The 55591-nt window shown below is 42.4% G+C and overlaps 1 protein-coding gene and 1 long non-coding RNA gene across 8 annotated transcripts; one reads left to right on the top strand and one right to left on the bottom strand.

Moving 5' to 3' along the window:
- Nucleotides 12164-15277, bottom strand: LOC109724288. Of its 6 annotated transcripts, none has more exons than XR_002219882.1 (7): nt 15207-15277; nt 15008-15109; nt 14675-14772; nt 14488-14589; nt 14293-14416; nt 14053-14134; nt 12164-12376 (listed from the first exon to the last, which is right to left on the bottom strand). It is a non-coding gene; the product is annotated as an uncharacterized LOC109724288 (long non-coding RNA). The 6 variants fall into 6 exon arrangements; XR_002219883.1 differs by lacking the exon at nt 15207-15277 and adding an exon at nt 12870-13057 and having other exon boundaries at nt 15008-15200; XR_002219879.1 differs by lacking the exon at nt 15207-15277 and having other exon boundaries at nt 15008-15200.
- LOC109724465 (putative F-box protein At1g47730) lies at nt 47965-50504 on the top strand. 2 transcript variants are annotated; one of them, XM_020253303.1, is made up of 2 exons: nt 47965-48985; nt 49160-50504. In XM_020253303.1, exon 2 carries the CDS (start codon nt 49176-49178, stop codon nt 50313-50315), a length of 1140 nt encoding a protein of 379 aa, XP_020108892.1. In that variant the 5' UTR covers nt 47965-48985; nt 49160-49175; the 3' UTR covers nt 50316-50504. The 2 variants fall into 2 exon arrangements, with proteins under 2 accessions (XP_020108892.1, XP_020108891.1); XM_020253302.1 differs by having other exon boundaries at nt 47966-48287.

The following is a 55591-nucleotide window of genomic DNA, read 5'->3' as shown; positions in this document are numbered from 1 at the left end:
TGTAAATATCTTCTCTTAAAGAGTGTAACAAGAGAAAAAATAGTATAAATACCTCTCAAAGAGTGTAACTTTCATTTAAAGAGTGTAACTTTCATTTAAAAGTGCAGCTTACACATCAAAGAGTGCAACAAGAGGAGAAACAGTATAAATATCTCTCAAAGAGTACAACTTTTATTTAAAGAGTGTAACTTTCATCTTAAAGGGTGCGTTTTATATTTAAAAGAGTGCAACTTACGTCCATAATAGTGCAACGTTTTTTTTAAAACAGTGCAATTTAATCTTAACAATGCAAATTCATCTTCTAATTTCTTCTTCTCTTGTTTTTTTTATTATTCTCTAGTTTTTGGCCTTTTAGTTATTTTTTTTGTTTTAAACAAACAAAAGTGCTAATCCAGAGATGCTCCTGTGCATTCCTCGCCCTTCTCGCCTCTGACACTATCGAGGCCGCTCATGCTGCTGCCTTCTAGGGTAGGCAGGTAGACCGTGTGCCCCCTACCTTGCCGTCGAGCTTCTCGACGCCAAGAAATGCTTTCTCTTTATCGTCGGCAGTGGTGGTAGGAACGCGAGTTCCCAGAAGTGGGTTTGGTGGGTGCAAAATCCGTTGCAGTGGAGATGATAGGAGAAGGCGGAGGAAGAGAACGTAGTACCATCCTCGCTATTGTCGCGGAGGGCGACTATAACGTATCGAAACCCCGATAACGATTATCGAACTTTAGCCAAATTGGTTAAAGTGCCGAGAGAAATGGATAGACAAAGTCCTGTTGACATACCAATAGTGTTGGAAGGGATAAGAATGAGTTCTAGAAGTGTTGGAAAGGTTTTGGCATCGATCGGCGCGAAATAGAATCGAAACGGAGCCAAAAACCAAAGTCTGGACAAAGTGTACCGGTACAACCATCGAGTTGTCATCGGTACAGATATGTGTACCGGTACAAAATCAAAGTGTACCGGTACAAATCCTGCGAAACCGAGAGAGTTGCTCTCGGGTTTGCTCTCTGCGTAATTGTCACGCCCCGCCCCGAGATCGCTACCAATTTGGTCCGGTTCGGGCGCGCCGGACGGACGCCAAACGGACAACACCTCCCCTGTCCGCCCAAGGCTCAACACAGGATCATGTACAAAGAATTTGCCCAGGGATAATTCAATACATACACGATCCAACAAGGAGAGAAGCACAAAGAGTGCAATACAGCAAGAGCAAGTAACACAAGTATACATACAAGTGCATAAAGAGAGATACATCTAGCTATTACATCACATTCCACTTTTACATCTTTGATTACATTTACATTTTCATCATCACCAAAATGAATACATATTCCACTCATATGCATCTAGGTACAATGTACTCTCCAAAATACAACCACGTCACCTATGTACACGAGGGTACTCTAGTACAAAATGAAAGCCACAACTAGCTAGCTAGGGTGCTACGCCCTGACCGCGATTCTCCCCCGGAATGCTCGCACTCGGCCCTGCAACAAGATGGGGTGAGAACTATATAAATATAGTTCCCAGTAGGTTCGGCCGCCGACTCCGCCGATCTTCCCACTAGGTCTAAACTGGCACAGATAGATAGATAGATAGATAGATATAGAAATGAAACTGCGTCTATATTATACTATGCCATCAAATGCAAGCAATGCATGGAATATCATCTAGCAACAAGCCTATTATCATGCTAGTATGCTTCAATAATGTAATGAATACGAATACAACATAGTTAAGCAATCCACTATCATATACTATGTTTAACCATGGGATAAATAGAAATCCACTAATGCTATTCATGTCATTATCCCATCCACTAGGCTACCCCGCCTAAGATCTCAAATCTCATAGGTACTCACACTACAAGTCTAGTAGGTGAAGAGGTGAAGAGCTACCCCGCTCTTCGCCCCGACTGATATCTCAAATCTCATGGGTGAGGAGCTACCCCGCTCTTATCTCGCCAGTCTCACATCTCAAAGCCATAGGTGAAGAGCTACCCCGCTCTAATCTCATAGGTAATGAGCTACCCCACTCAATTCTCATAAGTAATGAGCTACACCGCTCAATCCTCATAGGGGAAGGGCTACCCCGCCCTTCGCCCCAACTCACTTCCCAGTCCAATGGGTGAGGAGCTACCCCGCTCGTATCCTACCCGGTGAGCTACCCCGCTCGTGAGCTACCCAGCTCGTGTGACAACTCCGGAGTGCACTGCTTGTGTGGAGCGACCACCACAAGCTCAAAACAGACTTGTGAGTATGATCCAATCCTCGCCAACTGAGGATACCCTGTCAACTAGGTTAACAAACACTCGAAAATCTACCTATCCCTAGGTCCATGTCAAGTGTCTCAACCACACTAATCAACTCACACTAGGGAATTGAACTATCCCTATGTTTGATGCCATAATGTCTCAATTACACTAATTCTCATGCAATATGCCACGATTAGGGAAACTCACCTATTCCCTATGCTCAATGCCACAACTGTTTCTATTACACTAAGTTCCAATGCCACTCGTCATTTTGTTAACATTGTTTACATGCCACTCGTCTAAGTCATAGTGTTTTCTATACACTAGTTCGCATGTCACTAGTTTTCATCATCAAGTCCGAGTTCACCGTTCTCTTATCACTATAGGATCTCATGTCACAAACCCTAATCCTCATTCATTCTAGATTTAAGTGTCAAGTCCATAATGCTACAAAACTAGACATGCATGCAAGGAAATAGAAATGCAACTATACATACATCCTATAATGCATAAGAATAATATATATGATCAACCATTCTAACTCGGACATAGAAAGAAGCTCAGTCGCTTCCGGATGGACACCCCCCACCTTTTTAATGCTACCAAGAGGCTAGGGTTCCGATTTCGTGATTTTTGGAAGCTTTCGCCGCGAGCTGCGGCAATTTGTACTGAAACAGGCCTTTTCTCCGATATCTTCGCGTAGCCTTGTCGTATCACCGAACCGACTTCGCCAACGCGTCAGAATACCTATCAATTTGGTTTGTATAGGTTCAATTTAGATCAATACCCCTCACAAGAAAAACCCCTCTTTTAATGCCCTAAGATGTAACTATGCAAGAATTCATCATTTGATCTTTAAATTCGAGCATTAATCATCAATTTAGCATCTAGGAGTTTCACTAAATCCATTTCTAGGGCATATGAATCATTCCTTAGCAATTCACCATTAGAGGTTCATGAAGCTTACCTCAAACACAAGCTTCCACTTAGACCAAGGAAGGAGAAGATGAAGATGGCTTTAACTCCAAGCTACTCTAATCTCCTCCAAGCTTGCTTCACCACCAAGCAACTCCAATTTTTCTCCTCCAATCCTCTCTTTGTTAGAGAGAAAGAGAGATCATAGAGACAAAGAGAGAAAGAAGGAAACTTACTCTCTCTCTCTCTCTCTCTCTCTCGGTTTGGGACAAAAAGGCAAAGGGTTCACATATATATATATATAAGCCCCCAAAACACTATTCACTTCAGTTTGTAGCTCAGGTACAGATATTTTTCGCCTGCCCTTCTGAATATCCGTTTGAGCTCAAATTTGGCAGTCATGCTCGGTTTTACTTAACTTAACGAAAGGATTTTTAATCTTTCAGTTTCGACCCTATTTGGTCACCGAAAGCTCTACTGAACTGTAATCTCTAGCAGATAGCAGTTCGATTTTATTTTCCACCTTCCAGATGTCAGAATGAGGTGAAACTTTAATTCTAGCCTCACAAAAATAATTCTGACATATCCTCCAGTTTTCATAATTTTCTGACACTGTGCATTTTCTGCTAATTTATCTGTCACGTCTCTCACAGAAAATTCTAAATCTTTTGTTTTCGCTCCGATTTCAGCACAGGTCATTTCCAACTTATACTTTACACTCTTAAGTCCAAAAAAAATAGTATCTCACACTATTTTTATTTATATTTATTTTTATATTAAAAATTCAGCATACTACATCCACCGTAACTTCATAATTTTAGAAGTTCGGTACCTTACAATAGAAGTTCGGTACCTTACATCCTCCACTCCTTAAAAAGAGTTTCATTCTCGAAACTAACCAAATTTCAACCCCAATCACATTCCAACTCGATTTATCAAGCAATCGGGGATTCCAATACACTTTTCCTTCTTGGAGTGACCTTTTACTCATTGAAATCATCCAAGGCCCACTATGGAGGATATGAGACCAAATTCACTCACATTTGCTAAGTGTAACTCCGAAAGTGCATTACCACCGTAGGAAGAACCACTATTGTAATAACCTCACACGAACTCCCGTTCGTGAATCCAAGCCTAAACTCGCCGACAAGGCTACTCGCCTACCGTTTATCTCAATCTCATAGACGAACCACAGTTCACCAATTCTACGTAGGTCTACCGCCTAAACCCGTCTCAACACGTAGCGTCTCTCGCTCGCAAGCGCAGACCTAATCATAACCAGGCGAAATTCTCACTTGAGAATTTGCACACACTCCAACCAGGAGCAATCAAGACCCCAAACCACTCTAAATCCTCGGGTTGGGTCACCATTGCACTCTTAGTGCATCCATGATCACACGATCTAACACGTGGCATTCCACACTCTCGGGTCTAAGCTCGGACTACCGTCCTGACCAAATCTCTGCCCTACCCCTAGCCGCTGCCACCCACAGCTGACTGCGCCTGTTCATAGGGACCCAGGTTCCACAGTCCACGAATGGTCCAGGCACGGATCATCCTCAAGCTATACCCGCAACCATCGTCTCCCACGACATGCTCACCCGAGCAACACATATCACTATTGGCTCCTAAGCACCTAATGCGAGTCATCAGCCCCACGAGTGATCCCGGGCGCACTTCACACTTAGTAATGCTATAGTGCTACTGCCTACACACTCTCCCGACTGAGTCAACACCGTACTTCATGAGTACCTATACTCGAGCGCTCTACGTGCCGTACACTAATTCCAACATTAGGCAACCCTGCCTATGCGCATCGGCCACACGAGCACGACTCACCCACCTCACTTCGAGGTACTACTAGGCCCACGTGCTCGTGCTCGGACACTAACCGATCGCCTTACCACGAGTCTCATTTCTTGTCAAACAATCATCACTAGCATTTTGCTAGTGCTATCTAGCTCTCTACCTGCTCCAACAGGCGCTACACCATCACCACATAAGCACGCCCGGGTATCTACACCAACCCGTCCACTTGCTCCCTACTATCCAATGCATAATAGTAGCGAACAACCACAAGTAAATGTATGCAATTCCTTAAGTCTACATCATGCAGAAGGGTATGATTACTTTAATTAAATCATACCTGGCATGGTGTCACACTCCTCGACCCCAGCAGGTCGCTCCGCTTGAGCGGCAAATACTCGACCACTCGGAGCCGACCGGGTCGCCTCAAGCCGTTGCGGCGCCATCGCACGTCCCGCCGATACTGCAGCAGGCAGAACTCCACCCGACTGCCCCGGAGTCACTGGGGCGGATGCAATAGACGGTGCATGCAACGATCTTTCTGGGCACTGACAGCTAATATGCCCCACCTGACCACACCTGAAGCATCGTCCCGCGCTATGCTCACAGTTTCTTGCGCGATGCTCCCCACCGCAAATCACACATCGCACAGGTCCCTGGCTCTCAAACTGCCTCCTCGGGTTCAAATGCATGTGAGAATTTTAATAACTCTACGTATGCATGATAAATGACAAGAACTTAGTGGATATAGAGAACAAATGTGACATGTGGACATGAATGTAGAAAATGGCATTGATGAGTCAAGAGTGCTAGAGTTGAACACTTAGAAAATAAGTGTGGCATTAAGGAATGAGTACAAGAGCAAAGTAGTGTATATGACACTAGTAAAGATTAACAAATACAAAGGTAGTGACATTATGACATAACAATCTTAGAGTTAAGGGTCATATGTCCATTATTTTCTTATAGTTAAGGAATGGATTGGACTTGACATCCTTATAGTTAAGGATAGGATCATACTCACCTGTAAGTCCTTGCTCGAGTGTGGTAGCTCCTCCTCGGGCGATTAGCTCCGGAATTATCATCACTGGGTCGTAGCGAGTATCTCCCCAGATGACGGTCCCGTCGAGTTGTAGCGGGTATCTTCCCGATATTAGGGATTGGTTGGTGAGTCGTTGAGGGCGAAACCTACGGGTTAGCCAAGAGATTGGGCAATGAGATTGTGATCTTACATTCATCATAAGCATACTATTGAGCATTGCATTTATTATTGTTCAGGCATATTAGCTGCATTGTTTAGTTTGGTTACTATCTATATTTCTTTTCTTCTATTATGCCTGATTTAGACCTAGTGGGAAAGTCGGCGTCGTTGGTTGTCGAACCCACTGGGAACTTTGTTGTAGTTCTCACACCCCATTTTCCACAGAGCCCAGACCGAGCGAGCCGGCGGATCATCGCGGTAAGGGCATCGTGCCCTAGATAGAGACTACCCGAGTGGGGTTCCATTTTGTAGTTGCATACCTTTATACATCGTCTTTTGTATTTTGATGACTATAGATGTTAAAGGAAAAAGAACATGAATGTTGTTAAAGATTTTCTATTTAAATGCAAGAACTATATTTTGAGATCATATGATGTAAAGAGAAGAAATGATGCAAAAATGTAAATGATTTCCTAAGTGTACTTTATTACTTTCACTATTGGCCATTGCTTGCCCTCGTGCAAGCCATTCTGTATGCTTCCGCTTATGCAAATTTTTACTCTATTGATACTTATTGTTAAGCCTTGGGCGGACAGGGGAGGCTCTGTCCGTTCGGCGTCTGTTCGACACTCTCGAACCGGCCAAAAGGATTGGGCTCGGGGCGTGACAGCCACGGAGACGGCGGAGGAGGGTTGAAGAGAAAAAAAAAAGGAGAGTCGCAGTGCGGCCTCGACGGCGTCGGAGGCGAGGAGGGCGGGGGTGCGCGGGCGAGGGTGAGGGCGTAAGGGGCAAAGGCGAGGGTGGCCGTTTTCGCCTTCGCCTCCGTCACCTTCTTGGGTGAGGAAAAAAAAAGAACGCCAGAAAAAAAAAAGAGAAAAAAGTATAAGGGTATTTTGGTCGGTTTACTAAAAATTTGGACCGAATCTGCAAAATAAAAAAAGACAGCCCATTTTTGCAAAAGTTCAAAACTTGTAGGTTTTTAATGCAAATTAGCCAAATTTTTGTGAACTAACTAAAATATTCTTTCACCTAAAATATGTATGCACTTAGTAGTTTTAATAATGAATGCTTCAGTTAGATGATTATTATTGATGTTTGAATATTTGTGAATTATTTGAATTGGTTTTCCTATTATGCATACGATTGGAGTGTATGGATCTTCGGTTTTGGAATTATGTATTTATACTCTGTGGTTTTCTACCCTCGAGATAGTCGGTTTTCAAAATAGAGTTTCCGAGTGGGAAAAAATTTAAAAAAGGTTTTCGAATGGTTTTATGGATGATTATATAAATTTTAAAAACAAAGCTTCCGGGTGGGGAGCACTTTTAAATAGGATGCTTGTTGTACTGTGCATCGCATCATCCAGTGCCTAAGGAGTGTTTAGAGGCATGCATCATCTCTAAGGATTGCTAGCTGTATGTGAATGCATCGCATATATTGGTTGTTGATTGGTGAATGTAAATTGTGGTTGAGGTCCTGATGTTATTGCCGGTACGCCGTGCAAATACAAAGAAGACTCTGTCCTAGTGGACAGAGGAACATTGTATTTGTGGTGGGTCTGTACGTCGCGTGGGCCTGGTTGAATAAAAAAAAAAATGGCACATTTTTCGCAACTCTGATTTCTAAAATGGTAATCGTTATAAAAAGGTTTTTTAAATCAGCCCCGAGGCGTGACATGAATATTAGATCCCATATGTCAAGACAATTTGATAAGGTAGTTAAATTTTTGGCCAATTTGCATAAAAAATCCACAAGTTTTGAGCTTTTACAAAACTGAGCCGTCTTTTTTGATTTTATAGATTCGGTCCGGATTTTTAGTAAATTGACCAAAATATCCTTATACTTTTTTCTCTTTCCCTTTTTTTTTATCGCGTTCTTTTTTTTTTTCTCGCCGAAGAAGTCGATAGAGGCGGAGGCGGAAACAGCCCCCCTTGCCTCTGCCCCTCACGTCCTCGCCCTCACCTGTGCCCTCCCACCCCCCCGCCGTCCTTGCCTTCAACCCCGCCAAGGCCACGCCACAACTCTTATTTAGCCGCTGTCCCCATTGCCGCCACCGGCGACGAGAAGGAAGTGCTTCTGGGGGCCGAGAAGCATGCCGGTGAGGGAGGGGGAGAAAAATAGTTACACTACGACGAGGGTGGTGACTCCGATAGAGGGCAAGGGTGAGATCGTGACAAAGAAAAATTATAGAGAGAAATAAAATAAGAATAATAAAAAATAAAAATAAAAAAATATTTTTCTACAGGAAAGGCCAAAAATTGTAGAAAAAGAAAGAAGAAAATAAAATTGCACTGTTAAAATAAAGTTACACTATTTTTAAAAATTTTGCACTGTTTTAAATGAAAGTTGCACTCTTTGAAACAGAAATTACACTCTTTGGAATAAGAGTTATACTCTTTAGACGAAAGTTGCACTCTTTGGTCTTTAGATGAAAGTAGCACTTTTTAGGTGAAATTTACACCATTTCTCTTTCTCTTCTTCTTCCTCTTCCTCCTTCCCCTCCGCTTTCTTGTCCTTTCTCGTCCTTTTCCTCCTTCTTCCTTCTCCTTCCACGGCCTCCGCTTTTGCGGTGGCGAGAGCGACAAAGGTGGTGGTGTCTCTCATAGCACTAGACCTAGCCTTTACTTGGTTTATATAAAGTTGGGGTAGGAGCTAGTTTCCTATGTGACATAGTGAGATAGAATAAAAGAGAGAGAGAAAGGCTTTTATCTTGAGCTCAGCACATTTTGACTGGTTTCATCATCTCTTTCTCTATTGATCTCCTTGTCTGTTATTGGATAACATGCTGCAGTGTTAGGAATTAAAGGTGGTTATTATCGTGTAATTGCTCAAGAGGTGTCGGGGAGGACTCGGCAAGGGGGAACGCGACGAAAGCGGCGGCGCTGAGGGAGAACTCGGCGAGGGTGATGCCAACGCTCATGGAGGTGTCGGGGAGAAGGAGCTCGAAGCGGTAGCCGAGGGCATCGGAGGAGATGCCGCCATTGTCGCGCTAGGCCTCGAGGCAGCCCCAGGGCTTCTAGGTGCTGTCACCAGGGTGGAGGATGAGCCACGCACCTGGGTTGGAGCAGCTCACCCGATCCGTCATGGGAGGACGCCACGAAAGGGGTCGCCATCGACGCCAGCACCATGGGCGACCCTGACAGGTCGTGCACCGTCACCGACCACCCCTTTCGCTCCTTCCCTGGTTGCTCCCGCTCTCGCTCTGACTCGAACGACGCCATCCACCCTCCTCGCCTCCGATTGCACCACCGATCTATTCAAGCAAATCAACAATTAATCATCCAGCAGGGGTTGGTGGTTATAAAAAATATCGGACCAAGAGCGCTTTCGACCGAGAACGCTTCGTATTAGTAAGGAGGAGGACGAGAGAGCGGAAAACAAGAAGGAGGAGGAAGAAGAAGAGAAAGAAATATGGTGTAAATTTTATTCAAAGAGTGCAACTTTCGCCTAAAGAGTGTAACTCTCATCCCAAAGAGTAAAATTTCTGTCTCAAAGAATACAACTTTTATGTAAAACAATGTAAAAATTTTTTAAAACAGTGTAACTTTATTTTAACAGTGCAATTTCATTATCTTCTTTCTTCTTATATGACTTTTGCCCTTTCTTGGAGAGAAAAATATTTTTTATTTTTATTTTTTATTATTCTTATTTTTTTCTCTTTATAATTTTTTTTAGTCACGACCTCACCTTTGCCCTCTATCGCAGCCACCACCCTCACCGGAATGTAACTATTTTTCTCCCCCTCTGTAACGACCCAGCCCACTGGCAACAATAACTAGTTGGGCCCAACCACCGGCCCAAAATGCTTAAGCCTAGTTATTATTACTAGTGTCTAAGTCTCATATAAACCCAATGACAACCCCATTCCCATCCGATGTGGGACTATTGGGGTGTCACAGACTCCCCCCGTTAAGGCCCTGACGTCCTCGTCAGTCCAATCACACACACAGCCCAAGATCACCAGGCGATGTGAGACTCGTCACGCTAGCCCGTCATCCAGATCCTGGCTCAGCCGAGACTCGCCACACATGTCCAGCTGGTGAACCGGCTCTGATACCAAATGTAACGACCCAGCCCACTGGCAACAATAACTAGTTGGGCCCAACCACCGGCCCAAAATGCTTAAGCCCAGTTATTATTACTAGTGTCTAAGTCTCATATAAACCCAATGACAACCCCATTCCCATCCGATGTGGGACTATTGGGGTGTCACACCCTCCCTCGCTAGCGTGCTTCTCAGCCCCGAGAAGCACTTCCTCTTCGTCGCCAGCGGCGGCGGTGAGGATGGCGGGTGGAGGAGGGTCAGAGAGGGAAAAAGGAAATAAGGTTATGGCGTGGCCTCAGCGGGGTCGGAGGCGAGGAGAGTAAGGGGTGCAAGGGTGAGGGCATGAAGGGCAGAGGCGAGGGGGATTGTTTCCGCCTCTGCCTCCACCGACTTCTGCGGTGAGAAAAAAAAAGAACGCGAGAAAAAAAAGGAGAGAGAAAAAGGTATAAGAGTATTTTTGGTCAGTTTGTTGATAATTCGGACCGAATCTATAAAATCAAAAAATGCGGCACAGTTTTGCAAAAGCTCAAAACTTATGGATTTTTTATGCAAATTGGCCTAAATTTTTTTTTTCCTTCATGTCTAATTTTCTTTTTAAATTCATTAGTTAAAATTAATCATAACATGCACAAAAAAATTACAATTAAAAATTTTGATTTCTTTGGTGAATAATTAATTGTATTCTAGTTATTTAGTAAATAAATTACAATATTCATAACTAAAAATTCAAAAAGAATTGCTAAACCTTAGAGTGGAAAATTTTATCTTTGTTGAATAATATTTTGGTTTTGGTTTCTTGTTTTTACTAAAAACCTAAAAGGGTTGTCTAAACTTAGAATGTGGCGACACCACATGGCAGTGGCGGAGAAGTGAGGTGGGGCCCAACATTTTTATTTTCAATCCAATTCTCCTCTCGCTTTCTTTTTCTCATTTCCCATCAATCTCTCACGTTTATTTGGGCAAAGAGAACAAAAATTGTACGGAGAGGGTTGTCCTAAATTATTCATTTAAGACTGAGAGATCTATTGCCATGTAGGTATTAGATTCCATATTTCAAGGTATTTGATAGGATAGTTGAAAATTTTCTTCCTTCAAATTTTTTGTTTAAATCTATTAACTAAAAAAAAATCATACCATACATAAAAAATTACAATTAAAAATTATAATTTTTTTGGTGAATTATTAATCCTATTCTAATCATTTTAGCAAATAAATTATAATATTTAATACTAAATATACGAAAAAGATTGCCAAACCCTATGATGGTTATTTTTTTACCGACCGTCCCTAGAGCAAATGGCAAAAGGGCTTGGTGGTTGGTATCCGAGACCCAAGTTCGAATCCTAGTTGATTCACATTTCTTACTAAGTTTATTTCTAAATGAAAATAAACGAAGCGGGTAGCATGCTACCTATCTCTCAAAAAAAAAAAAATTTTTTTTTAAATTTTTGCTATAAACCCAAAAGTATTGCCTAATATTTTTAAGTTAACAGGCCTAAAAAATACTTTGAATTTGCTAATAGTTGAAGGAATGAAAATTTTAACTACCCTACCAAATTGCTTTAAAATGTGGAATTAGATCCCTACATGGCAATAAATTTAGATCCTACAATCTCCAATAGATAATTTGGAGAACCTCTCCACATAATTTTCATCGATGCACATTGTAGTGGGGCCCACTTTTATTTTTTTCTACCTAATTCTCTTTTCTCTCTCTTATTCTCTATCAATCTCTATCATCTTTTGTTGCACAGCCTATTTTTAAATAATTAATTTTATTTTAAAATTTATATTCAACACATATAATCTAAACCATATGAAAAGCCAATGTCACGCCCTGGACTTCAGCAGAAGCTCACCAGGCACGTGCAAAGACCCGCCGTGTACACCACAACCTCAAGTATACACCAGGCGTCTATAATCCACATAGTAAAAGCATTCGATTCCAATCAGGTAATCAGAGCACAACTTAAAAGTATAGTAAACTTATAGAACCCAAAACCTTATTACAATTGAAAAGTAAAGAACATTTTACATAATTCCAGAATACATCACTTAGCTAAACCAAATTAAATCAATAGAGATTCATCTATTTAACATCGAGGAGGATCTATTTAACCGTTGATCCCTTGCCAGGAATCCCTAGCCTTTCCCACCGTGGAAGGCTCTGCAAAAACAACAACAAAGAGGGCCTGAGAACTATTAAACAATAGTTCCCAGTGGGTAAGCCGCCGAGAGTGGCGAAGGACACCACTAGGTCAACTGAGGCATAAGTATATAGCGATAAGTAAACAAAGTAGATGCAATAATAACAGAAATACTTAATTATACTATGCCTCCACAAGATATGTTTTCTAATATATTCCATACACTGATTATTATGCATGTAAATTATGCCAATTATCACTTTAATCTTATATATGTCATGTTGAACATTATCTTTACAGCTAAATTAGCTAATGACATTAGGTGGTTAATCTCCTACACTAACAGAAGTATAAATACATGTATAATATCACTATGTCACTGCTGAACAGGGATGTCAATCTCCTAGTGTGTTTATTGCTAGGTACGCTCAACTAACGACATAAAGTATTCATACTACAATGTCTATCTGACGTTAAAACCACTTTTGTTAACCCAATTAACCATAGACTTACACATAGTAAAGTTTTAGCCACGCCGTGCCTAATGGCCCCGTGGAAGTCAACACTACCCACAGCAATCCACTTCGGCGCTCAAATTCGTACATAAGCGAGCAATCTGTCGCTAAGCCACTCCGGAGCGCTGGCTTGGGGGGGGCGCGACCCCCACAAGCATGTGCGAAAGAGCACAATTGGCATGCAAGCTGTAATCCATAGCACAAGTATCATGATTTCATTATGTCTCAAACATGGAATCTCAACTCGACGCAAGGTCGACACTGTAGTACCAAATCATAAGTCACTATCAACTACTTGGTGTCATGTTACCATCAATAGCTAGGATGACTTAATAAGTTCAAGCTTTACATCATAATGGTGATTCTATCAGGCTATACATGGACACTCACCCATAGTCCTCTCACTACTCCTTATATATAAGGAAAGTGGTTTACTAAGATCATATCTAATGACTCGTGGCACATATCCTACAGTTCAATGTAAACCTTCACTATTAGAGTAAACCATTACTATGCCGTTTCTTCTACTTGACTATACAAGTATGTTATTATATCCAAATCTAGTTATTTACCAGATCATTATCACAATGCCCAATTCTAGTTACTTAACTAGATTATTCACAAGAACATGGAGTTCAGTTTAGCTTTATCATGTGAAAGCGAGGATTAACTGGTTAATATAAATAAGTCAATTCTCTTATAACATGCTCTTCACATGATCTTTATACTATTCGTTCCACACTATGAATGTATACTTATGTAACCTCATCCTACCTGATATACTTGAAGTTCAGTTATCAAGTTACAACATGGGATTTCATGAATAACTCTGTGGCCAAAACCCATTATCTCACATTCACTTATATACATATATCCAACTAAGTATCATGTTCATGGCTTTCTCAATGCACTAATTAGTGATGTTCTCTCTTACTTGTCTACACAAGTATTTTAATATCATGTAATGCGTGCTAGACTACCAGGAATCTCTAGACGCAAAGCAATTTTCATAATTTACCCCTTCTATTCCGAGGTTTACAGTTATCCAATATGTGATGCAGATTTATACATGCTCAATTCATTCAAATATACATATATTCACATGGATATGCAATAAATTCATTTGACAATGTCAAGAAGACATAGAGAAAATTCACCCATTTTGGTGAGGTCAGACCCACCTACTAGTCACGACTCTTAGTCACTTACAACTACAGGAATTTGGAGTCTCCAAGTCCTCTAGGTTTAGATTAAGACTCAACCCTGCATCCATTCAAGGGAAAGTACTTTCAGATCCACTCAATTTAGCTTCAAAAGGTCTCAATAATTAGCTCAAGGTGGTCTCAAAATCTGCTGCGAACTCCTTGCAAAAACTGCATTGTAGCTAATACCAAAACATCTAAATTTAGGGAGATTCTCACCTTGTACAATGCTATAGCTTAAATCCCTGTTTCGGTTTAGGTTAAAGCACCAAGTTTAACCTTCGAAAGCTCCTAAAAGTCAGCTGAGATTACTTCAACAATCTGTCGCAAACCTGCTGCGAACCTGCAGTGAACTAGCTTCAAAAACGGCATTATTACACTTACATAACCACTCAGTATAGGTTAAAACCTCACCCAGGTTTAGTCTAGAGCTCAATCTCCATTCCACTTAGTTGGAGCATCCCAAATCAGCTCTCAATTGCCCCTATATTCAGCTCAAAGTGATAATTAAAACTGCTGAAAATAGATCCAAGAAACAACATCATTACTTCCCCGGACATCTAATATAGCTTCAATATAAGGCAATTAGTGAATTAATTACCTTCTTAAAATCCTAATCCAGCTTACTCTTGGATTAAAATCGATAGTCACAGCCCAAGATACTCATTCTACGGCCTTTGTAAACTTTCTTGAACTCAGCTGGCAATAAGAACAAGGAATAAGATCAAATCCTCTATTATAGCTTTAAACTAGAGAGAGAACTTAACAAATCATCTTATACAGCTCCAACTCAAGTTGAAGCACATTAAATCCAATCCACAAAATTCCCAGAACTCAGCTAAAAGAGTTTTATAACCCTGCTGTGAGCTAACTTTAAAAATATCACTAATTCCACTACTATTTCCTCAAATTAGAGAATAGCTAGTTTGCTCACCATTCGAAGCTTAATCCCAGCCCATTCCTGAATTAGGGTTGAAGTTAAAGACCACCAAAGATTCCCTTTCACCTCATCCGCAGCTCCCTCCCAGCTCACCACCTCAGCCAACATGAAGAGGAGAAGAGAAAGGAGTTAATTCCATTAACTTCTACTCAAAAATGGAGAGAAGTTTTAGAGAGAGAAAGAGAGAGCTTACCCTATGTTCCCCAGGGCCAAAATGGATAAGGACCAGCTGAGGAAGTTGAGCTGGGCTTAAAAGAGATAAGCTCAAAGCCAAATTACCAAAACAACCTCATATCCACGCAGCTGCTGCATTGTGTACCGGTACACCACCAAGTTTGTACCGGTACACAATGGAAATTTCTGGAATTTCAAATTTCCAATGCACTTTTGATCTTTTGGCGGTTCAATCACTCCTTTAACTTGTCAAAAACCTTTCTACCACTCTTTAAAAGATGTAGGTTAACTCCAAATACCCATCCCACTCTCGAGCTTCGCACTTGACCAAGTTCAAAGTACTACATTTGAAAATTGCATTCACAATGTACTTTTCCACTTCCGGTTACTTGCTTACTTCAGTAATTTGTCAAAAACCTCTCAACAATCCTTCAAAGTTGTAGGATAGTTCCAATTACTATTCTAACACTCGAACGTCGCAATTTGCCAAAATTCAGTGTACTACAGCTAATTTGTAAAAAATTACATATTTAAGTTTTTATAATAAGATTTCAAAAATGTAATGTATAAATTTATTTTATACTCTATACATGGAACATTTCTTCTACCAATTTATCATTTTCTTTCCAACTATAAAAATTCATTACCAGCACCCGATATATTGGCATAGCATGCACTAAAATTATTTTTTAAAGATTAATATTATAAAATTAAAATCTAAATTGATAGATGCAATCTATAGTATATAAAATGTCTATATATAAAAACTTATAGAGTTTAAATTTTGTTATAGGGTTCCAAAACTGTGGTGTATAAGATGTATTTATACAATCGATGCACAGAATAATTTCGTGTTGGAAAATCTTTCTGATCTTTTATTACAATATTCTTTAAAAAACCAATTCGAAAATTCAATTACAGATTTAGAAAAATCCTGAAACAAAATTAAGTAACAAATACGATAAAAAAAAGGTTTAAATAAGGCTTGTGGATAGAGACGTGCAGAGCACTGTCCTAGAAGCAAAATTGCCCCTCTACGTGCGAGGCTTCCCGGCAATTACTCCTAGTGATACAACGACCACGTTCTACCCCGTCGGCACGCTTCCAAGGTGGCGCAAGATGAACCCAACCAGCTTTAGATCCAGCAGACGGAAACTCGGAGAAAACTCAGAAAGCAGAAAAAGACGAGAGGCTTTAGGTATGCTCGGGTTATTACTATTCAACAGCCTCGCCCCATATTTATAATCTAGGCGAGAATCTTGCTTCAACGTGTCAAAACCGTGTAGAACAAGATAAGCCTAAGATTATACAGATAAAGATTAGGATTAGGATTACGATAAAGATAAGGATTAAAATAAAGATAAAACTGATAAAATAAAAATAAAATAAACCGGGTGTATGGACCGCGCGCGCCGCAGCCCGCCCAGCCCGGCTCGTGCTCGTGCCGTGCATGTATTTAAACGAGATCATTACTCTCATTTTCTTCCAAGTAACTAGCCTGAGAACAAGGGAATACATAAAAACAACAATGTAAGGTACCGGACTTTTAAAGTTATGAAGTTACGGCGTACATTTGGTTAGAGAGCCATTTGAATGGTTCCGGTGAAGTCCGGTGAAGTTCGGGAGCATTCGGGCGTTTCGGTGCGCGTAGGCGCGAAAACGGAACCCGAAAGGCTATGTTGGAACGTGAACTAAATCCGGCATTAGCGCGGATGAAAAGATGATGTAAATACGCTCGAAAGCATATTTGGAGAGTCTCGGTTAGATTAGAAGTGAATCGGAGACCCACGGAGCGAAAACGGACCAAAACGGAGCGAAATCGGCAAAAGCTGAAATTTGCAGTTTTTCGGGACCCTCGGGGTCCGGACCCTGACTCCAAGGTCCGGACCCCGAGAGCGAAAAATGCCCATTTTGGGCTGTTGGTGAGGCTAAGAGTTGAGGGGCTTAATTGCACTTGTACATGAATGAGAGATAAAGAGAGGGGATGGCTCTCTCTCTTTCTCATTTTCTCTCAACCCTAGCTCCCTCTCTCTCTCTCTCTAAGATCTCTTTCTCTCTCTCTAAGAAGTGGAGCAAGGAAGGAGAAGGTGGAGGAGAAGGTCTAAAGAAGGAGTCTACTTCTTCTTCTTCTTCCTCTTTGGGCCATTGGAGCAAGCTTAGAGGTGAGCTTTTGATGCTCAATGATGGTAGCTTTCTAGATTATAGGTTTTAATCTCTAGAATGGGTTTAATTGGAATCCTAGCATGCTAAATAGTTGATTAATACTTGAATCTAGAGATCAATTGGTGGATTTTTGCCTAGTTGCAACCTAGGGCTCCAAAATGGGATTTTGGGAAATCTAGGGTTTTGATCTAAATTGAATAGTTATAAACCTAATTGCTAGGTATTCTAACGCGTTGGCGAAGTCGGTTCGGCGATTCGTCGAGCCGATGCAAAGATAGTGAAGAAAATGACCTTCCGACATTCGTTTCCGCCTGGAGGACCGTGGCGGCGTCCATAAATCGCGGGGTCAAATTCCGAGTGTCGTAGCAAGAAACCGAAGACCTATAATTTCAGGATCGCGGATCGGAGATCGTACGATGGTCGCGCGCGAATTGGGTCGAGCCGAGCGGCGTGCGCCGTGGGAGGCCGATTGCGAGTGACGACGAGCAATAGGAACACGATAAAAGGTGGGGGGTGTCCATCCCGAAGCAACTGAGCTTCTTCCTATGTCTGAGTTAGACTTGTTGATCATGTTCCAAGTATTTATTCTTATGCATTATAGGATATTGTTATAAATGTATTCCTTCCTTGCATGCTTGCTTAGTAGTGTAGCTGGGTGGTTTGACACATGATTCTAAGGGGCAAGAGGATTGGGTTGTTTGGCATGAGATCCTATAGTGATAAGAATTGGCGAACTTGAACTTGGTAACGAGAACCAATAGATTGTAAATTAGTGTATTAGAAACACTTATAACTTGGACGAGTGGCATGTAAACAATGATTATAACAATGACGAGTGGCATCGGAACCTAGTTATGGCATATTGCATGAGAACTTAGTGTAGTTGACACTTATGAGATTGAGCATAGGGATTAGTTGAGTTTCCCTAGTTATGATATATGCATGAGAACCTAGTGTAGTTGACACTTATGATATTGAGTATAGAGGATATGTAACATACCGAAACCTTGGTAATTAAATTCAAACCTTGGTCAAATTGACCAAAGTGCGAGGTTGGTACACTTCGGAGAGGCCGAAGGCGTCAAATAATGCAAAAATGCATTACTGGGGATCTTCGAGAGCTTTTGGAAATCAAAATCTGCAAACAACAGGTTTTGTGCTCTCGGGGACCGGTCCCTGGTGGGAGAGACCGGTCCCCGAACGCGTAGGCAGCGAGGGAGGCTGAGAAATCGGCTAAGTCCTGGAAAACCAGCTCTCGAGAACCGGTCCCTGCGAAGAGAGACCGGTCCCCAGAGACCGGTTCCATCAGGGGGAGACCGGTTGCATCGCGCGCAGCCTGCGCAGTCCGCGGGAGAAGCTCTCGGAGACCGGTCCTAGGTCGGGTAGACCGGTCCCTGACTGCGAAAAATGCCCAGTTCTGTGTACTTTAAAGGAGAAACTATGTAATTACTAGATAAGTAATTTGGAAACAGTATTAGAAGTGCATGGTTGGATTATAAGAATGAGAAAATTACAGAATGTGTGTAATAATTTGTAAGCTTTGTATTTGATTTAAAGTAATCAAGATACATTGTATGAAATATTTAGTTAGTTTACTTTCACTTGTGCTTGTGTTGCTTGCCCTCGTGCAAGCCATGTATATTGAAATTTTTTATGGGCATTTCTTTATACATGTTTGTTGTCGTTGTTGAGCCTTGGGCGAACAGAGGAGATTCTGTTCGTTCGGCGTCTATGTACGGGCCCAAACTGACCAAATTGGCAGTCTCGGGGCGTGACAGATTAAGTTTGCACTGGGAATAAAGTGGAGGGGCTTTGTTGTAATTGTTACAACACATTATACACCCAACCCTCTCTCCCTTTACAGCCATTCACACATCTCTCTCTCACTTTCTCTCTTTTCTCTCTCTAGAGAGCTAACCCTAGAGCTTGGAGAAGAAGAAGGAGAGGCTTAGAGGAGGATCCTTGGTGGATTTGGTGGGTCTAGAAGCTCTCCAACATGAAAGAGCTTGCTAGGACTTGGACTAGAGGTAAGCTCTTGTAGGATTTCCTCATGGGATTGGATTTAAACCCTAAGTTTTGGAGTTTTGAGCTTCTTAGAGGTTTTAGAAGCATGTTAGAGCAATGAACATCATGAAACCCTAGTTTTCTTCATGGTGCTCTAATGGGGGATTTCTAGGGTTTGCATTCTAAGCCCTAAAGATGGTTGGGATGGTTCTAAATGAGCTTCTAGAGATTAGATAAGCTCTCTTTTGCTTGTTTTAGAGATCAAAACCTAGGGTTTAGCAATGGGTTTGGTTATGGCACCAAATTTGGAGCTTTTGCCTCCGAGTGCTTCTAAGGCAAATTGACCTTGTAGAAACCTAATTGGAGGTGTCCTCGATGCGTGGGACAACTCCGTTTAACGTTACGAAAATGTTTAGATGGAGTTATTGATAAAAAGCCTAATTCGGCTTCGTTTTGCCGCAGGCGAGAAAGTAAAGCTTCAAAAATTCTAAGAAATTCACCGTAGCAACCTCTCAACTTTCTAAGGTGGGTGATGCATTCCAAGGACCTCGGAAATCCCTTTATGTTTAAAGTGTCATGTTTGAACATATATGTTTATGTTGAGCATGTTGCATAGTAAGGTTAATTGCGAGCTTTTATGGCATGATTGTGAATTTAATTTCGTATGAAATACTTGTAAGAATGTGAGAATTGTAAACCCTATTTATGTATGACAAGTGACAAGAGCCTAGAAGGGTTAGTGAACAAAAGTGACACATGGATATAGATCTAGTGAGTGACATTGATGAGTCTAGAACACTTAGAAAACAAGTGTGGTGTTTGGCATGAGGACAAGAATATAGCACTTAGAGAACAAGTGTGGCATGTGTACAATAACTTAGTAGTGCATATGACACTAGTGATAGTAAAGAATGCAAAGAAAAAAATGATTGAGACATTATGACATTTCAACCTTAGAGTTAAGGGTCATTTGAGTATGGTCTTCCTTAAAATTAAGGAATGGATTGAACTTGGAATCCTCAATGTAGGATTGATCGTACTTACCTTTAGTCCTTGCTCGAGGATGGTAGCTCCCCCTCGGGCGATGTACTCTGGAGTCGACATCACTGGGTTGTAGCGGGTATCTTCCCAGAGGACGATCCTATCGGGTTGTAGCGAGTATCTCCCCGGTTAATAGGATTTTGGGTTGGTGAGTTTGTTGAGGGCGAAACCTGCGGGTTAGCCAAGAGATTGGGTAAAGAAATTATGATCCTGCATTCATCATGAGCATTATATCGAGTATCGCATTTTATATTGTTCAAGCATATTAGTTGCATTTGTTAGTTGGTTACTTTCTTTCCTCTATTCTATTATGCCTGATTAGACCGTTAGTTGGTGCGGCTGATAGGGTGATCCNTTGTTAGTTGGTTACTTTCTTTCCTCTATTCTATTATGCCTGATTAGACCTAGTGGGATAGTCGGCGTGGTTGATTGCCGAACCCACTGGAAACTTTGTTGTAGTTCTCACATCCCTATTTCCACAGAGCCGGGACCGAGCGAGCCGGCAGACGACCGCGGTAAGGGCATCGCGCCCTAGGTAGAGACCGCCCGAGATGTTTTATTTCATAGTTGCATACCCTTTTGATATATCATCTTTTGTATTTCGATGATTATAGTTGTTAAATGAAAGGACATGAATGATGTAAACGAATTTATTTAATATTAATGTTATATTTTGGAGATATGAGATATAAAAAGAAATGATGAAAGAGCTGTAATAGAACTTGATAAGTAGTATACATATACGTGATTTAAAATTAATCATATTACTTATTGTTGTTAGTTCAGTACTTTCACTTTGGCTATTGCTCGCCCTCGTGCAAGCCGTTGTGTATGCTTCCGCTTATGCAAATTTTTACTCTATTGATACTTGTTGTTGAGCCTTGGGCGGACAGGGGAGGCTCTGTCCGTTCGGCGTCTGCTCGGTGCTCTCGAACCGGCCAAAAGGATCGTGCTCGGGGCGTGACAGATAAGATGGTATCAGTGCGGTAAAGTGTCAAAAAGTGAAAGCATAGAATGGACCTAGAGACCCTTAGGAATGAAAAACCTTAAGGATCTAGGAAACGTGAGTGACGCTGAATAAGTTAAAGCGAAGGCATGGATTGGGTCGATGTAATTATGTCTCTAATGTGGTTAGGGACTAAACTTAAGTTGTTATTTGTTTTCTTTTCCTTGTGTTGTGATCAACGGCCGACGACATGATGCTTTGGAATGAAAATGAATACACTTATGTGCTTTCGTCGGATTGGGTAAAATCGAGTATGTTGTCTACGTAACCGACGTGAGTTGCTTCGTTTCAGGAAGCAATGCCGCTTCATGGACGACCTAAGTTGCCTTGTGGTCGACCGCGGACGAGGTCTATGGTCGAGGAGTCAAGTACGGCTCCCGTGCAACCTGGAGCATGTGGCAACGGGGAGCTTCGGGAGCAGATGGCCGCGCTTATTGGCATAGTGCGACAGCAGGGGGAATCCGTTCAGCGCCAGGCGGAATCCGTTCAGCGCTAAGGGGAGCAAATTCAAAGGCTCCAGGAGGCCTTGGAGCGACAGCAGGCGGCGGCGGCGACGGCGGCACCCGTGGAGGCCGTGCACCCTGCGCCTCCTGCAGAGGTGCCGAGTACAGCCGAGGGTGTGGCTGCGGCGACCGTGCAAGTTACGATAATGCCGGCTGGATCGGGGACCTCAAACCCCGATAGTGCGGCGGAAGAGGCGGAGCGAGAGCGCGCGTTGGCGGCTCTTATTCAGTTCCAGAAGTTTAACCCACCTACCTTCGAAAGGGGGGTGGTGGAACCAGCGGTGGTGGAGTCCTGGATCGACTCCATGGAAACACTTTTCGAGGATCTTAACACCTTGGAGAAGGTCAAGGTGTACCTCGCCACACATTGCCTTGAGAAGGCGACGAAGGTGTGGTGGAAGCGTGTTAGGCGGGATCGATCGCCCGATCTTCCGCCTATGTTGTGGGAAGAGTTCCGGAGGGCGGTGTTCGCCAACTACTTCCCCGATACGGTGAAGCGGAAGTTGCAAGAGAAATTCCGCAAGTTGAGGCAAGGAGATTGCTCGGTGGCAGACTACGAGCAGGAGTTCTCCCACCTCATTGACTGCGTCCCGGATGTTGTTAGGGATGACCGGAACCGAGCAGACTGGTTCCTACAAGGATTGCGGCCGGGGATTCATAGGGCCGTGCAAATCCTTAAGCTCACGACCTTTGCGGAGGTCTTTGATCGGGCTTTGTGGGCGGAGCATGGCTATGCCCACAAACGCGAGGAGGGCGAGTCCACAGCTGAGGCAAAGGAGAAGAGCAAGAAGCGGACGGCGGGTTGCACCGGGGGCCGGCCAAATGCTAAGAAATCCCCTCGGTATCCCCGACAGCAGTCGAGGAGTTGGAGGCCATCTCGTTGTGTTATTTGCGGTGGTAACCATCAACCGCCGACATGCCCGTAGCGGGAGGGAAAATGCTTCAGGTGTGGCCAACCTGGGCATACGTCAAGAGAGTGCCCTAGCTGGGGTTTATCTGCACCGACCTCGGCATCAGTTTCTTATACTCCGAGACAGCAGGCGGGATTACCGCCGGCTATGTCGACTGGACGCTCGTCTTCATCGCATCAGCCGGAGGCATTGAGGGCACCAAGTAGGCGAGTCTTTGCCACTCAGGTGGAGGAGGAGCCGATTCCTGTTCCCGACGATATCGTGGCAGGTATTATCTCGATCAGAGGCACTAGAGCTAGAACTTTGTTCGACACTGGTGCATCGTATTCATTTATAGATGCATCATTCGCTAGGACTCATGGCATTAAGATTGTACACCATTATGACTATTGGACGGTGAATTCGGTCGAGCATACCTTCCATCTTCACGAAGAGTGTGTAGCGTGCCCAGTGCAGATAGGTGATTGGGTCATGCCGATCGACCTGTTGGTGTTGAATCGAATGTGGGGTTTCGACGTGATCTTGGGGACCAACCGGCTCTCCAAGTATTATGCCGTGAGATTGCGAAAGTAAGGTGATCACGTTCCGTGAGCCTAATCGAGAGGAGCTAGTGTATCGGGCAGCTAAAAGCTCGCTCTTCACAGCGACTGTGTTGGCGGCATGGGCGAGAAAGATGATAAAGGGCGGTTGTGAAGCCTATTTGGCGACAATGGTAGAGGCCCAGAAGGAGCACCCGGAACTTAGTGGTATTCGGGTGGCGTGTGAGTATCCAGATGTATTTCCGGCGGAATTACCGGGTTTGCCACCAGACCGGGAGATCGAGTTCGTTATTGACTTGGTGCCCGGGGCGGCTCCAATTTCGAAGGCTCCGTATAGAATGGCACCGGCGGAGCTAAAGGAGCTCAAGGCATAGTTGCAAGACTTGCTCGACAAAGGCTTTGTGAGGCCGAGCGCGTCACCCTGGGGAGCTCCGGTGCTATTCGTTAAAAAGAAGGACGGCACACTTTAACTCTGCGTGGATTACCGCGAGTTGAACAAGGTCACAGTGAAGAATAAGTACCCGTTGCTGAGGATTGATGACTTATTCGATCAGTTGCAAGGGTCAAGGTTATATTTAAAGATTGATCTTCAATCAGGGTATCATCAATTGAAGATACGGCCAGAGGATGTGCAGAAGACGGCGTACCGTACGCGGTATGGCCATTATGAGTTTACAGTGATGCCGTTTGGGTTTACTAACGCCACGGTGGCGTTCATGGACTTAATGAATAGAGTCTTTCGTCCGCTATTGGACCGGTGCGTCATGGTATTCATTGACAACGTATTGGTATATTCTCGGACCGAGGAAGAACACGAGGAGCACTTGAGGACCGTGTTGGAAATACTCCAAAAAGAGAAGTTATATACCAAGTTGAAGAAATGCGACTTTTGGCTATCGGAAGTCACTTTCCTTGGTCATGTAATTTCGGGTGATGGTATCTCGGTGGACCCGAAGAAAGTGGAGGCAATTAGAGATTGGCCTCGCCCGACAAGCGTATCGAAGGTCCGCAATTTCCTTGGGCTAGCGGGCTACTACCGGTGGTTCCTGGAGGAGTTTGCTAAAATAACTACTCTCCTAACGCGCCTCACACACAAAGGGGTGAAATATGTTTGAAGCCCCGAATGCGAGCGGAGCTTTGAGGAGTTAAAAGAAAGATTGACCACGACCCCGGTGCTTGCTCTACCGACGCCTGGGGGAATATTTGTGATATATAGTGATGCTTCCTACGTTGGACTCGGGTGTGTCTTGATGCAAAACGGCCGAGTTATCGCATATGCTTCGCGCCAATTAAAGACGTATGAGAATAACTACCCGATCCACGATCTTGAGCTAGCGGCGGTGATATTCGCGCTAAAGTTGTGGAGGCATTACTTATACGGGGAACATTGTGAGATCTATACGGATCACAAAAGCCTTAAATACTTGTTCACCCAAAAGGAATTAAATATGCGACAACGGCGGTGGTTAGAGTTGTTGAAAGATTATGACGCCACTATAGTTTACCACCCGGAAAAAGCCAATGTCGTTGCCGATGCACTTAGTAGAAAGTCGGAAAAAAATTTGGCTTTGGCAATTACACCCCAACCATTATTGCAAAAGGAGATGCAACGGCTTGGTTTGGAAATAGTGGAGCCGGGAGTGCCGGCTATACTTGCCGCGTTTGCAGTGCAACCGACCTTATTGGAGAGGATAAAAGAGCTGCAAGCTTCCGATGAGTATCTCCAAAAGGTGCGCGGTAAAGTTGAGAGTGGTAGTGCCGATGATTTTGGCATTGGGACCGACGGCACACTTCGATTTTGGAATCGTTGGTGTGTGCCTAAGAATAAGGACATCCGCAAAGCAATTATGCAAGAGGCGCATCAATCCCCTTATAGTATCCACCCGGGCGGCACAAAAATGTATCAAGATTTGAAATTGCACTATTGGTGGCCGGGCATGAAGAAAGAGATTGGGGAGTTTGTTGCGCAATGTCTTACTTGCCAACAAGTAAAAGCGGAGCGGCGGTTTCCGACGGGAAAGTTGCAAAGTTTACCTATACCCATTTGGAAATAGAAAAATATTGCAATGGACTTCGTGACCGGGTTGCCTCGATCTCAAGGTGGACACGATGCAATTTGGGTGATAGTAGACTGGTTGACGAAGTCGGCGCATTTTCTACCGATTCATATTATATGGTCGGGGAACAAGTTGGCTCAACTGTATATCGACGAAGTTGTGAGACTTCACGGGGTACCGGTGTCTATCGTGTCAGATCGGGACCCGAGGTTCACATCTCACTTTTGGAGGAGCCTACAGGAAGCCTTAGGCACACGGCTCGACTTTAGTACGACATTTCATTCTCAAAGTGATGGTTAATCAGAGAGGACGATACAAATACTTGAGGATATGCTTCGAGCGTGTATACTAGACTACAAGGGCGGTTGGCATGATCACTTATCGATGGCGGAGTTCGCGTACAATAATAGTTATCAAGAGAGTGTCGCGATGGCGCCATTCGAGGCCCTTTATGGAAAGAAATGTCGCTCTCCAATCCATTGAGCGATGTAGGCAAGAGAGCGGCTCTCGGCCCCGATGTAGTGAGGGAAGCGGAGAATAAGGTTTGCCTTGCCCGCCAAAGACTCACTACGGCGCAATCTCGGCAAAAGAGCTATGCCGACAAACGGAGAAAAAACATAGAGTTTGCAGTTAGCGACCACGTCTTTCTAAAAGTGTCGCCGATGTGGGGAATTAGACGGTTTGGGCTCCGTGGAAAGCTAAGTCCCCGGTACCTTGGGTCGTTCGAAGAATTCGAGCGGGTCGGTGCGGTGGCGTACAAAATAGCATTACTACCGAGGCTTGCGGGAGTACACGACGTGTTCCATGTATCGAATCTCCGCAAGTACATTCATGACCCCGAGCATATCCTGTCGTTTGAACCGTCCGAGATCCAAGAGGACATGACCTATGAAGAGTTCTCGGCATGCATCATCGATCGAGAAGTGAGAAAACTACGAAATCGCGAGATTCCGTATGTTAAGATTTGTTGGTGCAATCACGATGATCAAGAAGTTACTTGGGTGCTCGAGAGCGCAATGCGGGAGCATTATCCTCACCTCTTTAACGAGCTGAATTGAGGTATGAGTTTAAGTCTAAATTAAGTAAGTTTCGCGGACGAAACTAAATCTAAGGAGTGGAGAATGTAACATATCGAAACCTCGATAATTAAATTCGAACCTTGGTCAAATTGACCAAAGTGCGAGGTTGGTACACTTCGGAGAGGCCGAAGGCGTCAAATAATGCAAAAATGCATTACTGGGGATCTTCGAGAGCTTTTGGAAATCAAAATCTGCAAACAGCAGGTTTTATGCTCTCGGGGACCAGTCCCTGGTGGGAGAGACCGGTCCCCGAACGCGTAGGCAGCGAGGGAGGCTGAGAAATCGGCTAAGTCCTGGAAAACCAGCTCTCGGGAACCGGTCCCTGCGAAGAGAGACCGGTTCCATCAAGGGGAGGCCGGTTGCATCGCGCGCAGCGTGCGTAGTCCGCTGGAGAAGCTCTCTGTAGCACACTGGACCTGCGAAAATTGCGGGGTTCGAGTGATTGGATGTGTTTTGAGCTTTTCCACACTTGGTGGAAGGTTGTAGAATGTTTTCCGACCTAAAAAGTTCGAAAACCTGAGTTCTGGACGAGTCCTGAGAGTTTTTACTCTCAAGGACCGGTCCCTGGCTAGGAGAGACCAGTCCCTCCGGAACAGTATTGCGGCAGCCTTGAGGCAACCAGTCCCTGGCGGATGAGACCGGTCCCCGAGCGCGTCCACGCGGGGAGAGACCGGTCCCGTGCGAGGAGAGACCGATTCCCGAACGTTGGATTTTCGGGGCAGGCTGAGAGACTGGTCCCATGTCGGGGAGACCGGTTCCTCAGTCTGAAAACTGCCCAGTTCGGGCTGATGCAATATTGGGAATTTGAGTGGCCTATTGGGATTTTGTTACATTTGATGGCTTATATGGCCATTTCACCCTCTCCCTTTTCTTATTTCTCATTCTCTTATTCTCCCAACACCCTTGATAGAGAAGGAGAAGAAGGAAGAGAAGAAGAAGAAGAAGGAGAAGAAGAGGAGGATCTAGCTTGAGGACTTGGAGCATTTCCCCCCCCTTCTCTTCCCACCTTGTTGGTGCTTGAAGGCTTGGACTTGGAGCTTGCAAGAGAGGAGATCTTCACCCTTGGAGCTTGGATTGGAGCTTCTAAGGAGGTTGGTTGCTCATTTCTTCCCTCTAGACCATGTTTTGTTGGTTTTTAGGAGATGAAACCCTAGAATGGGAAATCTAGGATTTATTTGGGGCTTTTTTATTTAGGGCTTTTTGAGCTAATCTAATTGGATTAGAACCTTAGTTTAGGTTGCTTTGGAAGGGATCTAGCCCTCTTTTGGAGCATGAGAGAGATTTTCTACTCCTTAGGTGAGTTTTTGCCCCTTTGCTTGTAATGGTTAATGTTTGAGCCTAGAGTTGCTCGTAACGTTTGTTTATCTCTTCGCTCCTTACCTTTAGGGTACTTGGAGACTTGTAGACAACTCCGTTTGGCGAAACGAAGGGTTTCGAGACGGTTCGGTGGGTTTAACCTAGCCTAGCATATGAAAGATTCTCATATCCTATGTTTTATGTTTCGTAAAGTATAAATTCTTGCATTTCCATGATAAATATAATTATTGTGAATTTTAGGATGTTTAACATGCCTATGTTATGTGTAAGAAATTTCGGACCTGTATATAATAGAGAGCTAGCATGTGGGACTTGTACATGATTGGCATCCTATTGAGACTTGGAATCATAATTCCTATTATGAAAATGAATATTACTTTCATGCATTTAAAGCTATTTCCTACTTAAGACTTAAAGGATCTTAGTAAGCCATAAAGAGGCTCGGGGACTTGTACTTCTTGAGAATAATTGGGCTAATGCCATAATGGGGCATTGAGCTCGGATTAAATGAGAACCTAGTACTAATGTCATGAATGGAACATAGATTATGAAATGCGTTAACTTATAACAAGCTTAAGTGTCATAAAGAGGCACTAAGCATAGTGAGTGTTGGAACATCACTTTGAGACATTGAACCAGAGCTTTGAGATGCTAGTGACTTGTACCATGTTAGAGACATGATGATTGGACGTTTGAGATGTTGACTACGCTTGTTTTCCTTTTGTGCTCATTTGCACATGCTTGTGAGGGTCGCTCCCTACAAGCCGGCACTTCGGAGTTGGCCTACGCGACTTATGTTCACTCGTGCGGTATCGAGAAACCTATGGGGTCGGGAGGGATGGACTCATTCCTAGAGTGGAAATGCTGGAGCTACCACCGACACTTAGGTGGCACAAACTGGATAGGCTTAGTAGTTTGATTACCTTGACATGCTTATAGCATAGTGTTCGGACTTGTAGTATACATGATAGTCTTATTTGTTGCATCATAGTATACTTTGCTACCATGATAGAGCATATTCATCATACATTGATATAATGGATCATGATACCTACTTGCTCGTTATGTTGGGACATATTAGTTATGCTTGGACATACTTCATGTTGATAAAGTAGATGTACAACACATTTGACATTATGTTTATTTGCGACATAATAGTTCAGCATTTTAATCAGGCTTTCATAAATGCAATTCATTTATTATTATTGTTGCTTTTTGGACTTACCCTTTTCTTTTGGGGCCTAGTGGTGTATTGAGCTGAGGTCAGTAATTGCCCACTGGGAACTATAAATTATAGTTCTCACGCCCTCTTTTTCTTGATGTCATTTCAGAGCCTTCCACGCCGGGAGAGGCTAGGGACCGCGGAAAGGGTATCGCCTCGAGTTAGCTTGGCTTCGAGGAACGCGTTGATAGGTGGTCTACCTCTCGTTGTTTTCTTTTTGGAGAGGTTGAGAGCTGTACCAGTGTAATATAGACCACCCATTTTGTGTACTTTTGAGATGGTTGTTGTATAACTTTATGTTTTCTCTTTATTACTTAGTTGTTCCATCTACTCTTATCATAAATTATAGATTTGTACTTACTCTGATATCTCTAGTTGTAAATCATCTCTTACTTTATTTTCGCTGTTATTGTAGACGCCTTATATGTGTAGACATATGGCTGGTCTGGGCGCGCTACCGAGAGGGCCTCTGTCGGTCCCGGGGCATGACACTCTCGAAGACCGGTCCCAGGTCAGGGAGACCGGTCCCTAACTGCGAAAAATGCCCAGTCTGGGCAATGCACTGGGAATAAAGTGGAGGGGCTTTGTTGTAATTGTTACAACACATTATACACCCAACCCCCTCTCCCTTTACAGCCATTCACACATCTCTCTCTCACTTTCTCTCTTTTCTCTCTCTAGAGAGCTAACCCTAGAGCTTGGAGAAGAAGAAGAAGGAGAGGCTTCGAGGAGGATCCTTGGTGGATTTGGTGGTCTAGAAGCTCTCCAACAAGAAGGAGCTTGCTAGGACTTAGACTAGAGGTAAGCTCTTGTAGGATTTCCTCATGTGATTGGATTTAAATCCTAAGTTTTGGAGTTTTGAGCTTTTTAAAGGTTTTAGAAGCATGTTAGAGCCATGAACACCATGAAACCCTAGTTTTCTTCATGGTGCTCTAATGGGGGTTTCTAGGGTTTGCATTCTAAGCCCTAGAGATGGTTGGGATGGTTCTAAATGAGCTTCTAGAGATTAGACAAGCTCTCTTTTGCTTGTTTTAGGGATCAAAACCTAGGATTTAGCAATGGGTTTGGTTAGGGCACCAAATTTGGAGCTTTTGCCTTCGAGTGTTTCTAAGGCAAATTGACCTTGTAGAAACCTAATTGGAGGTGTCCTCGATGCGTGGGACAACTCTGTTTAACGTTACGAAAAGGTTTAGATGGAGTTATTGATAAAAAGCCTAATTCGGCTTCGTTTTGCCGCAGGCGAAAAAGTAACTTCAAAAATTTCAAGAAATTCACCGTAGCAACCTCTCAACTTTCTAAGGTGGGTGGTGCATTCCAAGGACCTCGAAAATCCCTTTTTGTCTAAAGTGTCATGTTCGAACATATATGTTTATGTTGAGCATGTTGCATAGTAGGGTCAATTGTGAGCTTTTATGGCATGATTGTGAATTTAATTTCGTATGAAATCCTTATAAGAATGTGAGAATTGTAAATCCTATTTATGCATGACAAGTGACAAGAACCTAGAAGGGTTAGTGAACAAAAGTGACACATGGACAGAGATCTAGTGAGTAACATTGATGAGTCTAGAACACTTAGAAAACAAGTGTGGTGTTTCGCATGAGGACTAGAACATAGCACTTAGAGAACAAGTGTGGCGTAAGTACAAAACATTCGTAATGCATATGACACTTGTGATAGTAAAGAATGCAAAGAAAAAAATGATTGAGACATTATGACATTTCAACCTTAGAGTTAAGGGTCATTTGAGCATGGTCTTCCTTAAAGTTAAGGAATAGATTGAACTTGGAATCCTCAATGTAGAATTGATCGTACTCACCTTTAGTCCTTGCTCGAGGGTGGTAGCTTCCCCTCGGGCAATGTGCTCCGGAGTCAATATCACTGGATTGTAGCGGGTATCTCCCCTTAGGACGGTCCTATCGGGTTGTAGCGGGTATCTCCCCGGTTAATAGGATTTTGGGTTGGTGAGTTTGTTGAGGGCGAAACCTGCGGGTTAGCCAAGAGATTGAGTAAAAAAATTATGATCCTGCATTCATTATGAGCATTATATCGAGCATCGCATTTTATATTGTTCAGGCATATTAGTTGCATTTGTTAGTTGGTTACTTTCTTTCCTCTATTCTATTATGCCTGATTAGGCCTAGTGGGATAGTCGGCGTGGTTGATTGCCGAACCCACTGGAAACTTTGTTGTAGTTCTCACATCCCTATTTCCACAGAGCCGGGACCGAGCGAGCCGGCAGACGACCGCGGTAAGGGCATCGCGCCCTAGGTAGAGACCGCCCGAGATGTTTTATTTCATAGTTGCATACCCTTTTGATATATCATCTTTTGTATTTCGATGATTATAGTTGTTAAATGAAAGGACATGAATGATGTAAACGAATTTATTTAATATTAATGTTATATTTTGGAGATATGAGATATAAAAAGAAATGATGAAAGAGCTGTAATAGAACTTGATAAGTAGTATACATGTATGTGATTTAAAATTAATCATATTACTTGTTGTTGTTAGTTCAATACTTTCACTTTGGCTATTGCTCGCCCTCGTGCAAGCCGTTGTGTATGCTTCCGCTTATGCAAATTTTTACTCTATTGATACTTGTTGTTGAGCCTTGGGCGGACAGGAGAGGCTCTGTCCGTTCGGCGTCTGTTCGACGCTCTCGAACCGGCCAAAAGGATTGGACTCGGGGCATGACAGGATAGGTGCATTTCCCTAGTTGTGGCATATTATATGAGAATTGAGTGTAGTTGATACTACGACATTGAACATAGGGATAGGTGAATTTCCCTAGTTATGATTCGGGTAGAAAACCTAAAGTGTTATGTTGTTAACCCTAGATGGTAGGGTATTCCTGGTTCACAAGTATTGGATCGTGCTCACATAGCCTGTCTGCGCTTGTAGTGGTCGCTCCACACACGCTGTGCACTCCAGAGTTTTAGTTACTCGAGGGGCAGTCGTCGTGTGCTGCCTGGACAGTCGTCGTGTGCTGTCCGCATGCGGTCTCGGGGGATAGTTCAGCGAGACTTCTCCCCTATGAGACTTAAAAACGTGAGACTGAGAGCGAGCCTCGGGTTAGCCGAGAGATTGGGTGATCTAATGAATAGCCTTGTTAATGAACATAGTAGTATGGTGGCTAGCCTTTACTGTGAGTTACATTGTTATTGAGCATAGTCGTTTGGTAGTTAGCCTGGTGGATTTGCCTTCATACCGTGAGTGAACATACTATTCCTTTACCTATGAGATTTGAGCGAGACAGCCTTGTACCTAGCAGAGTGAGATTGAGTCGGGCGAGGAGCGCAGTAGCTCTTTGCCTAGGACCTTCGAGATTGAGTCGGGCGAGGAGCGGGGTAGCTCTTTGCCTAGAACCTTTGCGATTGAGTCGGGCGAGGAGCGGGGTATCTCTTTGTTTAGGACCTTCGAGATATTAGTTGGGCGAGATAAGAGCGGGGTAGCTCTTCACCTATGTGGTTCGAGATCTTAGGCAGGTTAGTCTAGTAGATTGGGTTGTGAGGACAAGAGCGGGGTAGCTCTTCCCTTGCAGGATTTGAAGTCTTAGGTGGGGTAGCCTAATGAATTGGGTAATGACATGAATAACATAAGCAGATTTGCATTCATACCATGATTAGACATAATAGGCTGCATAACTATGTGGTAGTTGTATTCGTTACATTGTTGAAGCATACTAGCATGATGGTAGGTTGTTGCTAGATGATGTTCCATGCATTCCTTACATTTGATGGCATAGTAGATTATAGTAGCAGTTTATTTCTATCTACCTTTCTATCTATCTATCTGTACCAGCTTAGACCTAGTGGGAAGATCGGCGGAGTCGGCGGTCGAATCCACTAAGAACTATGTTTATATAGTTCTCATCCCATTTTACTGCAGGGCCGAGTGCGAGCGTTCCGGGAGAGGATCGCGGTAAGGGCATAGCGCCCTAGTGTAGTGACTTTCCATTATGCATTAGAGCTACCTTTTGCATATGAGCGTAGATGATGTATAGGTGTGAGGCTATTTTGGAAAATGTAAACTTATGTTCATGTTTTGGAAGTTTAAGTGTAATCAAGTTGTATTAAAAAGGGTTGAATGAATGTAATAGCTTAGTATCTCTCTCTTTTATTCATTTGTTTATTACTCGTGATGCTTGCTCTTACATGTTTAGCACTGGTTGTGCTCTCGTCGTTGTTGCTGATTGTGTACGTATTCAAGTGCTTTCCTGGGAACTTGTTGTACATAATCTCATCGCTTTAGCCGTGGGCGGATAGGGGAGGTGCTGTCCGTCCGATATCTGTCCGACGTGCCCGAACCAGACCAAATTGGTAGCGGGCTCGGGGCATGACAAACAAACACCCTTTTGATTTTCAATGTGGGACTAAATATCACACATGAAAATTTTAGTTGGGCTCCCCAAGCGGCCCATTAACAATTATGGGCTCTTAAGAGGCCTTAACAAGTTTTAAATCATAATAAACCCAATAAAATCCAATATTTCGAACTTGCCTATCTTATCACATATTCCATCGTTCTAACCTATCGTTGCCACATTCTGTCATGAGATCATAAAACCTACCGATCGCGGGGTTTGCCCTCCTCATGTTTCTCCCTTTCTCATTCTCTTGCCACGCTACAGTTTTGAATTTTACTCTATCTTCTTCTCTCTCGCACTCTCTCTAGTTTTTTTTTTTTTATGCTTTTATTCTCATATTTTTACTGTAGAGTTGTTGATGCCTCTTCTTCACATTCTCCTACTTTTATATTTTTTATTCTTCAACTTCTTCTTTTATACCCTTACTATATTATTCGAAATTTCAAACCTACCCTTTGTTTTCCAAAATACCCATCTAAACTCCAAATCCCATTAGAAACAAAAAGGACATTTTGCTCAATTAGGAATAAATTATCAATAGAAATATATGAATTTCCAGTTATCAAGCTACGTGACGTCTGGTGCTGCTTTTTCCCTTCCCTTGTTCCCCTTTTCCCCCTTTACCGAATACCTCATTTTGGACTATACAGCGTTTGGCTGAGTTTAGATAAAAAAAATAAATTTTTTTGAAGTGATTTGTAAAGCTGTTTGGTAAACATTTTTTCATATTTGCGTATAATAATTATTTTACAAAATTTTATCTTAAAATAATTTAAAATTTAAATTTAAGTTTAAAATTTGAATTCAAATTTAAATTTAAAAATTAAATTTGCACAAAAATTTTAAATTTGATATTTAATTTTCAATATAAATTTGAAAATTGAATATTTAAAATTTAAATTTTGAATCTTTGAATCTAAATTTAAATTTTTAAATTCAAATTTAAAATTAAAAATTAAATTTAAAATTTAAATTTACAATCTAAAATTTTGAAAATTTAAAATTTAAAATTTAATACTTTAAATTTAAAATTCAAAAATAAAAATATTTTTGAAGTTTAAAAATTTGAAATTTGTAATTTAAAACTAAAATCTTATAATTTCCTGTTGAGCCAGTTAGGCGCGAACAGCTGTGTCACGCCCCGAGCCCGCCAATTTGGCCGGTTTCGGGCACGCCGACAGACCGCCGAACGGACAGGGTTTCCCCGGTACCGCGGACAGAGTCTCCCCTGTACATTCAAGGCGTCGCAATCAATACAATGTACAAAGTTCCAACCAGGAACACATTTCAATCAAGGATTGCATAAGGAAGTATCAAAAACATAATCTACTTGCTATTACAAGCATTCACATTCACCAGATACATTTTACATCACAATTACTTATTACATTTAACTTCCAAATACAATCCAGCTTTTATTACAAATTATTACAACTTGATTCTTTTCATTTTCTTACATCCCTAAGTAAAGGCCGACTCAGGGTACCGCTATCTCTGGTCTCAGTGGGTTAGCGGCGTAACTATGGAGATACGCCCTCGCTCGCGCCGCCGCGCGCTCAGTGTGAACCTGTAATACCCCAAAACCACGTGGGTGAGAACCAACATCTATGGTTCCAGTGGTACGGCTACCCAACGAAAAGCTTCGACCAATAGGTTGCAAGGGAAGGCAACTGCAAGTTAGTTCAATAAACAGATAGATATATATATTCTTGATTATGCAACGAATAAACCATGCATTGCCTCACGAGCAATATGAAGATCATGCAATGATGCGACTATACAACCAACTAGTAATTCAATTCGATTACTACTTTCATCCAATTGACATTTAAGGTTTTCTGTCTTTACCATTTTAATCATAAGTTTTATCTATCTTTACAAGCTAACGCCCGCTCGGTCTTGAGTCAATTGTCTGCGGAGTAACCGCACAAAGCCAGGCCCGAGGTGAAGGACGTCTCACTTGCACCTCGGTCTTAAATCCCCTCAACTAGGATATCACTATAGCTCATAAGTCTATTACCAATCACTTGCTAACCCGATGGTTTCGCCCTCACAAACTCACCAACGCAAAATCCCATTAACCGGGGAGATACCCGCTACAACTCGTGGGTACCGTCCTCTGGGGAGATACCCGCTACAGACCCAGTGATGTCGACTCCGGAGCCACATCGCCCGAGGGGACTACTACAACCTCGAAGCGACTAAAAGTGAGTATATCAATCCTACATTGAGGACTCAAAGTTCAATCCATTCCTTAACTTTAGGAAGACTATACTCAAATGACCATGAACTCTACGGTTGAAATGTCATAATATTTCAATCATTCTTTTCTTTGCATTCCTTACTATCACTGTGTCATATACACTACTAATTCTTGCGGACTCTTGCCACTCTTTTTTCTAAGTGTTCAACATGCCATTAGTACTTCCACTTATACTTAAATCATATGCCACTCGATCTAATATATATAGATTGTGTCCACGTCACATATCATATTCATATGTCATTGTTTCTCAATGTCGATATCTCTAATTCACCTAGAGTTATCGAGCCAAGTTCACATGCATGTTCATTTAACATAATCCACAATATGTCAATATACATTCATCTAGTAGTATTCTACAATAAATCAACAAGCACTCATTCATCATATTCCAATATGTCTAATAATATATGTATCAACATGGATTTCTTAATTTGCTTAGACATAAAGCGACCTAGTAGCTTCGGTAAGCACACCCACCTTAACTCGCCGTTCCGATTGCTTGTATCACTTGTCAATCGCCTCCGCGGCACCCGCACGGCCCGATACTGCAACTGCACCTCAACCATGCTGTAATACACTGGATCTTAGCAATTGCAAGATTCGAGTGTTTTGATCTGTTGTGGGAGCTTTTCCACAGTTTTGATGGGTCGTTAGTTGTTGCCGACCCTGGCACGCACCCGAGGGTGTTGGTTTGAGACTTGGCCAGCCAAAATTCCAAAATTGAAATTTTTGGTCAGCCCTCGATAGCCTGCCAGCAGGGCTTGTACCGGACAAGACTGGTCTTGTACCGGTACAAGTATTGATGGTTGTACCGGTACAGCCATCGGCTTGTACCGTACAGAGCCGCAGACGCGCGACCCGCAGCCTCGGGTTTTCATTTTCGCAGGGCTTGTATACCGGGTACAAAGCCCGCCGTGCCGTACAAGGAGGCAGATTTCGTGTATTTGAAACTGCAGGGGTTTTTCGCCATTGTAGCCTATCTATTAGTAACCCCACGCCCTTAGGGCTCCCTGAGTTTCACAGCAGCAGGCGAGAAGAGGTAGGTGAGTTCTCCACACCCTCCTCTCTATTTCTTGATCTTGGTTGGTTTAATTTTGATTTAAGCCTCTCTTTTCCTCTTTCTTCTTGGTGTTCTCCCTCCATGGAAGGAGTTTAAAGCTTGGTTTTGGAGCTTGCTTGAGGGGAGATTTTCAGATTTTGGGACTTGAACACTTGTTGGAGGCTTCCAAAGAGGTTAGAAGCTTAATCTTTTCTTTGATCCTTAATTTATTGGATTTCTTGAGATGAAACCCTGATGTGATATTAGGGTTATTTTGGGTATTTTGAATCTAGGACTTTTGAAGCTAGATTGAGTGGATTAGAGCTTTCCATTAGGTTGGATTGGATGAACCCTAGCTCTCCTTTGGAGCTTTAGAGGAGATTTTTGCACTAGAGGTGAGTTTTTCTCGCCTATGCTTGAGTAGCTTAATGATTGAGCTAGGTATTGTTGTGTTTGCCCGTATGACACAGTTTCTATACCTCTAGGGTACTAGGAGACTAGAGGACACCCTCGTTGGAGCGAACGAGGAGTTTCGTCGTATCGTGGTTTGGCTTCGTGAAAATGGGCGAAATGGCCCCTATGCTCTTTGCACTGTCGTAAAATATTTAAGTTCATTTCTAATGTTAAATGAATTTATATGAATTAATAGAATACTTAAAATGCATGCCTTGTGTATTATGAAAATTTCACTATATAGTAGAGCTTATGAGTAGAATGTATGCATACGGGAAAAATGTTTATTTTTGCAAGTGGAAAATACATCTCTTATGAGGTTATGACTTGGAATATGTACTTTGAATATAGTTGCCATGCTTGGAACTCGTTGAACAAAGTGTCATTAGGGGCACTGTGAACTAGCAAACTGTTAAACTGCAACATAGAGACATATTGATAGGCCACTACGTATCTGCTATATTCCATGTTAGAGACATGATGACATAGAGATAGGCCATTGAGATACTTGATATATTTCCATGTTGTTAGACATGAGGACTGGTACTTGAGACGGATCATGTTGCTTGCCATTTGTGCTCATTCGCTCATACTTGTGAGGGTCGCTCCGCTACAAGCCGGCACTCCGGAGATAGCCATGCGACAATATGCTCGCCCGTGCAGGATTGGGCGCCGAAGTGGATTGCCGTGGGAGGCTCATCCCTAGAGTGGGGATGTTGACTACCCGGGCATTAGGCACGGCGCAGGCCAGACAGCCTTCGGTGGGTCTTATATATGATTGGGACTTGGTGACAAACATGCTATGTGAACCTTATAACTGTTAAGTGGATTGGACTTAGAATAGTAAACAATGACATCTTTATATTACATTGTGGACTTTGGGTGTTGCATAATCATGCTTTATTATGTTGGGTGTTCATGTGCATATAGCTAGTAGTTGCTTCCTCACATATGTAAATTATGCTAAGTAGAGGTATCATTTTTGGGTACTCGTTTATTTATTTATATACAGTGCATTTATCGTTTTGTTAGATGATTACACTGACCCCTTTTCTATAGTTCGGGCTACGTGGTGCATTTCACTGAAGTCAGTAATTGCCCACTGGGAACATTTTAAATAGTTCTCACGCCCTGTTTCTATTTTTCCTTTCAGAGCCTTCGGCACCGGCGGAGGCACGGATCGCGGCAAGGGTATCGCGTAGCTGCTCGCGGAGAGTTCTTTTGCGCTAGGTGGTTACTCCTCCATTTATATTTTTTGTGAGAGGGGGAGAGTTTTGTACCATGTATAGAGAGACCACTTGTACTCCTTTTAACACTTGTTATGGGATCCCTATTGTTCTTACTTTATGTTTTTACTTAGTGGACTTTCAGCTTTATGTCCTTTCCTTGTTATAGAAGTTATACAATGCTCTGATATCTCTAGATCTCTTGTATTATTGTTTGAAATTTTTGTAGACGCCTATATGTTTTAGACGTATGGCGCGGTCTGGACACGCGCCGTTAGGGCTTCCGCTGAGCCCGGGCGTGACACGTGCTCCGTTCGCAGCCCGATTATATGGTCTTCGCTTATGTGCCACGATACCTCAATCCATTTCCACGATTTTACGACGTCGCCTCGGTCCCTCCGCGGACCCGCGAGCCTAACGTTCATCTTCTTAATAACTTTGTAACGCTCGTCGGATTGCCGAACCGTCTTCACCAAAACGTTCGTTACCTTAGCCAATTTGATTTACGGAGGGTCAAATGAGATCAAACCCATATATTTTACAAAACCCCATTCGGAGCCCTAACATGCAATTAACCTCTAAATAATCTAAATTAAATAGAGAGAGCATGTTTAGAATGCTCATTAGAGGCATTTAGAACACTTAGAACTAAGGATTAAGCCAAATTCTAAAAGCTTACTTCAATGTGAACGCCGCGACGAAAACACGCCGCTCCAACGGGCGCACGAAAGCTCAATCCGTCGCCTCCAACGCGTTCGCAAGCATCTTCTCCACCAACCCCGCGAATTTGAGCGAGAGATATAGAGAGATGAGAGAGATCTCTAGAGAGAGAAAGGAGGGTTCTCTCCCCCCTCTCCATGCGTGCGTGTGATGGTCGGCCGAATGAGGAAGAAGAAGCTTCAGCTTCTTTAATCAACACCTCCAACACTATTCACTCCAGGCAGCTTGAAATCTGATATCTTTCGCCGGAGCTCCCAGAATGTCCGTTTGAGCTCAAACTTGACAGTCATGTTCGGTTTTACGTACTGAGTAAGAATATATTTTAAGTTTTTAGTTTTGACCCCATTTGGTCACCGAAAACTGTACCGAACTATAATCTTTATCAGATAACTCTCGTATTTTATTTCTCACTCTACGGGTGTCAGAAAAATATGAAACTTCAAATCTAGCCTCCAATTTTCTGACTTATCCTCCAATTTTCATAATTTTCTGAGATTGTGCATTTTCTGCTAATTTATCTGTCCCGTTTCCAACAAAAAGTTCTAAATCTTTTGTTTCCAGTCCGATTTTAGCACAAGTCATTTCTGACTTATATTTTACTCCTATAAATTCAATAAAAATAGTTTCTCACACTATTTTTATTTATTTTTATTTTTATACCAAAATCTGGTATATTACATTCTCCACCCCTTAAAAGAATTTCGTCTGCGAAATTCAAACCACGCCTCAATTCAGCTCTGCGAGTAATTGAGGGTACCAACTCATTCTTCCACTCCAAAGCGGCTCCACACCATCGTGTTTCTAAAAGCGGCTCACTCTAAAGAACATGGGTTTAATATTAAACTCATTTGCAAAGTGTGATGCATGAGTGCATCACGGTCTAGCAAGTCATAGTGGCAGCGCAAGTCGGTACTCAACGACTCTATGCGCTCCAACACCACTCGCCATTCGGTACGCAAAGAACTCTTCTTTGCACTGGCTTTCCCCTCAGGGAATGCCTCCCAATTCGATCACCGACATTGCTTAAAAGCAATATCACCGGTGCATCGCTCCGTCGCGAGTGCTCTAAATTCGCATTGACCCTCAACTTTAACGTGAGATGGCCTATCTTAGCACATCCCCAATTCCAATCCTCCAACTCCACGTGGCTTACTACTAGCTCAAGGTTTCACCAAGAGCACTTCATTATCTGATACCATATGCCACGGTCAACATCGAACTATTTTCGCAATGAGCTCACACGAACGCTTCGCTCGTGAATTCGGGTCAAACTCCTCGATAAGGCTATATGCCAAATTGCTTTCTTCGATCTCCACAGGTGGACCATGGGCCACCAATCCTAGTAGGCCTACCGCCTAAACCTGTCTCAATACGCAGCGTTTCTCGCTCGCAAATGCAGACCCAATCATGATCGGGCGAAATTCTCACTTGGGAATTCGCACACACTCCAACCAGGAGCAACTAAGATCCCAAACCGTTACAGATTTCCGGGTTGGGTCACACTCGTACTCTCTGTATTCTATCAATCGCACGACATGCTCTACCGAGTCACACGTACCACTACCGGCTACTATACACCTAATGTGAGTCACAAGTCTCACGAGTGATCCATGGCACGCTTCACACCTAGCAATGCTCAAGTGCTACTGCCAATACACTCCCTTAACTGAAATAAACCCGCACTCCACGAGCAACTATACCCGAACGTCATACGCCTCTATAGCGTTCCACACTAAGTCTAGTGTTAGGCAATCCTGCCTATGCACACCGGCCGCACGAGTACAACCGCCTACCTCACCTTGAGGTACTACTAGGCCCACGTGCTCAAACTTGGCCACTAATCGACCGTTCTCTCAACAGTGATGCTACTTTTACTGTTTGATCTACCGGAATGACATCCGAAATTTTCGGACCACTCGGGTGTTATCAAATACCACGGCTCAACTCTCGTAATCTACTAATTAAGTTGCTCTGAGAGTCGGTTAGCCACCTCTGTCTCTATCGCGAGTTTCACTACTCGCCAAAGGTCACTACTAGCACTTCGCTAGTGCCATCTGGCTCTATACCTATACTGGCAGGTACTACGCCCTCACAACACGAGCATGCCCCGGTATCGATACTTACCCGTCCACTCGGTCTCTACTATGGTCATGCACGACAATAGTAATTAACCACATAATCATTGCATGCGATGCATGGACTTCACGTCATGCAAAACATATGCTTACTTCAATAACTCATACCTGCAACGACGTCGTCAGCAGCAGGGTCCTCAACCTGGGTCGCGTATCTACGGCCACCCGGCGCTCGCCGCGAACCTTTAGGTTGCATTGTCCTCAACACCCTCTCTCCCGACCATGCCGCAGATGGCACACCTGCGGGCCATCCTAGAGAGAAATAGGCTGTCGCCAGTGTCAGGCCCCGGCTGTCACCTTGCGGACACTCCTCCCGCGCACAGCCCGGTTGCCCACACCTGTAGCACTTGCCCTCTCACAGCTCGCAATACTGTGGGTAACGAAAACACCCACATACAACACATCTCACTTAGGACCGAACACAGTAGGTCCCCGAAACTCGGGATCACGAGCGGGAACACATTGCACTCAGTTGAAAACTTGACGGACCACCGAATCCACTCGTTGGTCGTCCTATTTTTTTTTTTTCCTTGCGAATGGACTCACGCTCCCTTCGCACAATTGCACTGCCTTGTTCTATCCACAAGGCCTAATCCTCAAAGCTTCTCTAATCCTCCTCTTTAGAAAAGCTCCTGGAGAGTGAGAGAAGAAAGAACATGGAGTTGAAGGGGTACTCCTTGCTGTGAACAAGGAAAGAAGAGGTGTGGGGTTTATACAAACCGCCACGACTGCATTTAAACCCCCCAACGTTTCTCATTTGCAGCAGATCTCAACCTACTGTCAGACCCATTGTGTACCGGTACACGGGCTTTTGTACCGGTACAAAGCTGTGTAGAGGCAAACCCGAGAGCAACCTCCTCGAATTTTACCAAAGGGTACCGATACAAACCAGGGGTGTACCGGTACACTTCTGTGAAAACTCAAACCCGAGAGCAATGCTTTTCTCGGGCCGCTTGCTGTACCGGTACAACCATCAACATGTACCGGTACACTTTCCTCCAGAACGTAGTTTTAGCTTGTTTTCGACTCCAACTCGCACCGATCGATGCTAAAGCCGTTCTAACTCTTTTAGAGCCCAATTTTTATTCTTCCAACATCGTCGGAATGTCAATTGGACTTTATCCAACTATTTCTCTCAACGCACTTTGGTCAATTTGACTAAAGTTTGATGTTTATTTACCGAAATTTCAGTACGTTACATTCTCCCCTCCTAAAAGGAGTTTCGTTCTCATTATCCCGCACTATGTCCGGTATGAAATTCACGACACGGGAGAATTACCGCTCGTATTTCCCTCACGGTGCGATCTACCTGCCGCAGCTTCGAGAACCTTTCCTGAAGCTTTCTTTTCCACCATCAGGGGAGTAAACAGAGAATACCGATCCCCGAAACTCATCCCAAACCACAGGAGGGAGACCAGGCAGTCGATTCCACTCGACGCCTGTCCACCACACCTTCGTCGCGACTCCCGGCCGTACTTAACGAGCCGGAACTGGTGCGATCACTACTGATCCCCCAACTCTTAGAGTCTCTTAACTCGCTCCTCCTGGCATATGGCAGCCTTCTGCTGACACTGCACTAATTCAACTCATTACCCCGCCACACACACGAGAGTGGCCAATCGCTCGCGAAGTCTCAAGTCTCCGCTCGTCTCAAATTGCCCAGGGACACCACTTGGCCCATCCCGCGCCGATCTAAACAAAGATCGCCTACGCAGTGCTGTCGTTTCCTAAAACGCGACAACTTTACTAATCCTCGACCTTCTAGGTCGAACACGAGACACTTAATACCGACTCAAATCGGGCGAAAGTCACGCAAGGGCGTCTATTCTCATCACTCGGTTTCATGTTGTGCGCGCCCAACACGAACACAATCGGTTGAGAATAAACCACACTTTAAATCTACCTCTAATATCCGTTTCAGAGGTTTACGACACAACCCAATCAATTAACCTTTCGCCAAAAGTCACAAGTTCTCGTCTCTCACGAACCTTAATCTCCTATGGTTTACTATCCTAGGGTCTTCTAGGTCCAACTAAACCATTTTCTATTATTCTTTTTATGTTCTTTTTATGCTCTGATACCATCTTATCTGTCACGCCCCGAGCCCGCCTATTTGGCCGGTTTCGGGCACGCCGACAGACCGCCGAACGGACAGGATTTCCCTGGTATCGCGGACAGAGTCTCCCCTGTACATTCAAGGCGTCGCAATCAATATAATGTACAAAGTTCCAACCAGGAACACATTTTAATCAAGGATTGCATAAGGAAGTATCAAAAACATAATCTACTTGCTATTACAAGCATTCACATTCACCAGATACATTTTACATCACAATTACTTATTACATTTAACTTCCAAGTACAATCTAGCTTTTATTACAAATTATTACAACTTGATTCTTTTCATTTTCTTACATCACTAAGTAAAGGCCGACTCAGGGTACCGCTATCTCTAGTCTCAGTGGTAGGGCGCTAACTATGGAGATACGCCCTCGCCTCGCGCCGCCGCGCCGCTCACGTGTGAACCTGTAATACCCCAAAACCACGTGGGGTGAGAACCAACTCCATGGCTCCCAGTGGGTACGGCCACCCAAGGAAAAAGCTCGACCAATAAGTCCAAGGGAGGCAACTGCAAGTTAGTTCAATAAACAGATAGATATATATATCTTGATTATGCAACGAATAAAACCATGCATTGCCTCACGAATGCAATATGAAGATCATGCAATGATGCGACTATACAACCAACTAGTAATTCAATCGATTACTACTTTCATCCAATTGACATTTAAGGTTTTCTGTCATTTACCATTTTAATCATAAAGCTTTATCTATCTTTACAAAGCTAACCGCTCGACTCGGTCTTGAGTCAATCGTCTGCGGATTACCGCACAAAGCCAGGCCCGAGGCGAAGGACGTCTCACTTGCACCTCGGTCTTAAATCCCCTCAACTAGGATATCACTATAGCTCATAAGTCTATTACCCAATCACTTGGCTAACCCGATGGTTTCGCCCTCAACAAACTCACCAACCCAAAATCCCATTAACCAGGGAGATACCCGCTACAACCCGGTGGGACCGTCCTCTGGGGAGATACTCGCTACAACCCAGTGATGTCGACTCCGGAGCACATCGCCCGAGGGGGAGCTACCACAACCTCGAGCAAGGACTAAAAGTGAGTATGATCAATCCTACATTTGAGGACTCAAAGTTCAATCCATTCCTTAACTTTAGGAAGACTATACTCAAATGACCATAACTCTAGGGTTGAAATGTCATAATATTTCAATCATTCTTTTCTTTGCATTCCTTACTATCACTTGTGTCATATACACTACTATATTCTTGGACTCTTGCCACTCTTGTTTTCTAAGTGTTCAACATGCCATTAGTACTTCCACTATACTAATCATATGCCACTCGATCTAATATATATAGATTGTCCACGTCACATATCATAGTTCATATGTCATTGTTTTCCAATGTCGAGTTCTCTAATTCACCTAGAGTTTATCGACCCAAGTTCAACATGCATGTGTCATTTAACATAATCCACAATATGTCAATATACATTCATCTAGTATATTCTACAATAAATCAACATGCACTCATTCATCATATTCCACAATATGTCTACATATATATGTTTGCTTAGACATAAAGGCGACCTAGTCGCTTCGGTAAGCACAACCCACCTTAACTCGCGTTTCGATTGCTTGTAGTCACTTGCAATCGGCCTCCCGCGGCACCCGGCACCCGGCACGGCCCGATACTGCAACTGCACCTCAACCGTGCTCCGCTTCGCAGCCCCGAAAATTATAGGTCTTCGGTTATGTGCCACGATGCCTCAAATCCATTTCCACGATTTTACGACGTCGCCTCGGCCCTCCCGGCGGACCCGAAGCCTAAACGTCCATTTCTTTAATAACTTTGTAACGGCTCGTCGGATTGCCGAACCGTCTTCGCCAACGCGTTCGTTTACCTAGCAATTTGGTTTACGGAGGGTCAAATGAGATCAAACCCATATATTTTACAAAACCCCATTCGGAGCCCTAACATGCAATTAACCTCTAAATAATCCAAATTAAATAGAGAGAGCATGTTTAGAATGCTCATTAGAGGTATTTAGAACACTTAGAACTAAGGATTAAGCCAAATTCTAAAAGCTTACCTCAATGTGAACGCCGCGACGAAAACACGCCGCTCCAACGGGTGCACGAAAGCTCAATCCGTCGCCTCCAACGCGTTCGCAAGCATCTTCTCCACCAACCCCGCGAATTTGAGCGAGAGATATAGAGAGATGAGAGAGATCTCTAGAGAGAGAAAGGAGGGTTCTCTCCCCCCTCTCCATGCGTGCGTGTGATGGTCGGCCGAACGAGGAAGAAGAAGCTTCAGCTTCTTTAATCAACACCTCCAACACTATTCACTCCAGGCAGCTTGAAATCTGATATCTTTCGCCGGAGCTCCCAGAATGTCCGTTTGAGCTCAAACTTGACAGTCATGTTCGGTTTTACGTACTGAGTAAGAATATATTTTAAGTTTTTAGTTTTGACCCCATTTGGTCACCGAAAACTGTACCGAACTATAATCTTTATCAGATAACTCTCGTATTTTATTTCTCACTCTACGGGTGTCAGAAAAATATGAAACTTCAAATCTAGCCTCCAATTTTCTGACTTATCCTCCAATTTTCATAATTTTCTGAGATTGTGCATTTTCTGCTAATTTATCTGTCCCGTTTCCAACAAAAAGTTCTAAATCTTTTGTTTCCAGTCCGATTTTAGCACAAGTCATTTCTGACTTATATTTTACTCCTATAAATTCAATAAAAATAGTTTCTCACACTATTTTTATTTATTTTTATTTTTATACCAAAATCTGGTATGTTACAAGCTGGCACGCCGGGTCCATATCTGTAAGACGGCTAAAACGGTAGACCTAGAGTACACCGGACACATACGAGCCGCACTGGACCAAGGAGTTATAACAATCGCAAGCAGTTACGAGCTGTTCCGATCGGCCGAAGGTGGTCCTACGAATCAGGAGATAGTGGCTGATCGTGCAAGAGCAATAACTGACGCAAAGTCGGTTCTATAAATACGCATACGATACCCTGAAAAAGGGTCTTCGCCCCTACGTACAAAAGACCACCTTTATTTTCCTGCATCTTTCTATTCTCGCATTTATCGCTTTCCTTAGGAGTAGTTCCTGTAATTTAGCATACTCGGAGCCTGTCTGCCCTACGGGCATCACTCCCCTGTTTCCATATTTGGAGTCTGTCTGCCCTACGGGCATTACTCCCCTGCTCGTGTACTTTTTTCGATTTGCTATTCAATAGAAAGTCATCTTCGGCTCTTCCTGCCGGTCAGATCACAAGTTGTTTAGCCATTCGGCTCATTTCTTAGTCGAATTCTGGGCTTCCCCTCTCCATTCGGCTCATCCTGCCGAAACGAATTTACTATGGAGGTTTTCGAACCCGGCTGATTCGATCCCTCATCGGTCTAATCGCTTGATCCTTTGTGGGAGTATACTTCGAGGGTCATAATTCGCAGCCGTCTCACACCCCAACGTTCTTCCCGAGGAGAATTCTTGACCGGGTTAAGGGTCGGGACATTCGGCGCGCAACATTTACAATTTAAAATTTAAAATTATTTAATTATTAATTTTGAATTTTAAAAATTTAACATTTAAATTTTATCTTAAATTTAAAATTTAATATTTTAAAATTTGAAATTTAAAATTTAAAATTCGAGATTTGAAATTTGAAATTTAAAATTTATTATCAAAATTTGAAATTTAATTTTTAAAATTTGAAATTTAAAAATTTGGAATTAAAAAATTAAAATTTGAATTGAAATTTAAGACTTGAATATAAGATCAAAATAAAAATTTTAAAATTAAGTATAAAATCAGAATAAGATTTTAAGAAGTTGGTTTTAACTATTTTTTATTTTCAGTCTCTAAAATCGAAAAATTGATTTTAGAAATTAGAATCAAATTTTAAAAGTAAAGTCGTCAGATATTTTGTTGAGCTGAAAATTACTTTTGGATTCAAAATGGCTTTTCAAAAGCTACGCTAAACATCCACCAAGTTAGTTAAAAAAATTAGGAGAAAAAATGGATTGAATAAGCAAGTGGCAAAGGGTTTGGTGGTTGGTATCCGAGACCCGAGTTCGAATCCTAGTTGATTTATATTTTCAGCTAAGTTTATTTTTAAATTAAATAAACGAAGCGGGAAGCGTGCTACCTATCTCTCTCAAAAAAAAAAAAAAAAGGTCTTATCCGCATCTATATTCTATCTCATATGCATGGCTATTGAAAATATTCAGATCCGAAAAAAAATGAATGCCAATATAATTTTTGAAAGTTCAAAACTATTTGAATATTCAAAAAAACATAAAATGTGAATTCGTATACCCGGGATTTTTACCGTTTGGTTCGGGTATAAGCAAGAACTAGCTATTACAGGATAGGTACAAATATGGAGATAAGAAAAATAGTGTTTGGATAAAAATTGGGTTGTTCCCGGGGATAAGAACAATTTTAGGTAGTTTTATATAAAAAATAGAGGTGTTGGTGGGAATAACCGAAAATTACTATTTTCGGATAAAAAATTAGCGTTTGGATATAAAAAAAAGAATAAGAGCTTATTCCTATTCCTATCCCCTAACCAAACGCTGCTTATAGAATTATATCCAATATCATCCCATTTCCCCCGTCTCAAGTCTCAATCAGTCGCTATCGCCTAATTCCTACCCGGGCTCCCTCCCCCCGACCGCTCGACGAAACCCTAAACCCCACTCATCAGCTCGACTCCGCTCTCTCTCGCTTCTCTCTCTCTCTCGAGAGGAGCGCGACGAGGACAGCGGGGAGGTGGTGCAGTTGTGGCGATATCTACTAGGGTTTCCCCTCGCTCAGGCGCTTCCTCTCTCGCTGTTTCGTTGGGGCCCGATCTCCGAACCCTAAACCCCTCTCGTCCTCGACTCCCTTTCCACAGCTCCAGTTCTTCTTCTTCTTCTTCTTCTTCTTCTTCTTCTTGTGCTAAGGTTCCTGCCCTCCTCCCTGTTTGAGTTACTCGACTGATTGTGTTTCCAAGTTTCTAATCACTGGATGTGTAAAAAAATATAAAATAAAATAAAATATACGAGCTTTATTATAGTTTTTGAAGTTCTGCGGAAAAATACTATAGTAACTTGTTCATTTATGGCTTTAGTCTGTTGGATAGCGATTTATGTATTTTCTGTGGTTATATTCTCATAAATCGTATTCAGAGCATTGGATCTGTAGTTCTTCATCGATTGCTACGTCGTCCTGTTAATAGGTTAGATTTTTATGGCCTTTTCTTAGGAGTTTTTTTTTTTTTTTTTTAATTAAACATCAGTCAGTCGATGATATGTGGTTTATTTCCTATTTGCTTCCTCTGTTTTCCCGTGGATTAACGTCTGTACGATTGTCCATCCGACAGTTGCTTTCTTCTGTTTCAAAAATTTCCTAATGACCAGCATTTGTTTCAGTTCTGTTCTGTGGAGCATTATGAGTAGAGCAGTTTGCAAATTATGTGAATTGATTTTACCCTGAAAATCTTTTGTTCAGAATGAATGGTATGGGATCGAATTCTATGAGAGAGACGGACTTTTTTGATAGATAAGTTTTATTATGTATGCAAGCACAAGCACAAATTAATTCTGGCAAATCCCCATGCTTAGGAGCTAGTAGGAAAAAAGGGCAAGGAAATTGGATCGAGGTGATCGATTTATGTGTTTTCTTTCTTTCGGTACGGTTGCGAAATGCATTCGTTTTATTGCTGTTTGTACTGCTGTATATATGAGGAGACTTGTAAATAAGCCAGGGAATAGCTCTAATGTTATCTAATTATATGAAATTTTCTCTAATGCTGCTTGTCTATCGTCACCCGCAGTTCGCACGAAACAGCAATGGATGCGAAGAAGACAGTGGGCACCGGCCTGGACCTTCCGATGAATGTAATGCTTGAGATTCTGAAGAGACTTCCTGCAAAGTCTCTTGCGCGATTGAACTTCGTTTGTAAGCAATGGCACTCGTGGTTGCATTTGCCTTATTTTGCCAAGCTGCAGAGTGAGCACGCATCTCGCAACCCGAAAATATATGTCATTAATACATGGTTGGCATGGGATGATAATTTAGGTCAGAATACGCTTCGTATATATTCGTTCTCGGAGGACGGAGGCCGGGTAATGCTCTCCGATAAATTCGCAATCCCTATCACAGTTAAAGACGATTTTAGTATTTCAAATGCATGCCATGGTCTGATCTCCTTCTACGGCGCAAGATATGTTTTTGTGGCTAATCCACGTACTAGAAAGTTTCGGGCTCTTAAAGAAGCCTCTTTTCATCAATCACGTGTATTGGGCGGTGAGCTTATTTTCCCTAATGTGGGGTTGGGTTTCAGCCTCGAGACTGGTGAATATAAAGTTGCTCGAGTCTCTGGCCGGGAGCGAAGGTGCGAGGTTCTCACTCTGGGGAAGGATGTGTCTTGGAGAGATATAGGTGCTGTTCGATTTCCGCTCTCAAGGTACAGGCCTGCTTACATGAATGGAGCTCTATATTGGACCACTATCGAGCACCCTGGTCTGGAACGCATTGTTCGGTTTGACGTCTGCAGAGAAGAGTTTACGGGTATCGAGCTCCCCCCTAGCTGGTCGCCGCAGCCTTTCAGAGGGAAGCGGCGTTTGTACTTCGGAGTGCTTTGGGGATCTCTTTGTCTTGCTGCCTGGCGTGCCCCGCTGTTGGATTTGCATGTGATCGATGATAACAAGTCTACGTGGGCAAGTAAGAGAAGAAATATTCACTCCAGAAAAATTGAAGCTCGTCTTAACATGGGATGTATCAAACTTATTGATTGGATCAAAGATATGACCGCTGTAGCCATCCATAAGGACAAGGTCCTCATATTCTGCGAACTTAGTATGAACTGGGTCTACCATGATCTGCGAAGCAACACGAGCTCCATTATCAGGCTCCCCAATGATGAGCCTTTTCTCTTAACTAATTCCAGACCTTTTGCTTGTGAGGAGAGTATCGTTCGAGTTCCGTAGATGTAGTTAGAATGATAGCAAAGACTGATGATGGATTTCTTTTTGTGCGCGCGTTTTTGGCGGAAGGTCGCTGACAGTATTTTGGTGTTGATGTACTAAACTATATTAATGGATATTTCATACTGCTGTAGTAGTTTATTATGCAAAGTATTGTGCAGGCTAAAATATTGCAAACTTTAGTATTGATCATCTGTTTTTGCACTTTGCTCCTACTATTTTGACTACTCAAAAATTGCGTGTTTGTTTACTTAGAGAGTAAAGTTGACGAATCGAAATTGGACGATTTGGGCAGTTGCATCTCGTTCCGAATACCTCTCCGTATTATATTGTGGATTTGGATTTAAATTTTAATTCTTATTATTATTATTGAAATTGAATTAAAATGTAAGTGCAAATTCTGAATTGGGGTTTCAACTTTAGATTTTAGTTTGTTCTTGAATGGAATTTTAAATTCAATTATTTAATTTCATTTTGAGTAATAAATTTAAATTGCGTAGTCAAATTAAAATTTATTTGTCAGTTAAAATTGTGAACCCGCATGTAAATTTAAATTTTTTGTTAATTTACAAATCGTAGATTGTGGATTCAAATTAAAATTGAAATTTAAAGTTTCAGATGAAAAACTATTTTTTTTTTATTTAAACTATATTTCCTTTTACTCTGAAAATCATGGAATTTAAGGTTTACCGGTTTAATAGCTTGCTGGTGGATCATCTTAGTTTTAAGGAATAGTGCTATTTTTAGAAATGATTACGTAGAACCTCTAATGATGGTAGCTAAGATCTCGAGATTGGCGACCCAGTGGGAGAATATTTTGCCATCTAAGAGCCAACTTTCTTAGTTTTTTTTTAAAATTTTTAATTTATTTATTTATTTATTTTTTACCTAGGTCTCTTTACCTCACTCATGTTGCTTAATTTATACTTTTAATAAATGAAGCAGGAAGCGTGCTACCTTTTTCTAAAAAATAAAAACTATATTTCCTTTTAATCTTGAACTTTGATTCCAATGTGAATGTGGGCTAGTTATCAATTTTTTATTCGAATTCTTATTGCGTATAGCAATTCCATTTAATGTTTGAATTTACATTTAATTTCAAAATTACGAATTTAACTTTACTTTTATATTTTAAATTGAACTCCTGAATTTGAATAAAAAGTATAAAGTAGTTTCATATTTTAAATTGCCAAGCCAATTTTAAATTTTATTTTCAAAAAGCTAGTTTACCTTAAAGGTGTCAGTGGACCGGGCCGGATCAGGTTGGGTCTGGGTAGTTGATATACTGTATCCGTATCCTAAAAAAAAATTGTTAGGAAAAAAAATATATACCCTACCCATTTAACTTCGGGTCGGGTCCGGGTTTAGGCATTTAAGTTACTAATATATTCATCGGGTCTATTTGAGCGGATCTGAATAGTGACTAGCCGTATACTATCCGTTCAAAACCGGGTATGAGTCGGGTCTAAATCGGATACAAGTATCCGTATACATATATTTTTTTATAGACTTTATTAAATTGTCGGTGCAGAGCTTGTTTCAACCATTATATGGACTGATTAAATCCTAAAATTCAAATTAATTTTACATGTAAACACACAAAAATAAGAAAATTATGATACCATATTATAGGTAAAGAGAATATAAGTTGTAGTAATTACTAATATTATATACTAACATTCAAAAAAAAGTGAAAAATATAAAGAGGAATCAGAAAATTTACTAAATAGAATATTTATTAAAAAAACTAGGTTGTCGACTATAATTGAAGAGGGGATTTGGGCAAAACTCGTTTGTGCCACGCCTGTAAAGGATCAATATCGTTGACGTTGATGTTGACGATGACGACTATGGAAATATTATTTTATAAAAAACATTTAGGCGGAAATAAAACAAAAAATAAAGAGTTAAAAGCAAAGAGTAAAAAAACTAGATAAAAGAAATAAGTAAAAGAGCGGTTAGGGTTTCAATGTTTTACTAGGATGAAATACTTAGAGACCCCTTATCTATAAGTCCTATTAAAATTGATCCCTCAACTTCAAAAGTTCAAATCTTTATAAGCCCACATCTTTTGGCTGAGGAAAAAGTGAGGAGGGTCTCCTTTATAAGACCACCTCTCCAAATTACCAAAATGCCCTCATTCTCGGCTACCCGCTCGTGCGGGGTCCGGACCCTGGTTCTAGGGTCCGGATCCCGTAGGTCCCCTTTGTAATATACCGAAACTTCAGTAGGTTGTACTGAACTTCAATCAAATTGACCGAAGGGTGGTGTTGGATTAGATAGTTACGTCCGGTAATCGTTCCGAATGTCTCAAAATGGTTTGGATAGGGTATTGGGACCTTGGAGAACAAGCTGGAAAAGTTTCAAGCCTTTTCGTGCTGGAAATGCTCTCAGGGTTCGAACCTTGAGTGCAAGGTCTGGACCCCGTACTCGCAGAATGGATGGGTTGGTCCAAAATGTAAATTGGTGAGGGGCCTAGTTGCAATTATCATGTGAGGGACCATATATCTGAGTTTGGAGCCCTAATCCTCATTCCCCTCACTTGAGAACAAAAAGAAGAAAAGCTCTTTCTCTCTCTAGAAGCTTCTCACACTTTACTCTTTCTCTCTTTCTCTCTTCCTCTCTCTAGGGTTTGCTCCAAGAAAGGAGATTGGTGGAGAAAAAGACTTGTTGGGAGGAAGAAGCTTGGCTTGTGCAAGGAGTTGGAGAAAAAGCTTGAACTCGAGGTGAGCTCATGTGATTATGAGCTGGGGTTTGGCTAATTTTCTTCTAGTTGTGGTTTCTAGAGGATAATATGTTAGATTATGTCACTGTGACGCCCCAACTTCCCAGGGGGTCACCCATCCTAGGACTACTCCCGTCCTAGCACGCTTAACTCTCTTAACCTCTTGGGTCTTGCCACCACCCAAAATGCTTAAGCCGGGTTAAGAGTTTAGCCCTATTATATCTCATATATAGGACTATTTGGGGTCTCACAGTCACGCTCCGAGACCCAGCGGAAGCCCGCCCGGCGCGTGCCCAAACCCGCCATATGTCAAAAACATACAAGGCGTCTAAAACAAAACGATAAATAAAGCAGTAGAACAAATGGATCTAACGATATCAGAGCAAAGTAAATAACTAAGTTCTACAACAGAGGGATAAGTATAAAACTGAAATCCACTAATAAAACCATAAAGTAGTACAATGAAAATCCGAAATAAAAAAGCTAAGCATAAAGAGTATATAGGTGGTCTCTCTGTACATGGTACTCAAAATCTCTCTCTCTCACAACAACAAAAGAAAGAGAGGAAGGACAACCACTTAGGAGCGAAACAAGCTCCTCTCTATCTAGCTAGGCGACACCCTTGCCGCGATCCTGTACCTCCACCGGTGCCGAAGGCTCTAAAAGAAACCATAAAACAGAGGGCGTGAGAACTATTAAATAATAGTTCCCAGTGGGCAATTACTGACTTCAGTGAAATGCGCCACTAGGCCCAAAAGCTACAAAAAAGGGTCAGTACAAGTATAAACGAAAGTGAAATAATGAACAAGTATGTAACTAAGAGCACTATTCTACCATGATATCTCTACTTAGCATGAACTGCATAAGTAATAAAGCAACTACAACAAGTATATACATGAGTATGACTAACATGTATAAGCATGGGTATACAACCAACACGATATCCTCGATACAAATAGTAAAGATGTCATTATTTACTATTCTAGTCAATGTCCACTTGTCACTTTAACTATTAAAAGTTTAATTTTATAAGACCCACCCGAAGGCTGTCTGGCATGAAGACCCACCCGAAGGCTGTCTGGCCTGTAAGACCCACCCGTAGGCAGTCTGGCCGGTGCTGTGCCCAATGGCCCCATGGTAGTCAACATCCCCACTCTAGGAATGAGCCTTTCCCACGGCAATCCACTTCGGCACCCAATCCCGCACGGCGAATAGGTATTGCGATGGCTAACTCTGGAGTGCCGGCTTGTAGGGAGCGACCCTCACAAGCATGTGCGAATGAGTACAATGGCAAGCATGCGTATAAGTCTGTCTCAAGTCTCAAGTCCTCATGTCTAAAAATATGGAATGTATCGAATGTCACAAAGGCCTATCACTATGTCATCATGTCTATAACATGGAATATAGTAGATGTTCAATGGCCTATCACTATGTCTCTATGTTACATTTTCATAGTTTACTAGTTTCAAGTGCCCTTTTATGACACTTTTGTTCAACGAATCCAAGCATGATAATTATGTTCATTAATATATAATTCTAATCATTTCTAGCATAAGAGACATGTTCTCAACTTGTAAAGATGCACACCTTTCACATGCATATAGTCTACACATATAGCTTTACTATATAGAGTGATATTTATTTTACGCATGACACATGCATTTCAAGGGTTCTAAAATTCCCACAAATCCTATCTAGCATGGATTTACATTCAAAAAGACTTTACGATGAGTATGTAATGCATAGGAGTCATTTTGCCCCAAATTTCATAAAGTCAAACCCACCGTAAATACCGAAACCCTTCGTAAGCTCCGACGAAGGTGTCCACTAGCCTCCTAGCACCCTAAAGATGTAGGAACAAGGGTTAAACGAAGCTTACGATTAACCCTAAACTCAATCATTAACTACCTCAAGCTAAGGTGGAGAAAAACTCACCTCGGTGAAGAAATCCTCAAATAAAGCTCAAATAGATGCCAAATCCCATCCAAAGTAACATAATCCAAAGTTCTAATCTCATTAGATTATCCCCAAAAGCCACCAAAAAGCCCCAAAATAAACCATAAAATCCAAATCTAGTGTTTATCTCCCAAAATCCACCAAAAATAGGTCTAGAGCGGAGAAACAAGCAACTAACCTTCTAGGTAGCTCCAAACCAAGCTAAAAATGCTCTAGGGTACAAGATTGATCCTCTATCAAGCTCCTAGCCCAAGCTCCAAGCCTCCAATGGTGAGCAAAGGGAGAGGAAGATGCTCCACGCCTCAAGATTTTGCTCTCCTCCAACTTCTTCTTCTTCTTCTCCTTCTTTTCCTTCTCTTTCTCTCTCTAGAGTGCAAAGGAGAGTGTGAAATGAGGGAGGGAGAAAGCTGAAATAGCCATATAGGTCATCTATTGTAACAAAATTCAGAAAAGCCCCTCAACGATGCATCTAGTGCACCACCCGAACTGGCCAATTTTCGGACTGAGGGACCGGTCTCCCTGACTTGGGACCTGTCTCTCAGCCTGCCTCGCAAAACCAACGTTCGGGAACCAGTCTCTCCCCGCCAGGGACCGGTCT

Source organism: Ananas comosus, linkage group 18, assembly GCF_001540865.1.
Source record: "Ananas comosus cultivar F153 linkage group 18, ASM154086v1, whole genome shotgun sequence".
In the NCBI taxonomy this organism is placed as follows: Eukaryota; Viridiplantae; Streptophyta; class Magnoliopsida; order Poales; family Bromeliaceae; genus Ananas; species Ananas comosus.
The sequence above is the reverse complement of the archived record's forward strand: the minus strand, read 5'-3'. Positions and strand labels throughout refer to the sequence as shown.

What these genes read in the sequence shown, in the direction of transcription:
- LOC109724465 (XM_020253303.1), top strand. Translation starts at nt 49,176, where the DNA reads ATGGATGCGAAGAAGACAGTGGGCACCGGCCTGGACCTTCCGATGAAT.